The 71,294-nt window shown below is 42.9% G+C and overlaps 3 protein-coding genes across 7 annotated transcripts; 2 read left to right on the top strand and 1 right to left on the bottom strand.

Moving 5' to 3' along the window:
• Positions 1-2,748: 2,748 nt before the first annotated feature.
• Positions 2,749-4,074, bottom strand: LOC124850793. Its single transcript, XM_047335736.1, has 4 exons — positions 3,576-4,074; positions 3,304-3,473; positions 2,954-3,190; positions 2,749-2,838 (listed from the first exon to the last, which is right to left on the bottom strand). The coding sequence occupies exons 1-4, from the start codon at positions 3,841-3,843 to the stop codon at positions 2,749-2,751; spliced, it is 765 nt and encodes a 254-aa protein (XP_047191692.1). The 5' UTR covers positions 3,844-4,074.
• A 14,992-nt stretch (positions 4,075-19,066) lies between these two features.
• tmem97 (transmembrane protein 97) lies at positions 19,067-22,355 on the top strand. Its single transcript, XM_035623599.2, has 3 exons — positions 19,067-19,284; positions 19,403-19,547; positions 21,394-22,355. The coding sequence occupies exons 1-3, from the start codon at positions 19,171-19,173 to the stop codon at positions 21,657-21,659; spliced, it is 525 nt and encodes a 174-aa protein (XP_035479492.1). The 5' UTR covers positions 19,067-19,170; the 3' UTR covers positions 21,660-22,355.
• A 4,424-nt stretch (positions 22,356-26,779) lies between these two features.
• On the top strand, positions 26,780-70,828 carry ulk2 (unc-51 like autophagy activating kinase 2). 5 transcript variants are annotated; one of them, XR_004789770.2, is made up of 28 exons: positions 26,782-27,847; positions 31,015-31,107; positions 31,340-31,381; positions 42,601-42,633; positions 43,921-43,957; positions 50,476-50,649; positions 51,300-51,373; positions 51,536-51,637; positions 51,712-51,770; positions 52,161-52,243; positions 52,358-52,408; positions 52,519-52,607; positions 57,187-57,355; positions 58,968-59,025; positions 61,347-61,496; positions 61,891-62,036; positions 62,149-62,229; positions 62,907-63,172; positions 63,280-63,458; positions 63,893-64,002; positions 64,223-64,360; positions 65,208-65,449; positions 65,563-65,741; positions 65,919-66,037; positions 66,182-66,339; positions 66,495-66,630; positions 67,599-67,717; positions 67,974-70,828. XR_004789770.2 is itself a non-coding variant. In XM_035622559.2 (27 exons), the coding sequence occupies exons 1-27, from the start codon at positions 27,758-27,760 to the stop codon at positions 68,036-68,038; spliced, it is 3,123 nt and encodes a 1,040-aa protein (XP_035478452.1). In that variant the 5' UTR covers positions 26,783-27,757; the 3' UTR covers positions 68,039-70,828. The 5 variants fall into 5 exon arrangements, 3 of the variants coding, with proteins under 3 accessions (XP_035478454.1, XP_035478452.1, XP_035478453.1); XR_004789769.2 differs by lacking the exon at positions 67,599-67,717 and having other exon boundaries at positions 26,783-27,847; positions 67,974-68,572; positions 68,675-70,828; XM_035622559.2 differs by lacking the exon at positions 67,599-67,717 and having other exon boundaries at positions 26,783-27,847.
• Positions 70,829-71,294: the final 466 nt, after the last annotated feature.

Below are 71,294 nucleotides of genomic sequence, written 5' to 3'. Positions count from 1 at the left end.
AACTCGTACACCTGTCCAACTGATGGACCTTTTTGTCCACTTCATTCACTTTATTTTTTTTGTGTCCGTTTCGTGGAACATTTGTCAACATCGCAGAACTTGTCATGGTAGTACAGTACGGTACAGTAAATATGTCCAATTGGAGGAATTTTTGTCCACTTTGGGGAAATGGCCCCTTTTTGCCCAAAACTCGCTTGCCAACTCTGGGGCGGGGTACCAGGGGTGCCGGGGGCCAAAAGTCCAATTAGCCCAAAACTCACTTGCCGACTTCGGGGGGAGGGCCCCAGGGGTACCAGGGGCCCCCCGGGGACCAATAGTACATTGCCCCAAAGCTCGCTTGTCGACTTCGGGGGGCCCAAGCGAACGGGGCGTCAAATGACAATACCGTCGGAGGCGAAAACTATCTGACAGTCGGGCATTGCCATTGGATGGCGGCGTCCAATGGCAGTACCTTCATTACCACTCATGTACAGGCTAATATCTCCGAAACGGCGGGGGCTAGCCCGCCAAAACTTCAACCCCACCACCCTCTCACTACACCGATGTGAATTTGAAGCCGATCTGAATACTTTGAATTTTGGGCCGTTTTTGGCTGCAGAGGCCTCAGAGGCTGAAAAAGCCAAAAAATCGAGTTTCTCCGATTCGCCCCAAACTCGGCACACTGTGAGCACAGCTTATGCCTATGAAGCACGCGGAGTGAAAAATGAAAAAATGTACGGTTTCGGAGATACGGACCCTTTAAACTTCAATGTTAAGTTCCTGCCACTGGACGCTTGTCCATACGCTGACCTCTTGCCAATTAAGGCAAATTATGGCCATATCTCCATTGCCATGAGGAATTCAGTCTCCTCAGGCACACAGGGCGATGCCCGCGAGATACTACATTGGTCGACATCGGTGCTACGCCGCTACGGTACCCCTGAAAGGAACTAGCCGCGGGGAGGTTGCAGCGGGCCGAAGCTGGGGGTTATGGATTATAGCGGAGATGTGGTGCGCCCGTAGAAATTTCTCTCCATTTGTGGCTTTTTTGGCCAAGATACGATGCCGTCCACTTCATGGACTTTAGACCGGGATTTTGCCTATTTTTAAACACCATTCATTTTGAATTGCAAGTGGTCACGTTCCCGCAGAGTGCACCAAAGTCCCAGAAACGTGGAACAACCGTAGGTACGCTCCAAACCGGGCGTACGTCGAGATATTTCAGCCCCGTGAACCCACGAGCGCGAGAAAAAAAGTTTGCTCAGATTATGAGATTTCCCATCAGAGGGTGTTGGGCTCAGTGTGTCTCACCCCCTTCTGAGGAGAAAAAAGGCAAAAGTGGGTTTCCACAGCACCCAGAGCCACCAAAGTTTAGGTGCCTTATCTGTGGTCACAGCAGGGCACCTGGTTGAATTTTGGGGTTTCTGACCCTCTGGGAAGACCCCCAAACAGCTCTGAGTATTTTTGTGGATTCCAATGGGAAGGTATTGCCATCGAACAATGACTTGGAAATCTTCCCTTTCACCCCTCCCTCGACCCGACCGATGGTCGCTGGGGACAAAACTCAGTACTTTATTGATCAGGGGCTCAGTGTGCATCCAGAAAAGCGCCTTTGATGGACGTTTGAGTTCCCCACAGCCTCTGAGGCCAAAAGAGCAACCAGACTCTCGTGGACGATGCCCACTTCCAATACCTTAGAGCTGAGGTCAGGGTATTCCAACTGAACAAAGGCAAGGTATTGCCATTGGACGTGTCCCCATGTTTCCCCCTTGTCCACATGGTGGAAGGTTGCACTTCCACCGAGTGGATATGTCCCCCCCCTTGACGAGGACTGTGCTGGCCGGGTGGAAGAGACCACCTTGTCATTGTCCAGTTGGAATACCCGGATCCCAGCTCTGAGGTATTTGAAGTGGGACGTACACTTCAAATACCTTAGAGCTGAGGTCAGGGTATCCCAATTGGACAAGGTCAAAAGTAATTTCTTTTTCTGCCTTTGTACACAATGATACTATGTATGACACGAGGAGTTAGTATGGGTATTATTTTTTTTGAATAATATTTTTTGTGTTAGAGAGTTGTATGATTAAAAATGTGTGCAATTAGAAATAAAGAGGAGAAGTATTCACAATTTAACCATTTATTTGGCATAAAAAAAACAGTGAATTCAAACAGCACACAATAAGAGCTTTAAAACACCACACAAACAATCTCTAAGAGCTAAACACCACACAATAAAATCTTTAAAACATCACAAACAATCTCTAAGAGCTAAACACAACACAATAAAATCTTTAAAACATCACAATCTCTAAGAGCTAAACACCACACAAAACAATCTCTAAGGGCTAAACACCACACAATAAGAACTTTTAAATGTGGAACATTTCAAACGCGGCCTAGTTGTATTTTTGGGGGGGGAATCGGAGCCTCTTGACCCTCATCCTCTGTTTGCTCTGCTCACTGGCCGTCTTCTTGTCCGGGATCGATTTAAATGGGCTAATTACCACAGAGCAGTCTCTTTTGAGCTTTTTCTTCCTTGGTGTGCCCTCATCCTCGACCTCCTGTGGCGGTGGGTTGGCTAAGGAAGATGAGGGGGCAGCCTTGTCCTCTTTGCTGCTGCTGCTGCTGCTGCTGCTGCTGCTGCTGCTGCTGCTGCTGCTGCCGCCGCCGACTTCCATCTCCTCCTCCTGCTGCTGTTGCTGCTGCTGCTGCGTCTCCTCCGTCTCCCACGAGGAGGCTCTGGCTCACCAGTGCCCTGACTTCCTCGGCCTAACAGTGGTCAGGGTCGGCCACGTAGTACTTGTCGGCCATTCTGGTGTCGTGACACAAAGTCTGCGACCTTTTTCCTTTGTTTTGGATCTTGGGATTTTTTTGCCTGGAAAACATTGAAAAATTGTAGAGAAATTAACGACAGCACTCGCAATGGCGCTTTCGGCCTCCATGCGTACTTGTCTTGAATTTAATGTCAACTTACATAAGTAGCCACGGCCATCCTAATGAGGGTGAAATTAATCACCCCCGCCAACCCCATGTCCTTCCAGGCTGACTGTAGGTTCCCGTTGAGGTTTTTGGAGGGCCCCTTGCCCTTAGTGTAGAGCACAAACTGGTTTGCATCGGGGAGGCTTTTCTTCACGGCCATCCACGCGAACTCTGCCGGGTTGAGAAACATCTGGGCCTCCCCAAATGTTCTGTTTGTCTTGTGTTCTTTTATCTGTCGCGACACGTAGAGGAGAGAGAGAGTACGGGGAGACTGGGTCAAGTACACGCACCGCAGTAGACATCAGGGCTAACTTCAAAGCTAACAGTGTCAGAAATAGCACTCACGTGAAGCAGGTAGCCCCGATCCTGGCCGAGGGTCTTTGCCTCCTCCACCTCGTTGTCCGTCATGTTGGCATAGACCCCCGGCCTGTGCCTGAACAGGCAGCTCCAATATGCGCACTGGTAGCCGTAGTAGAGGAAGCGGGTGGCGTTGTCGAATTTGGCCTCGAGTTCGCCTGATGAAAAGAGGAGGGGAAAAAGCAAAGCGCTCAACATGAGCTGTGCCTTGGTCAACAATCCACGTGTCCTGTTGGCAAGCAGACTTGTGGACAACTTACCCAGTAGCTGTGGGATGGCGACGGCAGCGGCAGAGAGGCAACCCCTCAGGGCCTGGCGGGACGGCAGCTTACTTATTTTTAGCCGCTTGGTGGACATCTGGTGGACCACCACCCTGCGCTGCAGCGACCTCACCCCCGTCTTCAGTTCCCTCTCGATGGAGGCGAACTGCACCCGAGTGAGGCGGCATGTCTTTGGGGGGATCCCGACCATGAACCTCGCAAAATGCAGGGCATTCTGCAGATAAAACTTTGCAGTGGCAATGGTCATCCCGCCTTCCACCACACTGCGGGCCCAACTATTTGAAGAGAGAGCGGAAATCTTTCAATGTACAAACGAAATTGTAATGACATTGTCACTCACCCAAGGATCCTGGACATGTCGTCCAAAAACAGCCAGTCAGACAAGCGGCTCCGGTTGTTGGCCATGTATAGGATGAATGTCTTCACCCTGCTGACCTTGGAGACGGCGTTTTCCGACATTTTGGGGGTCGGGTCTAGGCCCTCGTGGTGGGCCCTGTACGACTGAAGATACTCCTCTGTAACGACACAATTTAAGGTGTTATGATATTCAGGTGAGGACTCTGCTGTCCAATGGCATGAATAAGCCAAATTAATGACCATGTCATCAACATATGCTTACCCATCATCGATGGTGGGAGGTCTGCCTCATGAGGTTCCCCCTGCCGCTGCCTGAACTCCACGGGCTGAAGGAGGACGGGCCCGCCTCCTCCGACGCGGCCGAGGACCGGCCTCCCTCCGTCATACGTTCCTATCAAAGTAGGGGAAAACCAAAAAAATCTGACACACAAAGACAGGGAGAATGGAAAAAAGATAGATTGAGAGACTCACTTCCTCCTGGTTCTCCACTGCAGAGGTGCGGCCCCTCTTGCAGCTGCTTTTGCAGCTTCCTGCGGAGAACCCTGACCTCGCCGCAGAACTCGTCCCTCTCGGCCTTGACGTTTTCAAGCTCCCGCTCATACTCCAGCCGAATGCGCCTGCACTCGGCCGAACCGCATTCAGCCACAGGGGACGATGGAGTGACATCTATGTCCTCCTCCAGAGGACTCGGGTTCACATCCAACATGGACTCCATCGCTGGGGTCGGATCCGTAGCCCTGAGCTCGGCCAAAAGTTGCATGGTGTGGATTCTCCTGGCCTGGTTTAACTTTGCCGCCCTTTCGGCAATGCTGAGCTCGGTGTGTGACTGGTGGAAGTGCCTGTCTAACCTAGACAGCTGGTACTTGCACCCTGGAACAGGGCAGGGTGCAGCGTGGATGTTTACCCTGCCGCATGCCAGGTTCAGCAGTAGCCGCCTCTACCGAATTCTTGATGAAGTGCATATTTTTCATATGCTTGTTCAGGGCGCTGTAGTAGCGTTGGCATAAGGGACAGCAATGCATTTTTCCTGTAAAGACACAACAACAAAAAGAACAACAAGATTAATAATAATTACTGTTGAAAATTATGTGTGTGTGTGTGTGTGTGTGTGTGGAATAGTCAATTGGGCTGGATGGAGTGCGCAGTTGGAAAGTGCGACACTCCTCAGCAAGCTCAGTGCGCACATTCAAAGTGCCGAAAAAAATACTGAAATGCAATAAAGACATTAAACACTACCAACGGCGAGATTAACACACTGGGGTGGAAGGGGACCCAAATGCAGCACACTTAGGCAGGCAGACAGTCGGTAATGACTTATTTACGGACAGTTCAAGGCAAACACCGTGGAACAAACTTGCTTCGTGGGAGAGCACGAAGTGCCCGGGGCGGACACGCCGTGGGAGCCGGCAGGTGACGGTACCATAGGTGGGGGAGCAGGCAGAGTCCATTGTCGGGGACGGAAGGCTGGGTCCATCACGGGGACAGAGCAGACAGGTCGGGGGGCAGGCAGGATCCGTCGTCGGGGGCCGAAGGCTGGGTCCATCACCGGGTCAGAGACAGAGTAGACAGGTCGTGGGGCAGGCAGGATCCGTCGTCGGGGCCGAAGGCTGGGTCCATCACCGGGTCAGAGACAGAGCAGGCAGGTCGGGGACAGGCGTGGTGATACAGGTGAATCCGTTCGGGAAATGCTGGAGAGACTAGTACGGATGACATAGAACAATCTGGCGATGAGTGCATGGTGGAGAGAAGTATATATACCGGACTGATGAGTGCTCTGCTGCAGCTGCGGTGAACAGGTGAGTGGGGTTGAGCTGATGAGGAGGGAATGGCCGGCAGGAGGGGGGAGGTGCAGGAGAGCAGGCAGGAATTGAGAAGGAGGGGGAGGCGCACTGAGAGGGGAGATCATGACATGAGTGATATAACGGTGGGGTAAATAAAAGCTGTAATTTAAATAGTAAAATATTCAAATGTTTACATTTATGGCTGAGGGCATAACATTACAAACCCATAATCATTTTGTCTTTCCTAATTATTCTCATAATGCTGTACTGTATGTATACTGTTTAAAAAATTATGAAAATGGGCATCCATAATTTTTCTCCCTACTGGACAAACTGGGCTCAGGAAAGTAACAGTGACATCAAAGTTTTTAGTTTGTTGGACCATTACAGTGGTATAACAGTGTGTAATAAAAGCTACAACCTGTTTTTATACAGGAACAGAAGCGCCTCCTTCAAACAGGTCTGGTCTTTGGAGAGTGAAACTCTTCCTGTTGGCTAATTCTAATTCAAGTCCTCCTCCCGCCCCACACAGAATGTTGTCATCTTACAAGAGTAGGCTTAGGTAATAAACACCCTGTCTTGGTTTTAAAAATAAGCATCTACTTTCATTGTATTTAGTTATTTAGATAGAAAGAGCACACCCATCAACATCACTTTATCATTTTACTCCAACTATTCCACTTTCGTCAGCAAGAATTAAGCTTGCAGATTCAAAATAATGATATTACATATTATTTTGTGTGTCAAATCCATAAAAGGGCAGGGTAATCCCTTGGACCACAAATACTGCTAAATCACATTAATTAATTGTAATCCCATTTACTGGATGTTTATGATGAGCCCTCATGCATATAGTACCAATTTTGACACCATGTACAAAAATGTATGTTGTTTATGGCATAAAGAGCCACAATAAGGCTTTGACTGTAAACCTAGTAACTCTTTCAGTATATTGATATCATATTGACAACAAATTTTTCTATTTTCCAGGGGTCCCAAGTTATGCTGAACAGAGAGAAGGCCAAAACTCAGATCGCAGCCATGTCCGTTTATCAATGATTCTCTCTGAATTTAATAATTATATCTGCCAAAGCTATCTGACTGTGAGCCTCAACGTCATTGGGTTCAGTCTAGCTAGAGCAAATAAGAGCAGGGAGCTGACTAAACTTGAGGACAACACTCTGACAGAGATAAAGAGATTAGTTGAGTGGAGCAGGGTGTATATCATTCCCAACACTTTCATAACGGTAACATTAAAGGTGATCTTTCAAGTGCTGTCTCAAATAAGGCAACTGTAAAGTGATCACACATTAACAACCCACCAGAAAACACATTTTCACATATTCTGCTCTGTTTTTAGTTTGACATGTTTACCTTCTGTACTACAGGTCTATTGTCTTCTAATGAATCATTTAAAAAAAAATTCTAATAAATTTTCCTTTTTTCATAAATATTATTTCCCTCAACCTTGTTAAGAATGCATTTTGCATGCTTGTTGATTACTGTAAAGAGAAATACAGTATATAACAGGATACAGTTTATAGGCTTTTGTTGCTTATAAATTACAGCAATTTTACTGTTTTTACATGAAAAAGTAGCCAATTCAAAAAAGCAGACACTTCGTTTACCGATCAGCTAACGAAACAGCATCATTTTTGAAGCGGACCGGAAACAGTTGAGCTATAAGTAGAACCCAGAAATTGTTGTGTGTGTTGTTCTTCACAATTGGATTGGAACAGCAAGCCAGAAATGTTGTAAATAGATGCTTGATTTGTGCTAGATGTAATCCAGATCTGAAAGCAGCTAGACATGAACACTTGCCTCCTCCAGGCGGACCATGGCATCAGTTACAGATAGATTTTTGTCATATGCCAGGATTTAGGGGATTCTCTTATATGTTGGCTGTTGTGGACATATTTAGCAAGTGGCCAGAGGCATTTCCAGCACGAAATGAAAATGCACAGACAGTGGTTAAGCGCTTAATGGAACACATCATTCCAAGATTTGGGATTTCTATGGCAATTGATTCAGACAATGGGACACCTTTTACATCTAGGGTTACTAAATTAATAGCAAAAGCAATAGGAATTAACGCGACGTTTCATATCCCATACCATCCACAGAGTTCAGGACAAGTGGAATGTACAAATCGGACCATCAAAGACAAATTGATTAAGGTACATAAATCAAAGCAAATGAATTGGATTGAAGCATTGCCGCTTGTATTGATGTCAATGCGTGCGATCCCGAGCCGTACTACTGGTCTGTCATAGCTTGTTGATTACTGTAAAGAGAAATACAGTATATAACAGGATACAGTTAATAGGCTTTTGTTGCTTATAAATTACAGCAATTTTACTGTTTTTACACAAAAAAGTAGCCAATTCAAAAAAGCAGACACTTCGTTTACCGATCAGCTAACGAAACAGCATCATTTTTGAAGCGGACCGGCAACAGTTGAGCTGTAAGTAGAACCCAGAAATGGTTGTGCAAGTAGCCCGTAGACAAGCTGATGAGCATGTCACATGTATGTTAACTGTATGTGGACTGAAGTACAGCATATATAATCTGCGTTCATAATGGATTGAAAAGAAATGAAAGCCTTTACGATGTGAGATTCATTATTATAATTTTATATATATATATATATATATATATATATATATATATATATATATATATATATATATATATATATTATTTGACTGGAGGAGGGCAGCATTACGCTCTACAGTGTACAGAACAGCCTGCCGGAAACTGATTAGAAGAAGAAGAAGAAGAGCCCATAGGATCCATCATGTGGCCAAGTAATTGAGGTATTATTAAATGAAGGTTATCTAGTGAGTCTAAATGATGAAAAGAAAACCAGGGTAGATGTTAGGACAGGAAAGGAGTCTGTGTTGGACCTTACACTTCCTTCTAATAGGATTGCTCCTAAGTGTGACTGGGAAGTATATGAAAGGGGTCCTATTAGAAGTGATCATCATCATGTACTATGCAAAATAAATGTTACTACAATTATGGCTAAACAAAACAGAAGTGGATGGTGGATTTTTGAAAAGGCTAATTGGGAGAAACTTAAGGAAGAAAGTGATTAGATATGTGTAAAGGTGAATTCTTTCGTGACCAGTGACTCAAGAAAGGAACAACAAGTTTTGACTCTTTATTATTGACTGGATTTATTCATCGTACGACAAACAACCCTAGACTACAAGCAGATCATGCAATGCAGAATGAGATCTGGGATCTGACTCTACTTCGTCGAGCCCACCAATATATAGGACGGTTTTGTGCCCCCATAAAAGTTGTACTGCCCCCATATCCAATCGGCACCAGGACCTTCTGATCAGTACCACATGGCTGTATTTGTCCCACGTTTCCTTAACTACTTTCCCAAATGGGATCACTGTTGTTCTTCGCACACTTGACATAGATCATTGGCCCCCACAGTCCAAGATCTGTTCCGATGGACATTGTGGCGCCACGAAACTAATGGGATAGACATTTCTTGCTTACTCACAGGCAGGGAGACAACAACATAAACATTTCATACTCACAATCCTCCCTTTTTTTCAGATCTCTTCCCAGATGTCTAACACAGCGTAACTCAACATACAGATTTAACGCATTTGATAAACACAGAATAAATTGTTTCTAAATAATATAGTTATGATATCACAACCCCAAATGAGGCCGAAAAATCTTCTTTTAGAAAGAAAATGTCCTCATGATCCCTCGGAATTACTTAACCAGCCAATTTTATGAGGCGATCGCCTCTCTTTGTTGTTTTCCATTCATAGTGACATAAGTTCCAAAATGAAAAAATAATACACATCCATGAATAACCAAACATGAATAACAGTGTGAATAATATCAAAATAACAAACAATCCTCACTTTCCTCACACTCCTTTTCTCTTTTTCTTTCTCTCCCACATCCCTCTGTTTTTTTCTTTTGCAGTAATCATCACGTTGCATCGGTTCGTCTTCTTTAGATGAGGAGAGAGATTCACTTGAGCTACTCTTACGTTGCAGGCTCTTCTTCTTGCTGCCGCTGCTCCACTGCTCCCTTGTCAATTCTTCCTCTCTCTTCTTCCTGCAAATGTGTTCCCCGCGCTGCCCTGATCCGACTGGCGTGGATCCATTGTTGCTGTCCTTTGACCTTTACTGCCGTCCTTGTCACCAACAGAACTTGGGTGGGTGGTCCATACCGTGGCTCCCCAGGACCCAGGCTGCGGACCAACACGTAATCACCCGGCTGAAACGAGTGTGTCGCCTCTTCAGCTGGACTCAACATCTTCTCCGTCACCTGATTTGAATACTCGGACACAAAAGCATAGAGATTTTTAACATAATCTTGTTGTATCTTTTGCAACTTAGTCAGATCAACTGCAGGCTTTTCTTTCACTAAAACATTCAAAGGAAACGGATGTGCCGTTAACAGACCAAATTATAATAATGAATCTCACATCGTAAAGGCTTTCATTTCTTTTCAATCCATTATGAACGCAGATTATATATGCTGTACTTCAGTCCACATACAGTTAACATACATGTGACATGCTCATCAGCTTGTCTACGGGCTACTTGCACAACCATTTCTGGGTTCTACTTACAGCTCAACTGTTGCCGGTCCGCTTCAAAAATGATGCTGTTTCGTTAGCTGATCGGTAAACGAAGTGTCTGCTTTTTTGAATTGGCTACTTTTTTGTGTAAAAACAGTAAAATTGCTGTAATTTATAAGCAACAAAAGCCTATTAACTGTATCCTGTTATATACTGTATTTCTCTTTACAGTAATCAACAAGCTATGACAGACCAGTAGTACGGCTCGGGATCGCACGCATTGACATCAATACAAGCGGCAATGCTTCAATCCAATTCATTTGCTTTGATTTATGTACCTTAATCAATTTGTCTTTGATGGTCCGATTTGTACATTCCACTTGTCCTGAACTCTGTGGATGGTATGGGATATGAAACGTCGCGTTAATTCCTATTGCTTTTGCTATTAATTTAGTAACCCTAGATGTAAAAGGTGTCCCATTGTCTGAATCAATTGCCATAGAAATCCCAAATCTTGGAATGATGTGTTCCATTAAGCGCTTAACCACTGTCTGTGCATTTTCATTTCGTGCTGGAAATGCCTCTGGCCACTTGCTAAATATGTCCACAACAGCCAACATATAAGAGAATCCCCTAAATCCTGGCATATGACAAAAATCTATCTGTAACTGATGCCATGGTCCGCCTGGAGGAGGCAAGTGTTCATGTCTAGCTGCTTTCAGATCTGGATTACATCTAGCACAAATCAAGCATCTATTTACAACATTTCTGGCTTGCTGTTCCAATCCAATTGTGAAGAACAATTTTGCGATATACTCATAAATTCCCTTGTAGTTGACATGAGTCAATCCATGCACATAAGCAAATAATGGTTCATATGCTATCTTTGGCACAGCAATTCTTCCATCAAGGCTTTTCCACAATCCATCAGTGTCCTTATAACAGCTCTTCTTTTTCCACAATTTCAACTCGGAATCAGAAACTGGTGTTTGAAAGGAAAGGAAATCATTTATAGTGAAAGGAGGGTCAGTTGATGCTACCAGAGCCATTTCCACATTCCAAGGTGGAAAGTCACCATTGCAGAGCAGCATACTTAGCACATGCATCAGCAAAATCATTTCCAAGAGCAACAGGTGAATAATATAATAATAATAATATATTTAATTTTCATGAACCCACAGCACTGGTACAAAACAAAACAAAAGGGATATGCAGAGGAAAAGAAGTGGGTTTTTAGGCGTGACTGAAAGGTGGTGAGGGAGTTGGAATCACGGATCTCTTGGGGGAGGGAGTTCCACAGCCTGGGAGCAGCCCTGGAGAAAGCTCTGTCTCCAAAGCTGCAGAGTTTGGTTTTGGGGGTGGAGAGGAGACTGGCAGAGGTGGATCTGAGGGACTGTGTGGGTCGGTAAGGGGAGAGGAGATCAGTGAGGTATTGGGGAGCAAGATGGTGGAGGGCTTTGAAGGTGAGGACCAGGACCTTGAAGGTAATTCGGTGGAAGACAGGGAGCCAGTGGAGTTGTTTTAGGACTGGGGTGATGTGGTGCCAGGATTTGGTGTGGGTGATGAGACAGGCGGCTGCATTCTGGACCAGTTGGAGTCTTTTGATGGAGGCTGGGGCTGATGCCAAGGAGGAGAGAGTTGCAATAATCTAAACGGGAGGAGATGAAGGCGTGAATGAGTCGTTCGGCGGCGGGGAGTGTGAGTGAGGATCTTGGCGATGTTACGGAGGTGAAAGAAGGAGGTTTTGACTATGTGGCGGATATGGGGTTCGAGGGAGAGGGTGGAGTCGAAGATTACGCCAAGGTTGCGGGCCTGGGGAGATGGGGAGACAGTGGTGCCACTGATGGTGAGTGTGGGGTTGTTGAATCTTTCTTATCATGTCCTGCACATTTTACTATGGCAATCTGTGCTGGCAGCATCATTGCAGCCAGTAACTCTTTTATCAACTTGGCATGTTGTATAGGTTTTCCTGCAGTCGTCAAAGCCTCTATTACTCCAAATCATGCTAAAATCATGTGCGGTGGAAAATGCGTACTTTGAATCGGCGAATATCGTAACAGACTTATTTTTTGCCAACAAGCAAGCTTGTGTCAGTGCAATTATTTCTGCAGCCTGTGCTGATCTCACAGGTAGCTTAAAAGACTCCAAACATTTTCTATCGTCAGTCACCACTGCATATCCAGACAGAATAGTCTTATCATTTGGACGCATTGATGAGCCATCACAATACAAAGTCAGATCACCATTCTCCAATGGCGTCTGTTGTAAATCTGCCCTAATGCTTGAAGTAGAATTAATTAATAATTCCATACAATCATGATCCACCTCTCTCTTTCTTCATCAATTGTGCCATGCAGCAGTGCCTTCAAGTGTAATGCTGGATTTACATTTGCCTTCGTGGAAATAGTTAGATTTGGAGTGCCTGTCAAAATATGCTCATAATTATTTTGTCTTTGACTAGTCATATGTTGTGTCGTTATATTAACTAGTATATTGTTCACTGCATGTGAGGTGTGAAGAACCATGGGATGTCCGAGCATGATAGTTTGTGCTTTCTCAACCATAATAGCTGAAGCCGCAACAGAGCGTAAACACGCTACCAGTCCCTTTACAAGTAAAGGCAATGTCCTTGAATATTATGCCACAGGTCTAGGTCTTTCGCCGTGCATCTGTGCAAGCACCGCAACAGCTGTTTCACCATCATCAGACACATGTAGGTGAAATGTCAGTTTGTAGTCAGGCAGCCCCAAAGCTGGAGCAGAACACAATCGGTACTTCAGGTGTCTGAACTCATGTCTCATTTCGTCCGTCCACAGGATAGCTGAAGGATTGTCTTTCAATGTAGCAGCCCTCAATACAGCATCATAACTGGCAAAATCAGATATCCATGCCTGACAAAAGTTCACCAGCCCAAGGAAAGACAGCATTTCTTTCTTTGTTTTTGGCCTCTGGATTTCTTTAATTGTCTTCATCCTCTCAGGAGAAAGAAACCGACATCCATCTTTTAGTACATGTCCCAAATAGTGAACATGCTCTCTGCAGAACTGTAGCTTTGTGAGCGAAGCCAGTGACCCCCATTGGCAAGATGTGTCAACAAAGCAAGAGTGTCTTTAATGCAGTCTTCTTCTGTTCTTGAAGAGAGAAGAATATCATCACAATGAAGATGGCCGAGGCAAGACCAACCTAGACAAATGTTTTTGAACAGCGGCCGCATAAACTGTCGGACTATCAACATATCCCATACTGAGCCTAGTGAATTTATATTGACAATTACAGTATGTGAATGCGAACAAATCCTGTGTGTTATGTACTGGAATTGAATAAAATGCCGAACTAAGTTCGATAACTGTAAAATATTTAGCGGTTGCTGGAATTGTGACTAAAATTTAATTAACATCAGGCACTAGAGGCGCTAGTGGAAGCATTGCCTCATTAATTTTCCGCAAATCCTGTGTAAATCGATTCTTGTTCGTCCCTGGATTCAAGATGGGGTTAATGGGTGTATTGTTCGGTGATTGGCAATTAACAATAACCCCCTGTTTCAATAGGCTCTCAATCACTGGCCTAATTCCTTCTTCCTTTTCTTTTGACAAAGGATATTGTTTAATATTAACTGGAATAGAATAATTAATTTTAGCTTGGTATGGTTCCATGTCCAATAATCCAAATGATTTGCATGTTGTGCCCACAAAGTAGATGTTACAGAGGCCAAAATGGAAGCTGGCTGTACAACCATATCCATATTACATCCTGTCTCAATATGTGGCTTAACATTATTCTGTTTTGCTTTGATAAAAAATTGTTTGGCATCATCATGTGCCCAAACGATATAATTTTCTTTCTTCTTTTTTTTACGATATCTTCTTCATTTGGAGCCTTGTTCGGAAAAAGGTAGTGAGAGAGGGATTTAAAATAATTATCAAATTTAAGACAGAAGATGTTCATATACCGATTAGCCCAATAAATCTGGCAAAGGAGTTAAAAAAGAAGATAGGAGATGTAGAATTGGCAAAGATCCTGAGGGATGGGAGTCTACTAGTCAAAGTTAAAACAGAAGAACAAAAAAATAAAACGATTCGGGTAGAAAACATATGCAAGAAGATTGTGAATGAAAAAATAGTTCTTGGAGAGAAGAAAGTGACAAGAGGGGTGATAACAGGTATTCCGGTGCAGGAGGACTTGGAGAGGCTCAAGAAAAGCATGGTGGGGGGAGAGATTAACCGAATGAAGAGATTGCAGAGAAATAGTGATGGGGAAAGGGTGGACAGTTTATCTATTCTAATAGAATTTAATGAGAGCGAACTCCCGCAAAAAGTGAAGGTTGGACCAATGATATTTCCAGTAAGACCATATGTCCCAGCCCCACTCGCTGTAATAAGTGCCAGAAATATGGACACATAGCAGGGGTTTGCAAAGGGAAACAGAAGTGATCGGCTATCGGCAGCGGGGACCATAGAATCGAGGAGTGTAGAGAGGGAATGCAGGACAAATGCAGTAATTGTGGGGGACAGCATAGAGTCACATATGGAGGATGTGAAGTCAGGAAAAGGGCTGTGGAAATACAGAAGATAAAAAGTGCAAACGACATCAGTTATGCTGAAGCAATCAAGAAAGTACAAGGACAAAAACCCAGACAACAAACGGAAATAGAGAACACAAGTCTGACTGCAGTGGTCGAACAAGCGAAGGACAAAGAAACAGCGGTATTAGTAGATAATATTATTCTGTTCGTCACTTACGTTATTAACAGAGAAAATTAAAATTATAGCAAAAGGAGCAGAAAGATTTTTGGGGATCAAGAATTTGACATGGGAGCACATCAACAAGAGACTTGAAGCGGAAGGGAAACCAGGAAGTCAAACTGAGGGGACATAATGAAAATTCTGCAATGGAACGCACATAGCCTTTTAGCAAATGGACAGGAGTTCAAAGGATTCATTCAAAACCTCTCAAGAAAGCCAGACATTATATGTATACAGGAAACATGGCTAAAACCTACATTAGAGTTCATTATAAAAGGTTACATGGGTGTTCGCAGGGATCGAGGGGAGGGTAATGGAGGAGGATGTGTTATATTTATAAAGCAGGGACTACAGTACAGATTTTTAAAAAGAGGGGATGAACTAGAGTATTTATTGATTGAAGTTTGGACAAAAAGAGAGAATATAAAAATAATGAACTTTTAAAATCCCTGTAAAAAACTTAACAAGTAATATAATGGAAGAAATAGCAAAAGAGTTACAAGGAAAGGTAATATGCTCAGGTGATTTTAATGCACATAGTTCGTTAGGGGACAAAAGCAATGACATTAATGGTATAGTTGTGGAGGAATTTATGGAAATTAAAAATTTAGTATGCTTGAATGATGGAAGTGGAACAAGAATAGATGTGAGAACAGGAGTAGATTGAACTCCATTGATCTGACACTGGTATCTGATATGCTGGCAAGTACTTGTACATGGGAAGTTATTACAAATACAACAATTGGCAGTGATCATTACCCGATAATGGTAGATATTGGAATTGAATATGAGGGGGAGGTAACAAGAGTGGAAACATGGGCATTCAATTGTGCAGATTGGGATAAATTCAAAAAGATAACTGAGCAAGAAATGGGAAAAATTCTGGTTAATGAAAATGTGAATGAAGTAAATGAGTATGTTTGTAAAGCCATCTTAGAGGCAGCAGAGAAATCTATAAAGAAGAAGAATAGTAGGCATAATATTAAGATTGTTCCTTGGTGGACAAAAGAATGTAGCAAAGCAATAAAAGCTCGAAATAAAGCATTTAAAATTATTAAAAGGAATAGCAGTTTTCAGAATTTTATAGAATATAAAAAAGCGCAGGCAAGGGTACGGAAAATAATAAAAGATGCAAAGAAGGAATACTGGAGAAGATTTTGTAATACTGTGGGAAGGGAGACAGAAATTGGGAAAGGGTGGAGAGTGATTAAAAGAATGAAGGGGGGTAAACAAGAGTGTGGTTATCCAGTTTTGAGCTAAGGGGGAATAATAGCAGTGAAGGATGAAGAAAAGGCAGAGATGCTAGCTAAAAATTTTGTCAAAATTCATAGTGAAGACAACATCAGTGGCGAAGGGAAAAGAGGAAGGGAAGACACATTAGTAGGAAATTAAGGAATATTAAAGGAGGAAGAAGACATAGACAACTTAATTAATAAACCATTTAGTGTTACAGAGCTGAATCGATCTCTGAGGAAAACAAAGATTTCAGCACCAGGAAAGGATCAAATTAATTATATCATGTTAAACCATCTTGGGGAATCAGCAAAAGAAAAAATTCTGGAGTTGTACAACAAAGTGTGGGAATTACCCCAAAGCTGGAAAGAAGCAAAAATCGCTCAGATCCCAAAAATTACAGACCAATCTCATTAACGTCAAACGTGTAAAATAATGGAAAAAATGATAAATGAAAGGTTAATATATCATATTGAAAAGGAAGGATATTTGTCTAGGTATCAGAGTGGGTTCAGACCCAGCTACTCTAGACCCAGCTCTGCGCTTAGAAAATGAAATAAGGAAAGCTCAGGTTAATAGAGAGAGTGTAGTTGCGGTCTTCTTTGATATAGAAAAAGCATATGATATGATGTGGAGAGAAGGATTGCTAATAAAACTTAAGCAACTAGGAATCAAAGGACGGATATTTAGATGGGTTAAAGATTTTTTAAACAAAAGAATAATTCAAGGAGGGGTAGGAAGGAGAGAATCAGAAACATTTGAAATAGAAAATGGAACAACGCAAGGGAGTATAGTGAGCCCACTAATATTTTCCATAATGATAAATGATAGTTTTGTGGGGGTAGATAATGGGATGGGGGTGTCATTATTTGCAGACGATGGTGCAATTTGGAAAAGGGGTAGAAATGTAGAGTTTGTGGTAAAGAAAATGCAGGAATCCATTAAGAATGGTCACATAAATGGGGTTTCAAATTTGCTGTTCAAAAGACTAAAGTAATGTGTTTTACAAATAAAAGAATTAATAATGAAATTAAAGTAAAATTGTACAACCAGGAAATAGAGAGAGTGAAACAGTTTAGGTTTTTGGGGATATGGTATGATGAGAAATTAACATGGAAGGTGAATATTCAAAAAGTAATAGATAAATGCAAAAAGGTACTGAATGTGATGAGGTGTTTGGTGGGACAGGAGTGGGGGGCTGACAGAGCAGCGATGAAGGCCATCTACACAGGCCTGATCAGATCAGTTCTGGATTATGGGTGCATTGTATATGGGTCAGCAGCAAAAACGACATTACAAAGGTAAGACACGATTCAATATCAGACACTAAATCAACACCATCAGCAGCGTTACAAGTAGAAATGGGGGAAATGTCACTTGAAATGAGGAGAATACAATTAGAAATAAATTATTGGGGACGGTTACAAGGGCACAGGGAGGATCATTCAGCACAGGATATTCTTAAACCCTGTTGGGAGAAGGAGAAGAGGAGAATGAGAAGTTTTGGATGGGAAGTTCAAAGGAAATGTGAGAAACTACAAGTACATACAGTGAATGTCAGTCCAACAGTACCAATGTCTGTAATTCAACCTTGGATACTCCCAGATGCCACAGTGGATTTAACACTTTTAGAAAAGAATAGACAAAAGATTAACTGGTTCAGTGTACAGGGACGAATTGATAGTTATTATGGTTATGTAAAGATATATACAGACGCATCCAAAAGCTCTGATGGTAAAGTAGCAACAGCAGTATCAGTACCAGAGTTTAATGTCACAAGTGGGAAAAGAATCAGTGATGGGTTATCAATATACACCGGGGAGATGTTGGCAATTCTTTTAGCAGTACAATGGGTGGAAGAAGTAAGACCAATGAAAACAAGAATTTGTTCTGACTCAAGCTCATCATTACTCAGTATTAGTAGCAACCACACAGACAGTAGGAAAGACATTTTAATAGAAATACAACAAACACTGTACAAAATCAATATGATGGGTCTCACAGTACAATTTCTTTGGGTTCCAGCACATTTGGGTGTAGTAGGAAATGAAATTGCAGACAAATTGCAAAGCAGGCGACCAGAAAAACACAAATTGACATCACGGTGAACATTAGCACAACAGAAATTAGGGGAGTGATAAAACAGAAATTGAAAAGCATTTGGCAAAAACAGTGGGAGAAGGAAAGGAAAGGGAGATGGTATTACAGAGTGCAAAAGAAAGTGGGAGAGATGAGAAGTACAAGAAGAAGTAGAAAAGAGGAGACAATCATTACAAGACTCAGATTTGGGCATACTGGACTTAATAGTACACTATTCAAAATAGGAAAACATAACTCAGGAAACTGTGACAATTGCGGACAAGAGGAAACAATAGAACACATCATGGTACACTGTCAAAAATATGGGTCAGAGAGAACACGACTCAGTCAGAACCTGAGAAAGCTTAAGATGAAACTGAATATTTTGGACATTTTACAGCAAGATTCACATAATGAATGTTATAGTCATTTAATACAGTACCTCAGGGAAATAAAGGTGTTAGGGAGAATATAATCATATTGTACGTTTTGTTTTGTTTTGGTTGTTGGTTTTTTTTGTTGGTTTTTTTGTTTTTTGTTGTTTTGTTTGGATTTGTTTTTAGTGATTCCGATCCATCCTCCTTACCAGTTGGTGGCGGTAATGCACCATTTCCTTGATTGCCACCCGCCATAAAACAATAAGAGAAGAGAAGAAGAGTACAGTAGAGTGATCCCAGAAGGTGGCAGCAATGCAACATTGCGGATACTGGCTGCCGTAAAACTCCAAAGAAGAAGAAGTATCCATCCTGGGAACACGTGTTTTTACGACATGCTGCTGCTGATCTGCATTTCCGCACAGTAGACCTATCTTAGGGACGATGGCTCTCCGCGTGTTGGAAATAATATTTTTCCTCTATTTTGCCTCTCACATTCCCATTACATTATTTATTGACCTCCAAGCTCTGCTGCCAGGACAATTGTATCCCCAGCCGGTAAGTAACTAGGCGAAGTACCACCACCAACTCCACCAGTGGCTTCTCTCTAAACATGCTGTGTCGTCTTTCTGTGGCTGTTAAACAATTGTCAAACGCGGACACTTCTTTCCTCCAGCTGAAAGATCTCCTGAAGTGGTATGCAGAGGAATTCAAAGACCCCATGGTGCTGGACCCTCCGGCGTGGTTCAAGTCCTTTATTCTCTGCGAGGCTGTGTTGCAAACGCCTTTCTTTCCCATTGCAGCGTATGCTTTTCTGAAAGGTCAGTTGGCTGCAGGTGTTCAGATTTAACTGGTGATCCTGTTAACTGGTGAGGTTTGTTTACGTTTCAGCACATCGGAACACATTCCATATGTCCGGTGTTGATTCGAGTCGGAGATTCGTCACTAACATGAAAATTCTGATTGTCAAAACTCACAGTACAAAAAAAAGACAGAACTCCAAAAACACGCAGGGCCTGTCCGCTGAAACCACATATTTTCATTTTAGACAATGTGAAAAAAACAATTTTTTAAAAAAGCTAATAAAAAAAAGTTAATATAACGGGACCATTCATCTGAAAGAAAGTGATATTTAAGAAATGTCAACCGAACGAGTTGAGCTAACTGCTGGTGTGGAACAAATTCCTCTACATATGCTGTTGAACTTGAATAAAAGGATAACATTCTGTCATGTTGAAATATGCCACAACGGATTCAGTAAAGCCATTTAGATAAGCCTGAAAGCCTTTACTTTCCTACGTTGAATTATATTTAAACTTGAAGGTTTAAGCACACTGGAAGTCAGTCAGAGCTGGGGGTGCAGAGAGCAAGTCTAAGTAGAGTATTACTAATTCCTATTATTTTTGTGATTTTAATTTGTGTATTTGAGACTAATCTAACTCTAATTACCACCACCAAAAAAATCCGCAGTCGTCTCAGTTTGCACTCAACCGACGCCACATTCTATATTTTTGCAACAAAACATGTTCACAGAAAACGCAGTGAATGTTCTAAAGTAAAAATTAAATATAATAACATGAATGAAAAATAAAAATGGGTCGATGCTAGGCGACCCTCATAATAGATGTTACTCTAAAAAATTAAAAGAAAGTTTCTTTACTTGGTTTTAGCGTGCCTTTTTTTCTTCTTGTTTTGTCTTACAGTTACATTCTCTCACAAGCAGGTGGCCCTCTCAGCAGGCCTCCTTCAGGGGTCCATGGTTGGTTTTGTACGACCAATTGCTGAGTCCTGCCCATATTTTCCAAATCTAATTAAGTAACACATTAGACTTGTAGATTGAAATGATGGGTCGTAGCAAATGCAGTATCCCTGCCGTTTCGTAACTGTCAAAGCAGCCTAGATTAAATTCACAGGTTTTCTCCTGTGTTTATACTGTACTAACACAAGACAGTTGGCTGCTATTAGTTTCACCTTGTGGTTGTGAGTGTGTGTGTTATCATGGCATAATGCGGTCAGTGTTGTAAAGGAAAGGATGGACTGGCTGAACACTGACAAAAAAAATATAAAACATATACACAGTACACAGTGAAGGAGCAACACAAATATATTTTTATGCGAGAAGACTTGATTAACATTTCTGAACAGGTACAGTCTTGATCCCCTAATGTTTCGCCCACTTGTAGACCTAATAAACACACCTTCCATAAGTTCCAAATGTATATGGACATAATTTGATTGAATTGTTGTAATTTTGACTCTGTACACCACCACCACAATGGATTTGAAATGAAGCCATAAAGATGTGATGGACTGCAGTGTAGTTGCAATCACAGTGCATTAGAGCCATGTTTATGCATAGTCCCTTCATATTGCAAGGCACAAAAGTATTTAGAGAAAACAACATAGCCTAAATAGAAGGATTATTTTTAATAACTCGATAGTCAATGAAGTCTAAAATGTGGGGCATTAACAGATGTCGAGTTTCCCTCCCTCAGCAGTCTTTGCTAGACCTTTACTGCAGCTCCCTTCAGTTGCTGCTTGTTGGTGGGTCTTTCTGTCCTCAGTTTTATCTTAACTAAGTGAAAAGCTTTCTACGCTGGCTTGAGGTAAGGTGACTGTTTTGCCGCCTGGAGCATTGTTTTGATCACTCGATGTGTTTCTTGTCAGGTGGCCGTAAGTGGATCAGGACTCCGGCCATCGTGTATTCCACACATGTAGCCACCACTCTGGTGCCGATCCTTGCCCACGTGCTTTTCTATCAGTTCCCTATGAAACCCTACCCCGGGCCCCAGACTCCGCAGGAGCGCTGGCTGCTGGTCTCCATTTACGCTCCGTACCTGCTGGTACCTGTGCTGCTGCTCGTCACCATGCTGCTGTCCTCCACGTACAACTCCATTTCATCGACTAAGACCAATACCAAGAAGAAGAACTGACACTACTGAACTGACTGCTCTTAAACTTTCAGAATTAAGAAGATTCTACATTTCTGAATGTAGTGTTGTGTAAGTTGTTCTACAAAACACTAAAGGAGGAAAATGCCATGGTTAAACCAGCAAGAATGAGGACTTTTTATGTGACTCTATAATTGAACCCTTGTTTAGATGTGTTATGTGCTTTCATCATTGCCAAAGTCCAATTGTTAAGTTTATAGATGAGTCTGTACTGATATTTTAGAAAAGGGTAAGTGTGCCAATGGTGGCTCATTGTTGCCTATAGTGACACTGGAATTAAAAGCACTATGTAGGCTGTAACTACACAGGTCCGAAAAAATGACGGTGCTTCATACAGATGTTTTCGAATGTTTATTTGCGTACTCATTACTCATTCGACACCTTAGACCCTGTGAACTATAAGAAAAGCTTTGTAAGATATACATTGCCGTTACTTTTCTATCTGTCTATCTAGAACCCACTAACAAACAATTGAGCTAACATTAAACAAACCAAACAAACTATCAATCAATCAGTCAGACTTTATTTAAATAGCACTTTTCATACAAATAAAAATGCAACACAAAAATATCCCCCCCCCCCTCTCTCTCACACACTAATTTACTCACGAGCAAACATGATGCAATGAGGAGAAGAGAAAAAAAATAAAACACTAACTCAGAGGCTCTGATATATATACATATGAGGATAAAATAGTTGTATTGGGGTTAATACAATATTTTTTATTAAAAGGAGAATGAATAAATATAATAACATTGAATTAAATTAAGCATGCATATATATATATATATATATATATATATATATATATATATATATATATATCTCAAATAGTAAATAAAAGTACAAGTTAAAAAAAACATTTTAAAAATGGCAACACTGTGCTGCCCTCAGGTCTTCAGGAAGGCTGTTCCAGAGATGTGGGCCATAGCAGAAAAAAGACGCCTCACTATGGGTTTCAGTTCTAACTTCAGGAATAATTAAAAGGCCACTACCAGAAGACTTGGGCTCATAAGTTAAAAGCAAATCTGATAGATGAGAAGGACCAAGACCATTAAGAGTTTTGAAAACCAGTAGAAGGACTCAAGGTATATCTGGTCATGTAACCTGGTAACATTACATTTCAAAATAAATCCCACACAAAGCACAAACGGAACTAAACAATACAAAATTATTATCATGTCCCTTTTCCAACAGCTTATTTTAACACGTTTTAATCACATTTTAATTGCCTTTTACCGATGTATTGACTCAAAAAATTGTGAATTTACGACACAAATATAAAACATTTCAATGAACCTGTCACTGAGACAGTTATACAGTCTGTTCACATGTAACTGGGTATCTCCTGAGAAAAATAATCAGAGCAGGAAAATCAGAAGGAAAAGTCAATGCCACTGTTTTATGCAACTTTTGCTCCTTATAACAATAACTATGCAATAAAGTGAACTAATCTAACCTATAAAAATGTTTACACTTCTCATAACTCAATTAAAATCACTGGAATGGAAACTGGATGTTTTACTCTCTGCTTCTGACATAAATTAATCTGTTTGGACTGTCTTCATACACAATGTATAAAGGATAGTTAGTTAGAGCTAGCTGTACAGTTTCTTTGTTATTACTGACTGTTTTTCCTGGGCTTTTGTCTTTCATGTTAAACTAGGATGTGCAGGACATAGCCCTGTGGTGGATGTGGTCATTCTCCAGTCCAAACAGTTTATAGGAAGTGTTAAACGTCCATGGGAATGAATACATTTGTAAATCCGCTGTATACAGTAGTGTCAGCCTCATACTTCAGCTGGTGAGAAACATGTCAGACACAATGGCTGTAATGCAATGCTTCTGTTTAGTTTGAATGAGTCAAGAAGTGTTTACCGTATATTTAAACAGTAGGTGAGAAGTGCTAATATTATAGGCCTCTATAGAATGCTCCTTTGGACACGTTTAACTAGAATCGCATCAACAGTCCCCTTAAATCCAATCAAGCCGCACCTGTCTTTTTCATCAAGAAAAAAAAAGAAAGAAGATCCAATGTTAAGAAAGTGATAAAAAACAACAACATCCTGGATCCACCTCAAAATTGAATGGCTTCTTTCTTGGCCCATGTCCCATCCTTCCACCAAGTGCTGTAACTACTGGAATCCATTCAGTAGTCTTTGCGTAATCCTGCTGACTAGGCCTGTCATGATAATTACATTATGGACTTAACGAATATTAAATATTTCTCAATAATACTCAAATTTTATTGAGCTCAATAATAGCCATTATGTCTCCATGCGTGTTTGTTGACATAAGAATGAATGTCAACAACAGTCCAGCAAGTCTCGCTGCTTCTATCCTTTGATCTGTTCTTGTTGTTTGATCAATCAATTACTGGTTTGGTCCATAAAATGTTAGAAAATATGGATTTCTTAGTATTTTTTTTAAAGGCACCATGTGTTCAAAATGCTTATTTTGTCTGGGGCCCAAACGGAAGTCTAAACTTTGGATACAATTTCTTTCAGCAGCAACACAAATCGTGGAGGACTTGCTCACATGATTGTGTTCCTTGGGGCACCACCGTTCTAAGAAAGGGAAATGATAGCAAATCGAGCAGAGTAGCACAGTGTCTGTTTGACGACTATGTACTGGTACATGGCATCCTAGAATTGGTTGACAGTGATCAGGGGAGTTTGAAGCTGGAACTGTTCAGGGACTGTGTCAGTTGTTGGGGCTTAAGAAGACATGCACCCCGCCCTTTAATCCCAAATCTGATGGTATGGTGGAACACTTTAATCAGACTCTCATCAGCTGGCCAAATCACTGCATGCCTGCGGGGGTGAGTGGGATGATTACCTGAAACATGTGGCTTTCCGCTATAATACCTCTGTTCATGCCTGCACCTGCTACACTCCATTCTACTTGACCCATGGACGGGAAGCCCGTGTGCCGATTGATGTTTTGGTGCCTGCTCGAATGCTGTGCTCAGACTTGCCTTCTTCTCATGCTGACTTTGTGGACTCTCTGGTGGAGCGACTGGGGACTGCTTTTAGTGGTGCCTGACAGTGTGGTGCTGACGCTCGAGAAAAACAAAAACTGTACTATGATGGAGCAATTCGTCATCAGCCGTTTGCAGTGGGGGACCTGGTATGGTTGCATAATCCCACGGAGGACCGCATGAAACTTGCTCCCCACTGGAAGGGCCCCTACAGGGTCCTGGCTGTGATGGACTCTCAGGTGGGTTCCAGGTTTTACCTAGCATATTGGCTATTCTATGGACTCTGTCGGACAAGAGGAGATTGTCCATTACGATAGACTGAAACCTTGCTGATGCCGGTTGGTTGTTCCAGTGGTCTCCCGGCTTCTCTTCTTCATGCTCCTGTGCTGCAGAGGGAGGGGCCGCCTGATGGGGACTGTGGGGTTATGAAATAGCTGGTTGCTAATGGTGTAGGGACTGTACGTGTTACAAGCACCAATGAGCCCAGCCAGACTGTGACTCGTTTTGAGAGAGCTGTGAGGCAGCCCGTTCATTTCAAGGACTTTGTCTCCGATGGTTGATCAGTGTTTCCCCTAGTATGGAGTTGTAGCAGCGGAGGTGAAGCGTGTGTTCTGGCAAAAAAATTGTGAACCCGTAAATTATCGATAATGCTTATCGATCCGGTACTTTAACAGTACTCTTATAGGTTCTTGTTTCCTTTGTAGTAGAAAAAAAATCCCAAAATGTGAATAGAATGTAATGTGTTCAGTCTGTAGTGAGCTAAGTGTTGCTAATTAAGGGCTGCATAATCGGCGCTCAGCTGCCTAACTGTTTAAGCCACTAGATGTCCCTGCTTACTGAGGCTGATTCAGTATTAGACTGTTGTGATATGTGTGTATATTTGATTAAAGTAAGATTAACAGTATGTAGTTGCTGTTGGTTCTGGGTACATATATATGCATATCTGTTCGTTTCACTTTGGGTACATTATTATCACAAGAAATATTGTGTTTATATCATTTATATTTTTAAGTGAAAAAATTTAGTCACTTTAGTCAACCATTCCTATACACATGGGACTGGAACTAGGGAATATTTTGCCCTTCTCTTTCTGGAAGAATGGTATTAATGACTGTTCAACAGAATATTACCTCATTTATTTTCTCTTGAGCAGCTGATTACTGAAACAACAGTTTCACCACTGGTCGTAAACTTTTGTCCTCCTGTGGATTATTTTAGGGCAGTGGTTCTGGGATACTTCAGAACAACTATGACAGGTTACTAAAAAATTTTAACAGCATCACCTTGATGTCAATGATATCCTCACTGGAACAGTTGCTAGCACCTTGGTCTGTTCCTGTTCAAAACACCAATAACAAATAAAAATAATGCATGTCAGAACTATTAAACAGAACAATAATTGTTATCAACAGGGCTCTCTGCGTCAGATTTTCAAGTGAGTGGTTGAGCTCAGTTTTACCTGTTATGTTTGTACACAAGGTCTTAGTTTCCAATAACAATTTTAATCAGCAAAAATCAGAAACCTACAGTTCACAGGTGGATGACATCACATTTAAAATGTCATTTTTGATAGTAAGTCAGTTAGGGTGAGTGAGCTCGATCGCCTGAGTGCTAGACAGTTTTTTTTTTCTCCTGTCTTTTATCTGCCTCAGGTTAAGGTTATATTTTAAGTAAGTGTATGTACATGTCCAGAGCCAGGAAACGTGCAGGAAACATCACTGCAGACCTATCACACCAACACTTACACACCAGGGTTACAACACAAACCCTAACCCTCTGGTCGTTGCTACAGATCACTGTACGCCAAAACTGCCAGATACAAGAACGGCTTCTTTCCACAGGCCGTCACAATGAACAGTTAAAACTGTGGATAAATAAATAAAATAATAAGAAACGGAGGACATTCGCCAGCCTCCAGCGGGTCGGAGTTCGGACCCTAAAAATGCCTATCACTGTTACATAACCATCCCATCCAGATTAGTACATACAGTCTACGTTAAAAAAAAAACCGGACTTGAGTCAGGCGGGTCCTAAAGCTTGAGCAAGCGGACTAACTCTTGCGGCGGAAGTACAGGTCGACAGCTTGCCTCCGCGGAGGAATAAGTATATAGAGCAGGAACACGGTACTGCGTCTCACTGTTGTTCAATTCAGCGGCAGGAGCGAAGAGGCAATACACTCATCTGTACGGTTAATATTCGCAGCTCAACGTACTATACAATATCTTTACGCGGAAGAAATTGTAAGCGAAGGCGACAGCTGCTCACAGCGCCGACATCGGCTGTCACTTCAGACGTTTCGAAGGAAACAACCCAGTGTTCTGCTATGCCCCACGGCTCACATTAAGCCTAACCGAGGACACGTTTGTGGTGCTTCATCAGGACAAAGATGTGTCCCGTGGACTCGGATGTCTCGTCGAAGAAGACACACAAAACGGATTAACGCCTTCAGTGAAACAGCAGCTATGTGTTGACATTCGTGCTGCATCCTTCTGAGTAATGCTAACGCTGACTGTTTAGTAGCTCGTGTTTAGGTGGCTACAATTCGTATATTTCAGATAGAAGCAGGTTGAATTAGTATCACCACACCAGCTGACGCCATTTACAGATTAATGTTAGCATGTCCACGGAGACTTACTATGGACATCGACTATGACGCTAGGTGTAGCCACAGGGTTATGTCACGGTCAGGTTAGCTCGGTGTGTTGCATGGTCATGCCCAGAAGGCTTGGCATGATGTAGACTGTCCCTGTGAAGAGGGTTAGGCGACTGGGGACGAGCAGTGTGTTAGTTAGCAAAGCTGGATGCAGCTATCCAACGAGGTCAAAGACGTGACAGCTGGCACTGGCATAGTTTAGCTCAGAATCGTTGCTAGCCATGCTCAAAGCCGTCTGGTCCGTGTGACAACACAAACATCCCAACGTACTTCGAGGGCACATGAATGCACCATGTCCTGATTGCATATATTATTTATGCAGCTTGTCATATGAAATAACTTGCAATACAAGAAGCAGCATCGTGGATAATCTGCTCCAGGATTGTTTTCTGAAGACGGAGGCTTTCCAGCAGTTCCCAGCATCAGCTGGTCTAGCAGCCCGTCACAATGGAGACGGTGGGAGATTTTGAGTACAGCAGAAAGGACCTGGTTGGTCATGGAGCGTTTGCTGTGGTGTTCAAAGGAAGACACAGGAAGGTAAGTAAATTTCTTGCATGCAATGTTTTATCTCCATATTCTCTTTCTGGGAAGGAGGGGGGCAGATTGGCAGCTTCATTTGAAAATCTGGTTCAGTCAGTGGCAGTGCAGAATGTGGGCTGTCACCATGTTTGGGTTGGTTATATTTACAGCCATTTTAAGACCAAACATCTAAATGCAGTCTGATTTCAGCGTCTTTTCATCCACCTGATGTGAGTTGTATAAGCGTGTGTGGTTTGGTTCATTCATGAAACTGATGAGTCAGGCAGCACTGAATAAGTCGCTGACATAACTGAGGCGAGAAGGAGGATGAGGTGCAGTGTTTTTCCTTTACTTCTCTTTTTATGCAAGAGGAGCAAGGTTAATTCACACTGAAGCCAAGAAGCCAATACTCTATTGATGCAATGCTCGGAAATCGAATTAATTACATTTGAATTGTGTGTGGTTTTCTGTCACCGGACACAGGGATGGTGGGTTTGTCTGTGCATGAGTGTTACAGATTCAGGAGATGACATCATGTTGATACTGGTGTGAAACAGATGGTCTTGAATTCGTCAGTGAAAGCCAACATGAGAGCATTCCCGAGCTCCCTGCAGATTCTGTCTGTATCTTTCTGAATCAGCAACTTACTCAGATCTTGTCATTGGGCGGATTCGGAGTGTCCTTTGTATTGTCTTTTTTTCTATTCCTTGACCTCAAAGGAATACGTCATGAGGTCAAAGAAAGGTGTAAAGGAGGATTCATAGGACAGCAGTGGTAAGAGAATCCGACTTCACTTACACTATACTGCGTTATTATGCGACGGCGGATGTTATTGACATGCGTCTGCCGTGGAGAAACTACACATTCCTTAAGATGGACAACAAATTGCGCATCTTATAGGCGACTTGGCCCCATGCGTTCTTAGCGAGTTGATTCATGCTAAACATTGACAACATTGAAAAATATTTATTCATTACCAAGGTTGGAATTTAAATAAAAACAATAATATAGGCTATGAAACTGAAAGGAAAACGTCGCTTTGAGAACGTTGCTCTAGCTCTTGCCCCTGTTCATGATCTCATTAACTCATTATAAAAAAAAGAATGCTCTTTCAAAAGGCATATCAAGTGTAGTAAGTAAACTTGATGGAAGTATTTGTTATCATGGGTCTTTCAAAAACCTCAACTCCCTTCACAGAGTGAAAATTAATCTATCTTATTACACCAACATTAATCTTCAGTTGTGTCTATATTTGAGAACCATATGTGTTAAAAATTTCTAATTGTCCAAATACGATATATAAAGTATGTACATGCTTCTTTGGTGTCTCAGTCTTGCGCTGTCAATGAAAACAGATACACTTGGTGTCTGGCTGCAGTGTTACTGATGATAATCTCTTTGTTGTTCACACCTCTATAATTGGCTGTGATTCATCAATGGGATCATGCGTTGTTCTGGAAAATGAAAGCGTGACTGTCTTTGCACCATGACTCTGAGCAGACAAAAGCGTATATGTAACATAAGTAAACTGAGATCTGTCATTTCCACCACAGACTTGCATCTATTACTATAATGCATTATTGACTTCACTCAGAATGTCTACTCTTGACCAACTCCAGGGCGCGCACGGCCAGCCCCTACATATACATGTGAATTGCTTCACCCCTACGCTCAAACTTGCTCTCTTAGATCAAACTCTCTAAACCTACTTGACTTGTGGTGACCGAGTCACATTTCAGACATTGGCGTGACACAAGAATCAAATCCCCATTCCAAATATTCGTGCTTGGTGACATTTTGAAAAGCTGTACAACTATCAAGGATCATTTGGTAAATTAGCCACAATGTCATCTATTGTCTCACGAATGGGAGCGCTGACAGTGGCACTATAGACTGTTCACATTACAGCGCTTCTTTTTTAAGGTATTTTATATGGTCTATTGGTGAAGTAGCATTGATCACTTTGAGTGGGGGATAAATTGTGTCCCCACCAGGAATAATAATAATAAAAAAAAGGTGAGGATACATATACCAGAAAGGGCGAAATCCCACACATCCCCCTGGCAAATCGCACCCTGTATGTATGCATGTATGTATAATGTGTGCATAGCTTTTTTTACTGCTTTTATAATGTACTTCATGTATCCATTTTCTTATAATGTTGGGCTTGGTGGTTCACAGGGTCTCAATCTTCAAACTTTTTCTGTATGTTGCACTTTGTGACGTGTCTGTGAAACCACTATACAAATAAACTTATTATTAATATTAGTTTGGGGTGCATCACCAAGCCATTGCACCCACACTTCTCCCTCTCTAGCAGTACATGATGGGCCAGCAGGGTCCCTTTTTATAATTAATAGTGTTGGCAGCTCAGAACACACTTGGCTGAACAGGTTGTCAGTGAGCTGGGGATGGATGCTGCTCTGCTGGCTGTGTATTATGTTGGCCTCCAGGCGGTGTGCACCCGCAGAACAAGAACATCTCCTATTAACCTAGATTCCTGTGGAAAGCATGTCTCTTTGTACAAATAATGCCTTCCTTGGTTAGTTGTCCACTTCACTTGATTCGTGCTTGTCCTCAAGGCATATTTACTGTACAGTCCAGCACGCTGCATGGTAAGATTCTGTGTCCTTAGGTGTTTGCATGTGCAGCACATGTCCTGAGAGCCTTTCAGCTCACATGAGCTCCACATGTCTTTTTATACTCTCTCCAGGAGCTCATCTGGAAATAGCTGCCCTTGGAAAATAATAGGTCCCTAACTTTTTATGAGTATGCTGGCTTCTGTTCTGGCTGTCATCTTAGTGCCTCATCATTCAACATGTTGTTCAGTGCAAAAGTGACCTGGTGTTACTGTGACAGCTTAAATGCTTCCATCCTTACACAGCGATGGTGACAATCCAATCTATAGGAACAGAGCTTGGCTTTTAGCACGCACATACATTCACATGTATTTTTCTTTGTTCCATTTAAATGTCAAATATGCAAAATCACATGCAGAATATACAGTGACTCATTCTGTTAGTTTTTGTTACTATCACAGTGTAGAATTGTGTTGATTAAAATCATAAAATAATACTAAATAATGCCACATTTTGAAGGAGCACTGCAAGTGTGTTATTGTCGGATGAAACCATGTACTGCCATTGAAATTTTTTTTGCTTTCCGTCTTTCGCTCTGTCCTACAGAAGACTGATTGGGAGGTGGCCATTAAGTGCATTAATAAGAAGAACCTGTCTAAGTCCCAGATCCTTCTTGGCAAGGAAATCAAAATCTTGAAGGTGAGTTTGACGCTTAATAGCCTCTCACTTATCTCCTGTGTTCTTTAAAGAATGATTTTGACATTGACCTTGTATGCATTGACCAAATCTGCAAAGACAGATTGCACCTTTGACAGAAAGGAGCCCTGACTTTCCTGACAGAATCATCAATGGTGGTGATCCCATTAGCTGCTGCACCCCACTTAATGCTCGCTCTAATGCATCTTGTTTTTCGGTTCTGGTTTTTACTCAGGAGCTGCAGCACGAAAACATTGTGGCACTTTACGATGTCCAGGTAGGTTTTTCTCTTCAATTTTTCTGTATCAAGTAAAATTTATTCAATGAGACCATCCACTTGTAATACACTCAAAAAGCACTTTATTAAGAACCGAAAAAAACCATCCAGTGAGCAGCAGTTCTTTGGATGGTCACATTATGGTCCTCTCAACGACAAAGAGGAAAACACAAAGAAATTAATGAAATTCATTATTATTATTAATAACGTCAAATCACAAATACACAACGTCAAATCACAAAAACACAACCGTAAACACAAACCACTGCGGCAAAACAGAAACTGCAAAAATATGCCATTGTGGTTTCCGTTTCCCGTTGTGTTTTTTGATTTGTTCTTGTGTTTTCCTATTAGTCGTTGTGATTTGCAAAGTAAACTTGAAAGTTGAATACTACAACCTTTCTTGTGTCAACAGTCTAGGCTGCTGGTAGAGGTCTAACGGTGTGGGAAATGCTTTTTTGGAGACAATTTGGTCCATCAACCATGGTTTAAATGTTAGTCTTATCTGAGTATTTTTTCTGACCTATTCAACCCTTTATGGCCCCAGTTCACCGACTTCTAATGGCTATGTCCAGCAGGACAATGCTCACAAAGTAAAAGTCTCAATGAACATGACAGTGAGTTCAGTGAAAAACTGCACGTGGATTCATTGCAACAGATATTCATTTTTTATTATTTTATCATATTCGGTGCTGCTAACAGTATTGAAGATATTAACCCATTCGTCTATGATGAATCTTCCCCAATTCTGAGCGCTCTGTGTCTCGGAGCTTGCCTGCTGCAGGGGGCATGTCCAGCTCTCACTGCCCGACCTGACACTCAGCATGGAGAGACACAGAGACAGACCGGCTGCTCCATGTGGCGATAGCATAGTGAACCAGTCGAAAGAGAAACAAATGTCTTGCAAAGAGAAACAAATGTCTTGCAAGTAAAGTCGGTAACACGAGCAATCTGTCAAAGCACTTTTGAAATTGAATTGAAAGTACCCTCTACATCTGCTGGTCCAAGTCAAAGACGGAATCTGTTATTTTTAAAATAAATGTTATAGTTTTTCTGACATAAGAAACTCACTTATTTTTTTTATTTTGTTTTTTTTTTTTGCTCACTTTTTACACGTTTTTTTAGGGGTATGTCTAGATGGTGAGAAAAATGGTGTTTCAGATCGTGTTTTGTGAATACAGACTATGGTCTAAACTTCCTCAAAATAGAGTCGCCAATGACCAGAGTTGTTTCCTCAGTGGGTGTGTCTAGAGGGGAGAAATTATTAGAAATGCCTAGTGGTTGTTGGTGAACCGTGGGCTTCAGTTTAGGACTATTCTTCTTACTGTGGGCAGCCACCCAGCCGCCCTGTCCTCCCGGCTCCTCGGGAGCTGCTGGGGCGGCTCGCACCGGCTAGCGGGGACTGGCATGGTCCAGAGCCGCGCTTCTAAAAGACTGATCCTCGCCTCCATCCTGGCAAATAAACAACACTTTATTTGATACAGGTATCATTATCACTAAAGGAGACAGAGGAGTAACTAAACATGGAGCACACAGAGCAAGAGACAGCAGGAAAAGGAGAAGCCCTTGTTAGGAGCCAAAGCTAACTAGCTAAGCTACGATGCGGAGTGCAGATTAGAGCGTGTAAACCGCTGTGAGTGAGCGTGCGAGTCGCTAAAAGAGGGAGAGATCTGTGAGTGATTAGACTAAACAAGGGTGAGTGGAGCGGATAGTTAACCCAGTAGTTAGAGGAAACAGCAGTGTTAAAGAGAGAAAAGGATAAGCAATGGATAAACACAGTTCAAAGAAGCACCAACAACCGGAAGTGACACAATACGTTACCACAGTACGTCAGCAGTACGTTTTGTTTTTGTGACAAAACATATATACTGTAGGTCAGAGAGTTAATGAAGATGGAACAATAATAGATTTCATTTTTGCCTAAAAAAGAATGTCAACATGAAGCAGAATCACAGCAAAGTTTATAACAATTTTTTGAATCTATGACACAAAGAACAGAAAATACAGTATAAGTGTGGTGTTCCCAATAAAGTGCTCAGAGGATTTAGAATCTTTTGTACAGTACATAAGCTACTGCTTGTGTCTGGTCATGTGACTAATGACCCACCCTGCTTTGTAACAACTGTTCAGTCTGTTATCATGGGGCATGACTTCCCAAAACAGGCGCCCATCGACTTCCAAACTGTATTTCCATGATTCTGTAGAGAGCTAATGTGAAACTGCATTTCTAAGAAAATACTTTAACGAGACTTCATCCGCCAATAAAAACCAACCCGACTTGAAATGCTTCTGACCAAACTGTGGCATGTTCAATGTATGATGTATGAGAGTGCATTAGATTTAAAGCTCAAATCCACATCACACATTTCTGGCTTGTACTCCCACTCCCACATTCAGACCCCAGTGGATTAAACAGAATATTAACACACAATGCCAGAGGCAGAATGTTAGTGAGACTGTGGGGTTTTACTATGCTAAACGTCCCCAGCATGTATCACTGGTAGGGATGTAACAGTTCACAAAAATTCAAGGTTTGTTTCGGTGCGATACAGTGGTGGCAGGGTTTGGTGCCTTTTTCGATACAGCAAAAAAGAAATTTCTAGAAATGACAGACATGTATTGTCATAGTTATAAACAAATACAAACAAAAGAAAAGTACAAAAAAAACGTGTTTATATATGGAACTCAGTGTTTTTACTCAAGTTTCAAGTTTGTTTCAGAAGAAAGATGACAATGGCTTACATTTTCTGTAGCTACACAGATCTGCGAAGTGAACGGTGAGGTAATGTGCCGTTAGCTTTGTGTAGCCCTTGACATGCAGGTTCACGGTGCTTCGGACCGTTGTCCCTCTGTTTGGGCTTTTTGTTTTATTATACAAAGCAGGAATCTGCAGCTGTAAATGTACCAATCGCCACCGTTATTTATTTTTCCCTGTATGAATCAGTTGAAAGGCTTCTAAACGCTGCAGGGACAGTTTGTGTGTGCGTTGCTCCGTGTTTCTGTCTAGTTCCGCCTAATGACATGCTGGGGTGATGTTTGCGTAAATTAGTTGACGTGTCTGAAGTAGTCCCACTGAGACAGATGCGACGGATGCGACATTCATCTTGTTTTAATGGCATTACTAGCCATATTGCAATGAGCTAGCTTAGTTAGCGTCTCCCGGAGTTTGGAGAACTGGAGAGAAATGTTTGCTTTGGGGGGGGGGGCAGACAGCACGCTGCAGCTGACACTTACTTAAGCCCCTTTCTCATTGGCCCAAAAACCCATTTAAACCCCTCTTACACCCGGCGTTTCTGCAGTGTGAAAACGTTTAATCGGCATTCAGCCCCGGGTCAAATGACTGCAATAGACCTGGGTAATAATCGGCTTCACCTCCGATCGGCATTGATGTGAACGTCAGGAGGAAATGAAGGCTCGACTCTTCCGTCGGTAACTGCTGTTACCTCACCAGCTGTAGTAAAGAGATCTCTCGCATGTAGCTAGCTCGCTTAGCCTAGCTTTGGCTCGTTGGTGGTAACAACTAACACAATCCAGATCATCGATGAGGTTTAGAACGGGACACTTTATTTCAACCCTTCGGCGGACATACACAGTCTCATCAGGCGGTCTCTCATTACACAGTGGCCATAAACTGATGGTAACATGGATGATGCATAACATGGATGATGTGTGGAGCCCATCCTCCTTGTGGCTGCAGCTATGTACACAACAACAGCACGCAGAGCCAACCTCCTTCTTCTCTCAACACACACACTTCAAAACCCATACAGCCACCTGCTTAAAGGGCCAGGCTTGGCTCATGACACTGCGCTGAGTTTGTAAACTTTGAAAGAGTGACAAGTACAAGATAGAAGGTACCGCTGACCACCGGCTGTGCCGGAAAAGAAAAAGATCAGTTTTCAGCGCAGTCCTGGCTCTCTAAATTGAACTAGAACAGAGAACCGACAGCTAGCGGACCATGATTATTACAAAGTGTATAGGGTTAAAATCGCTTACTGCCCCTTTAATCCCCAAATATAAAGAGTATTGGCTGATTGGAAAACAACAAAAAGTCTTGCATATTATATTATTATATGAATGTATAACATTTGAGCTGAAACTTTGTTTTGCCTGCTTTCTCGTCACCTTTACCTCTTTTGTCTGAGCTACTCTAGCCCAGCTTTGGCCACAGAGTCTTCTTGTCTCTTTTAGTTTCCGGCCAGCTTTTTTTTTTTTTTTTGCTTCCTCCCCTGCATTGTTGATCTGTCTGTCTGCCAGTGTGACGGTGTGCATTTCCTCCTTGTCTCTCAATTGACTATGGTGTCTTGCATCCCTTTGTTAACCAATAACAACTGGCATCTGACACTTTTCTTTCCCTCTTTATCATTGTTTCCATTACTTATTTATTTTATTTTTTTCTTATTTCGCCATTGTTTCCCTCTATCCGCTCTTCCTTCTAGCCTCATCAGCTGTTGTTGGAATCATGTGCTCCAAGTGTGGGTTTACCTAACAAAACACAAAATGTAACCTGAGCAGGTTGGTGCAACTGTCCAGTCTCCCCAAGCTTCTATTTTTTATTTTTTTATTTAGACTTTTCTAATTTCAGCTGAAATTGTTACCCTGATTTATCACAAGTTCTGGCATTGGCTAAGCCTGTGCTAACATAGTTACCTATTTTAAAGTCTTGATAATAATTTCCTTTCTGACCTGTCTGTTTTAAACACTATGGGTGGATACTGATAGACCTGCTAACAGTTGCTGGCTGCTGGGAAAGGGCATGTCTTTGTGTCAGTATGAGATGACAATGATGAGAGTTTTGACCTTTTGATAGGGATGATATTGCTGATGCATTGGTTCACCTGTGGTTCAGGTCTGTGTGTTCTGACACTGGGCTGTGGCTGAGACCAAAGAACTTTCTAATTAGTTCCAAGACCATGGAATTAGTTTTCTGGTCTTTACTCCTGTCAGAATTAAGACTGGTTCTAAACAGATTGAGATTGACTCAATGCTGAGCTCAGACTAATTGCTTTGTGGACATTAAGCACTGTGCATGTCTCTTTGGTTGTAAAAGTAATGTTACAGTATAATTATATTTGTGTATATGCCTATTTTCCATCTTCTATTTGATAATGAATACCCAAAGTCCCATTTCTAACTAAGCTATGTCTGGGTCATAAGAGACATGCATCAAACACATACAGGACATTTTCAGGCATACAGAAGAACAACACATGGATTGCTTTGAAATTCTGTGCAAATATTAATATTTCCCACAGGATGTGTCCCAGTGACTTCTGTGTTGCCCTGACTCTTCCTATAGCTTTTCCTATAGGGGTTTACTTCTGTAGTTTTGAGTGAACTATCTCAACAACTGATGGACTGCATGTATATAGCGCTTTTCTACTTTTTCGACTTCCCGAAGCACTTGCACCCATTAAAAAACTCATTCACATGGCACTTCCATACACAGCACTTGTTGTATCATACACCATTCACACACAAGTCTAGGGCAATTTTGGTTGTTATCATTATGGAGATTTTGGAGCAGCTACGCTTGTCAATGTTGGTTATATCTACAGCTGTTCCAGGGCTCCACTTTTTGGGTCAGGGACCAGTTTTGGAGCTGTTTAAAATAATTCAACGTCATAATTTCTACGGTGAGCTCACTCAATCTCTCACCACAGCTGACCATGTTTCTTTTCACATTGTCCCTTGGTCTTTTGGCTCAGGAGGTAGAGTTGTTCATCCTTGGGCAAGACACTTAACTTAACTTCTGGAAGCTTTTCTGGCAGTGTATGAATGTGATAGAAAAAAGTGTGGTGAATAGCAGCACTGTATGAATTTGTGTGAATGGGTGAATGTGACTTTCCTGTAAAGCGCTTTGAGTGGTCTATATGACTAGGAAAGTGTTATTTAGATACAGCTAATTTACCATTTACAGTCATAGCTGAGAAAGATCACAAATAAATAAATCTAGGAAAAAATTATAATTTCTTTTAAAAGCTGTTAATGTGCAGCCACAGTTGAGAAAAACAAAAGACCTTTACTCTGTATCTTTCACAATTAACAGTATAAAACAACAATATGATACATGTCGCCATTTTACTTGTGGGATTTATTGCCAAATTGCTCACATTTTCGCGAGCTCTGGCTGATGCTACACTACTGAAGTGCTTCACTGCTCTAAAAACAGCATTGGCCCTGTACTGTCACCGGCAACTACTCCTTATAGAGTGGTGAAGAAGAAAGATTTCTGGTATTTCATTAGCCAGAGCTAGTGAAAATGTCAGTAATTTGGCGATAATTCACACTGAAAATTGCATTTTTATCTGGGTGAAACTACTTTAAAGATGTGGTATTGGAACGGTATATACATTTGATGCCCTATCCCGCATTTCCGCTACTGATATTGGAATAGGAATATATCTAGAATATAGTTAATAGTATAGAATATTATATATTAATTTTAAAAAATTCACAGAGAAATTATCAGTTGAATATAGAATACAAATATTAAGCACATTTCCTTTCAGTGATATTTAGCTGGGTTTCATTATGTCAGACAAATTAAGAAATACACATGTTTAAATACATAATGATGATCATGATAATTATAATGATCCCAGCGGGAAAGCAGATAGGTAGCAGCTACCTATCTGCCTGCCTCTCAGAATAGATGTGCATTGACAGAAGACTGCAGGGCTGATATAGTGGTAGAGTGTGCGCCCGACAGATAGCAGGTCCGGCACCGTGGTTTGCTGGAGCTCTGCTCATTTGCTGCTTTTAATGACAGTCTTAAGGACACAGCTGAGCGGCTCCCAGTCCTACTTCATGGAGCTGTTAATGTTAAGCAGGCAGCAGGTGGATGGGCCTAATTATCAGCTGTCCTGTGTCAGAGATCTTTGACTCACTCTCTGGCAGCAGAGGTAAAAGGTCATTTTTGTTTTGCATCAAAACTTGAAATTTCTATTGTGAAATTGTGTGTAATATTCTCTATTTATATTTGGTTAGTTCTTTTAACCTAAATCTGCTTTTGTTGCAGATTTGCAGGGGATTTATTATTGCTGTGTTACTCATACTGATACAAACAGGAACATAAAGAAATTGGTGCAGATTAGAGTTTGTGTAAAAGGTAAACAGTATAGAGGGAGGTGGAGTTTTGTTTATGAAGTGTCTGAGTGAAATTACATCTGAGGAACATTGTATCTTTGCCCAGAGAGGGGCCCCCAGCCTGGTGTGTGTTTGTGTGAGTCCTAATTACACAAGGTTTTGAGGCAGAGCTGAAATGAAGAAGGCAGGGCTAAAAAGAAAAGTGGCACTACATGTTCTTGGATGCTTTCAAGAGGGATTTTTGGAGCTTATTGGGGTTTCCCAGAAAACCTGCAGTATAAACCTCCCTAGCCATCCACATTCCTTTTCAGGGATTTGCTATCCAGGTATTTAACTGGCTGGGACACAACATCAGTGGAAAACAGTCACTGCTCACTGAGGCACGGCCAGACACTTCATTCTTTTACACCAACATTAGGGTGTAGGTTTTTAAAACATACGTAAACCTGCTAAAAAAGAATTACTTATTTTCCATTGCCTATTGACCAGTTTGCCTTTCTTTTCGGACTGACAGTGAGCTGCAAGCTGCTGTGCAGACTGGTTAAATGGATCTGCTGCAACTCATCTGCAGGTTGGTCCTCCTGTCAATGTCTGAGCCTCTGTTCTTTTCCAGGCATATCCGAATAGCACAGTATTTGTGTTATGAGTGTGGCCATACCAGCATATCTGTCTAATAACAAACAATAAACCTATACAATAATGTACACCCTACCTACACTCTACTCAAGATTCAGTCACACTGCAAATCAACAAACCATCCTGACCTTTTGTCCTCGGCACATAATGAGTGTTTTCTTGTTGTCGTCACTGTCCCAGTCATCATGTCGTCTGCTGCTATGACAAAGTGCAGAATTCTCAGGATTATACTGGTGGCTTGCGTGACAAAAATATGTCAGCTCTCAATGGCTTAACCATCCTCTTCTCAAGTACACACTCACACACACAGTCTACTCAGCTCCTCCACCCACTCTAGTTGAACCATATCCCATCCCCCATATTGTTACATAACTTTTCACTACTGGAGTTGAAGCTTGACACGGTAACTGAACGACTTACCAGAGTGCATGTTGTTCTTTTGGGCTCAATGACTCTTGGAAATCATGTGTATTTTTATGTTTTTGTGCCACCCATGTTTCAGTGCCTGTGTATTGTTTTCATATCTCATCATATAAAAAATGTATTATTTTACCCTTTAGTCCAGCCAATAGATACGGATGCTTGCGAAACACCTCTACACCACCTGCGTCTTGAAATTCACCCCCCTCCATAGCAATTAGGCAACAGACCAGAGAAAGCTGTAGCAGGCAGAAACATCTGAAAGTGCCAAAACACTCACTGAAGAAGGAAAATGTTCCCCCCGACAGCAGATCTTCTAAGAATTATCCTCAGCCTCCGCTGAAGGTTTTCTCTGATACTTTGTTATTGTGCTAAAAAGATTTACAAGCATTGCATTCCGTGTGTCCCTGGCCTCATGTTGACGCTGCCCTCAGCACTCTTTTCCCTTCCCCCCTCTTCTCCATATTGTAGACTACATCCTCATTATGTAACCCCCCCCCCCCAAACACATTCTCACACATACAGTCAATAGGGATTGTGGTGGCCCATCCCCCACTACCACCTGCCCCTAGTTGGGAAGACCACAGAGTAGAGTGTGCTCTGTTAGCCTGGCATAGCCAGACCTATATTCAAATGCGTATTAGTCTGGGACCTCTCGGTTCATTTTCGATTTTCGCGGCGTTGAAATCGAAAGGCGTTAGGCAAGGCAAGATTTTCAACAACAAGGCAATTCAATGTGCTTTACATAAAACATTAAAAGCATTGGGAGGAAACGCATAAAATCACATTAAAATACAATACAATTGTATTAAAATACAATAATTAAGAAGAGAAATAAAACATAGAAAAAAACAGGTGATAAAAGTTACAGCACAGTAAAAGAAATGCATAGATAGTTTATTTACTGAAAGGCAGCAGCAGACAGAGAAGTCTTCAGTCTTGATTTGAAAGAACTGAGAGTTGCAGCTGTCCTGCAGTTTTCTGGGAGTTTGTTCCAGATCTGCGGAGCATAGAAACGCTATGCTCCAAACGCCGCTTCTCCACGTTTAATTCTTACTCTGGGGACAGAGAGCAGACCTGTCCCAGACGACCTCAGAGGTCTGGATGGTTTGTAGCAAATCAGAAGATCAGAAATGTATTTTTGCCCGAAACCATTCAGTGCTTTATAAACCAACAGTAATATTTTGAAGTCAATTCTTTGACAAACAGCAAGCCAGTGTTAAGATCTGAGGACTGGGGTAATATGATGTACTTTTTTGGTCTTAGTGAGGACTCGAGCAGCAGCGTTCTGAATTAACTGCAGCTGTCTGATTGAGTTTTTAGGGAGACCTGTGAGGACACTGTTAAAGTAGTTGAGTCTGCTGAAGATGAATGCATGGACGAGTTTTTCCAAATCCTGCTGAGACATAAGTCCTTTAATCCTTGATATATTCTTTAGGTGATAGTAGGCTGACTTCGTAATTGTTTTAATGTGGCTGTTGAAGTTTAGGTCTGAGTCCATGACTACACCCAGATTTGTGGCTTGATTTGTGGTTTTTAACATCACCGTTTGAAGCTTGGTGCTAACTTTAAATCGTTCTTCCTTGGCTCCGAAAAAAATTATTTCAGTTTTTTCTTTATTTATTTGAAGGAGGTTTTGGTGCATCCAGTTGTTGATTTCCTCGGACGCAGACCACAATGCCTCCGGACGCAATTAGATAGACCTACAACCAGTGAGTGAGAGACAAATCATGTGACATCTGTTGAGTGACGCGAAAATGTCAACAGACTAGACCGTACAGAGATGATATGCCTGTGATGCTGATTCCACAATGTCTTTCAACAACGAGAACGTTTTTGTGGGAGAAATGTGGAAATATCGGGTAATTTTAGTCAAATGCTTGTTCATCAGCGGCAGCCATCTTGGTTGTTTACAAAAGTCAGTTCTCTCCGTGTCATGGTATAAATCCTGCCCATTATCAAATTATTGGTTGTGATTGAAATCACTTTACAATGGAAGGGATCCAGACCGTAGTCTGGTAGAGCAAATGAAATGAACTCCCAGACTATTGCTATATAAGACGCATCTTTACCAACTGGAAATACTTTGGCAAAGTTGACACGAACACCTTTTTATTTTTTAAGACATTTAACAAAACATTTTGAAGAATTTTAAAATGGTGCTCTAAACATCCTAAAGTGTTTTAATATGAAAATGAGTAGACGTGGCTTCTGGTTTAGGCAAAGGGTGGTGGCTGGGTAGAGTGTGCAGGAGGCAGGAACCATGACATTAAATGTATGTTGCAGAAATGTAATTGTTTTGTTTATATTCCAAGGGTTTTTGCACCAGTCACATGGAACTGTCATAAACACAGTCACTTAATGGTTGCGAATTCTGTGGACATTTACCTGCTCTGTCCAGACCTGGGCCCAGTAAGTTGAAGCTGGCAGGGTAAAGTCTTGATAAGTTCAGTGTTACAGTACATTAGAGGATTGGAAAAGACCTGAGCTAATTACCACACAAACAAACAATTAGCATGGGGTCACACGTCAGTTGACTTGCTTAGCGGCACAGTGCTGGAACGAGTGGTATTGCATTTGATATTGGCTGATTACTGATACAGGGCTAAAAGGCTTGTGTGACAGATCTTTTTCTTTTGAGTAAGGATGGAGTATGGATGTAGCCTTAGTTCCTTGGAACCTTGAAAACGTACCTGGGTACATTTAATTATTCTAAAACAATTCCTGGTCCTTGTTTCTTGTGATGTTGACAGACATTAAGATAAATTTAAGTTACGATCCACTTAGCCATTAACCACCATTTTAGTGCAATTCTTATGGAGTGTAATTGCATACATTTCCTAAAATGCAACAATCATGTTTACATCTTGATTGGGGTTGTACAAATGATTGTATTAACTTCAACTAAGCCTTAATAATACATGTTCAGAAAAAGAAGCACTCATCATAAATAGCGAGTGCCGGTGTTGTGTACGTTGGATTTCATCCAGTAGCTGTTATCTCTGTGTGGTTGAGCTACAGCTGCTCCAGGATAAATGGCTTGTGTAACTGGTTTTGTGTCTCTTCTCTTCCAGGAAACACCCAACTCTGTTTTTCTGGTCATGGAGGTAGGTCTAGAAATGTGACAGTGTGGATATTTCATGAATCAGGAGGAGTCATGTCCTCTTCTCATGTGTGTAACTGGTTACTGTGTTACTCACTAAAAAACAATCAATTATTTATGAACACCACAAGAAAGTCCTCAAATCCTTCATTGCAGAGTATTTGACAGCCCCTCACAGTCGTCTGTCTCCTCCCCTTTCGAGTTTTATCTCCCATTGTATCCAAATCTCCTCTGTTACTGTGCTGACAAACTGGCCCTCGGCAGCTTCCCCAGCGCCCTCCGCTCGTTTTGCCGCACTCACAGTTGGCTGAAGGGTAGAAAACAAACCTCAAGTTACTCGCTAAAAATATACGCCTCAGTTTTCAAGGAATCATGTTCCCAGAAAGCCTTTCATTGAAATCCTGTTTAGATCCAAGTTTCAACAGCTCTCCAGGACACACCATTAATAGTCCTGCAGAAACTTGTCGGTTTGGATTAACTGCCATAGGACTGGTTATGTTAATTTGAGGACATTCCACATTTTTTTCATCATGCTTTTTTCAGAGCGGACAAAAGTCAAACACAAGGGAGTTTGGGTGACAGGGAGATGGATGTTTTAGATAGTTAGCTTTTTGTTGGTGTATTTTCAATGTTTTGCTGTCAATTGTTTCAAAAAGTCATATCATAAATAACTATAAATAAAAAGAAAACACAAAAACCACGAAATATAAATAACTTAAATTAAGAAAATAAACATAATTTATTTGACTTATAAATGCACATTTTTTTCTGCATTGTTTATTCTGTACAGGCAAAAATATTTCATTTTGGTAAACATAAGTGGCGATACGAAAGGCTAATATCGGCCAACCAATATATTACTCGGGCTGTAATCTAAAATGGAGAAGCCCAGAGGCAGGAATACCAGGATAGACCAAGGAGGCCTATGCTGAGGATCGCCATGCAGCAGAAGATTAAAACTTCATTCACTCTTACTTGTCTGTGCTTATCCACAAACTAGATCGGTGTTTCTTAATTCACCACACCAACCCTATCCTTCTGTTCTTGTTGTCTCTCTAGAAGGAACTGCACTCAAACAGAGGTTGTCAATCAGTACGGATTAAGCAACAGTCGCTTAGCAGATTAATTAATGAGGCTGCTATTATGTCAGCTACGGTTTCAACAAACACTCATGCACATGAACAGAGACACATGCAAACTGATACGCACCCATAATAACTAACTGTGCCTCTCATATCGCCTCTTGATATCGTTTAACCTGAATTTACTGTGCTTGTCTCCCCACACACAGTACTGTAACGGAGGAGATCTTGCTGACTATCTGCAAGGTAAGCATCAACCCCCCCCGTCATTTTGATCTGGGGACGTTAAAGAGCATATTGTGTGTGTGAGCGGGGAGATATTTTTTTCTATGTGGGAGATGAGTATGTGTGGGAACCACTGCAGCTTTGCACAAAGAGTTACTTCTCTAGCTCAGAGCCCGTCAGCACACTGTTTATCACTGTGATAGTTTATAACAAAGGTCAACAGTTCTTCTTGAAGAGTAACGAGTCAGCTTCAGATGAAATGGACATGTAATGTTGGGAACTTAAGTTTAACATAAAAATGTAGAACATAAAACAAAACGGATGCATACATACAGTACAAAAGAGTCTGTCACTAAGGATGCAGTCCTCCCCTCAGCCTTGTCAGTAAAATCTACAGTACATAGATTTATACATTTTCACCAAAGTCTGGCTCACTAACACTAGTGAATACAAAATCCCTCCTAGTCATATCGCATTACCGCTTGGGTGTAGCCATCTCTGTGATGTCATGGGTGAAGGATGTCTCACTCTGACAGCTGGGGTCTAAAGTTGCAAGTGAGAAAACCAGAATGTCTCGTAGTTCTCAGTGAAAGATATTCCTGATCGAGTCAACAACCTACATTAATTTAGATACAAGTTTCTTCGTCAAACACTTGGTCCTGGCTGAAACTAAAACACTGTGATTAGATACTGTTTCAAAGACTTGTCGCTAAGGAAAGTTTAGTTTAGTGATAAGATGCCATCGCGGATAGGTATCATATCACTGATTGTTATTGATGCATTCCTTCATTGGCAAATTTAATTATCTTCATAAGTTTCTTTAAAGGTTTATCCTTTATATTGGAATCTTTAAATCTTAACTCAAGATCACACAACATTTCCTCCAGAGCGTCTAGCTGCAACCTTTTTTCAACCACATCACGTGGTGAATTGGTTGAAAGCTCCAGACCAGAAACTAGTAAGTGTACCTTGTTGTATGGCATTATGTAGTTTAGACTAGAGCACAGCCGATAAGAGCCTTTCACAGACATGTTGGTATCAACATTGATGTTTGCTGATATGCGACAATAGGATTTTTTTTTTTTGCAGAATAAACAATTCAAAATGAAAAATAAATCATGTTTATATTACTTATTCAAGTTTTATTCATTTGTTTTTTTTTTCTTTTTCTTTATAGTTATCTTTAATAAAGTTTTTGGCTAAACTGTAAAATATCAAGCCTCAATTACATTTCTTTCTCATAAGGGTTTCATAACGATATCTTGGGAATATTTAAAAAGAAAAAGGAACACACACACACACACACACATATATTGATATTAGGCTTTAGTATGGATGTAGCCCCTCACTGATTGTGTTGCTGGAACTGTTCTCTTATCACTGTACTTTTACATAATGTGCCTGTCCCACATGTCCACAGAATGGGTCACGGTCAGCAGTCTAGCAGTCTGTACCTGAGTGACACTTGTAGTTGTAAAACCCAACCACAGCGGATTTTGTGTTCAGAGTGTTACAGTGCTCTGTGCCCAACTGGCTACTCATCTTGAACTCATTAATCTATGGGACTGTGTCCTTATCAATGCAGGGCTCCTGTGTTCACAAGACTTTGAACACTGTGTAGGCAATGACCGTATTTCATTATATAAAAGGATCATGCTGGTGAATGATTCTAATACTAGTTGCTTAACTTTTTGCGGTGGTGGCCAGAGTGTAACTAACCCCTGAAATCCTAGATTACTGGTTTGAACACAATGGCTTGAGAGAGAGAGGGAGAGAGAGAGGGAGAGAGAGAGGGAGAGAGAGAGAGAGAGAGAGAGAGAGAGAGAGAGAGAGAGAGAGAGAGAGAGAAAGAGACTGTGTGGGAGAGAGGGAGAGAGGGGGCGATCCTTTTAGTTTAACATCGGATTAGACTTCTTTCACTACCATCAGGGAATAGGACCTTCACTGCCTCAATTTACACTCAGGATTATTTATCCTGAGGTAAATAAGGATAACTACATTAGAAAGTAGGATAAGAAAAGTGCTTGTTAGCCTCACTTGACTGACTTAAATCAAGTGAGGCTAACAAGCTAATTTCTTTCTAGTGTAGAAATAATGAAGGAGCCACTCCAGTGCAAGAATTATGACACTTTTAGTTCATGCATGTTTTTATCGTATTAAACTTCTCTTACCACGTGTGAAGAAGGCTGAAGTCATGTGCTTCATTAGGTGGCTGGAAGCACCTGAATGAGATCATTGGGCAAGCCTTAAAGGGGCAGTAAGCGATTTTAATCCAATACACTTTTTGTAAAATACAGCAAATATTGCCTCACAGTCCACGGTTTAGCTGTCAGTTCTGTCTTGTTAGTAAACATCAGTCCCCAACACCTTAAGGGACGTGCTAGCGATGCTACGACTCAGGGGTTTTGGCCTCATGGTTAGCTTTTCCGTCTCCCATGCGGGTTCGAGGCCTGACCAGAGCAGACAGAAAATCAATAACAAATAGAGAAGAAACACTCTTGCTCCATAATCGCTTACTGCCCCTTTAAGACAGTTATTCTGGGACACGTCTGGGTAATATATACAGGAAGTTAGTTTTTGGAGTTCTCACTCTTGTTCTATGTAATCCTTACTGACTGCCAGAGGCAGTGCTTAACAACAGATATCTTCCTTCTCGCGCATGGGCAGGTGGAATATTAATATCAACAAAGTCACATGTGACCTCGGATGACCCCTGACTCAGGTATAAGTTCCGGTGTCATCACAAGATCGTTTCCTTTTCATCTTCTCGCTTATGCAGGTTAGAGCACGCTACTGCGATTACATTAGCTTTGGCTAAATTATAGATTGTTCAGCTCGTCGCTGGTAGCCTTACGACTTCATTGGTCGGAGTTGCGGGTTGCTCGCCCAAAAAATGTATCATTTTTCCACTGATTAGCAGAGTGTTTTCGCTCGAGCTGACTTGTTATTTTTTGTTACGCTAACGAGAGCGGGTTCACTCGGTGAAGCTTTACACATTGTCTCAGGTCCTGTTCTTACGGAGTGCTCTGGCTCAGTCTAACTCGGTGGGACGCTAGCACGAGCAGACGGTGCCGGCTATATATTGCTTACATCTGCCCTAGGTCCGACGTACCGTGTCAGTGGAGAGATTAATTCCACTCTCCTCTTACTGAAGCAGTATATATTGTTTCAGGTCCTGTTCTTACAGTTAGCTGAGTGCACTCGCTCAGTCTAACTTGGTGGATCGTTTGCTATTTATTGACAGCTACTGTGCTAGTGAAGAGTGTTTGCGCTCCCCTCTCCCTGCATAGACTGTAACATACTATAGAAGCCATTACTACGATGGAGCATGCTTTTAGGACCTGTATGGCTCCTCTCCAGCCCGAGGATGTACCTCTGCCTCTCTTGTCTTGGCCTCGGACATTTGAGGGAGGGTCTCTCAGAAGACCCATGTATGAATTGCAGTTACATGCCTCGCCCAGTAAGAGCTACTAGAGTGGCCGAGGTGGAATGCCTGATGGATGATGCTGGCTCCACATCGGTACAATTGACTCCAGCCCAGCCTACTCGTTCCAAGCGGCGGGCTGCAGAGGCTGCAGGTGCTCCCTCCAGGAAGACAGCTAAATCTGACAAATTGTCCTCTAAGGTGGATCAGCTAACTGCAGAGCTGGCCCAGATGAGGTCTCTGCTCCTGTTCCTTCATTCTGATGCTGATGCCTCACCCGAACCAACCATGCCTGAGTTGGTTCCAGGGGAGGATATTATTTCAGTGGCAGCCTCTGCCACTCACTTTCATGACTTGGGTGTTGAGGCGCCCTCCCGGGCCTCTGAACCTGGCTCTCGTTCATCCCCTCAGAGCTGTTTGGAAGGGACGGAAGTGGGCACCATGAGGTCCATCATTTGCGCAGCACTAGCGCGCATGCAGCTGGATCTACAGCAGTCTGAGCCGCCACCTGCTAGTGCTTTCTCTAGGCGCACTCCAGCCCCTGTTTCTCCCTCTGATGAGTACCCGAAGGAGTTGCATTCATGCTGGAGGGACACTAAGGTTCTCACCCACCTTCCATTGGATGGCCGGACTCTGGCAGCCATGCAGGATGTGGCAAAAAATTCGGTCTTGAATAGTGTTCGACCAATTTATCGGCCGGCCGATAATATCGGCCGATGTTTGCGTTTTTTACATGAATCGGCATCGGCCGATGCGCGGCTGCTACGTTCGCCGATAGTTTTTTTTGGGAGGGCAGATCAGGTTGCCAATCAGGCCCGGCCCCGCTCTCTCCGGAACCATTTACCCAGCGCCGTTGCGGAGCCTCTGCCCTAGGCTGCCGCGCTGCACGCCCGCCGGGTACCAACTCTCCCTTCTCCTCCGGAGAGCGGGAGGGGGATTCAATGTCTCCCACCCCGCTCTGCCGCTGGCTCTGGCCGGCTTAGTCGTGGGTCGCGGTGGATGGAGCGCCCAGTGGGTTTGTGTCTTTCTCCTTTTTCTCCAAACGCTTTGCCTCGCGGAAATTGACTTTTTAATCTCGGGGGGGGCGCCGACGGCCGGGCGCGAGGCTCGGGGTGCTGTTTTACGCATCCTCCACGTCCTCGCGCTCTCTCTGCTCATCGGCTGGCTCTTCTCCCCCCCTACCCTCCTTCTCTTCCCCGCCTTTCCCCTCTGCTTCGGCAGGCAGGGACTGGCCGTGGTGCCTAAGCGTCGCCCCCCCATGGCCCTTAGAGGCTGGGGGGCCAGATACTGAAGTCAAAGGGCCGGCGGTCGGACATTTCTCCCAGCAGCAACTAGACTGCTGGGCAGCTTGCACTTTGGATCCCTGGGTGGTTTCAACCCTAGCCCAGGGCTACAAGCTTCCATTCCCACACCAGCCCCCAGCCTTCAGCCGGGTCAACATGACTATTATCCGCGATAAAATTCTAGCTCCAAGTCAAGACCCCCTGTTACAGCCGGGGGGGGGTTCTACTCAACTTATTTTCTGGTCAAAAAAAGGTGCAACGGGCTTTGGCCAGTCCACGATCTAAGGGGACAAGTCAACAAGTTTTTAAAAGTCTTGCTGTTCCACATGTTGAGCACAGCAGAGGTCCTCCATGCTGTTGCCAGGGGTGACTGGTTCACCTCAGTCAACCTGAAGGATGCTTTTTTCATGTCCCCATTGTTCCTCACCACCACGTGGCCCAGTTGTGTCTCAAGGTTAACTTGGAGAAGAGCTTTCTGAACCCCTCTCCAGACCATAACCTTCATCGGTGTGGCTCTGGACACAGTCACTATGAGGGCCTGTCCCTCGCTTCTGCGCACAGATATCCTCCACCACATATCCTCCAGATATCCTCCACCATCTTCTCCTTTTCCGAAAGGGAAAAGTTACTTTGCCTCTTGGGCAAATTGACGGCTACCTCGACTGTCATTCCATTGGGCTTGCTGTCACTGCGCCCCCGTGCAGAGGTCGATGAATAGCTTCCACTTGAACACCTCATGGCACAGACACAAAAGGCTTGAGGTATCACAACATTGTTTTCTTGCTCTATTACAATGGAGGAAGAGGTCGTACCTGACAAGAGGTGTGCCCATGGGCTCTGTTCCATTCCATCGTGAAACCGCCATTACGGATGCCTCCCTATCGGGATGGGGTTCAGTGTGGCAAAACAAGACAGTTCGGGGGCAGTGATCTGCTCAGGACTGCACAGAGCATGCCAGTGTGCTGGAGCTACATGCTTTGTCTGTCAGTGCTTCTTGTCTGAGGTGGAACTCAGATAGTTCGGGTATTACTCTGTGGCCGAATACGGCTTTTCTCCCTAAGGTGCTTGCATCTCAATCAGCCTATCCAATTGGCACGGTTGACCCCCCCATTAGGTGAGGGGGACAACAACTCGGGGCTGCTATGCCCAGTGCGGGCCTTTAAAGCCTTTGTAGACACTAGTGCAGACATGAGGCAGTCTGACCAGCTTTTTGTCTTTCATAGTGGTCCTAGGAAAGGTTGTGCTCTCTCAAAGCAGCGCCTGTCCCACTAGATCATGGACGTCATAGCCTATGCATACAGGGCAAAGGGCCGTCCTCTACCACCGGGAGTGAAATGCCACTCTACCACGAGTGTCTCCACGTCATGGGCCATCCTGAAAGGGGTGCCCTTGGAGATCATATGTGCTGTGGCCTCATGGGCATCACCGAGTACATTCTCCAAATACTACAGTGTAAACGTTGCCACCCCCCATCTATTGGGCGTGGTTCTTCAGCCAAGTTCATCTGCTTCATCTTTATGAGGTGGGTACTCAGGATTCCTCGTGACTCTGTTGATATGAGCCATCCAGTGTTAAGCACTGCCTCTAGTGATCCGTAAGGATGAAATAGAACGAAAGTTACGGATATGAATGTTGATATTAATATTCGACCTGTGCACGCGCGAGACGGCAGTATCCAGTGTTAAGCACTGCCACTGGTGGTCATCCAGGATTCATAGAACCTTAGTTATATCCGTAACTTTCGTTGCATCTGCATCAGCAAGCATCGGTGTACTGACAAAGAAATTACATTTTTGATTTAAATCCTGGGTTTTATCTCCCCTTGTCTTTAGCTAAGGGGACCCTGAGAGAAGAAACACTAAGGATTTTCCTTCAGCAGATTGCTGCTGCTATGCGCATCCTCAACAACAAAGGAATCATCCACCGTGACCTGAAACCACAGAACATCCTGCTGTCATATACGGGCCGCAAGAAGTCCACCATCAATGGCATTCGCATCAAAATAGGTAAGAGTCCTTCATTGGCTTGGGTAGTGTCTTTCTTTCGGTGTGTCATGTTTTTTTAAACTTTCTGCTCATTATTTAGTTTTTCAGATTAATAATCAAACACCTTAGAGTACAGTCTAGATTTTGATATGCTCATGTATCTAGTGTCTTGTAACAACCAATAAAAGGTGTTCTCCTCCTTTCATCTGTTGAGCCAGCTGTAAATGTGTCAGCAGACTGAAATAAAACAATGTAGTGCATTTGTTCAATCCAGATTTATAGTTATCACAGATTTGAAAATTCTTTAGCAGATTCTGAAAAGCCATACTGTCTGCAGGTGGTCCTGCTTTTCATGTCAGAGACCTGATAGTATGACTTTTTGTTCATAGAAGTACTTTTGGCGAGAAGCAGAATGAGAGGCAAGTGCACTGGCCATGGAAGAGACCATAACATTACTCTTATTTTGGCATCTGGGTTGTATTGTATTGTAATTAAACTAGTTGTGACAGGACTGCTGGCTGTTTCATCTCTATCATAGATTTGTTTTGAGTGCAAGACTGTGTTATGCATGCGTTTGTCGCTCAGGCTTTCTCCACTCCAACAATAGTGATTTGTGTTTATGGTAATAATAACATGTACTGACTGGTGTATCTAATATTTTTGTCCTGCAGCTGACTTTGGCTTTGCACGGTACCTCCAGAGCAACATGATGGCTGCCACACTATGTGGGTCACCCATGTACATGGTCAGTGTGTGTGTGTGTGTGTGTGTGTGTGTGTGTGTGTGTGTGTGTTTCTGTCTGTATGTCTGGAATTGCTCTTGGGGTCGCTTTTTTAATTTCTTGTCAGCTGTAAGTTGCATAACTCTAATCACTGTGGAGCTTAATTTGTGACCTCTTCACCTTCAGGCCCCAGAGGTCATCATGTCCCAGAACTATGACGCCAAGGCCGACCTATGGAGCATAGGGACAGTCATCTACCAGTGTCTGGTTGGCAAGCCACCATTCCAGGTTAATACTGCGCACAATAAATGTGAGAAATGTGTTTGTAGATGTGTGTCTAATTTCTGTATTAATCTTTACAGGCCAATAGTCCCCAAGACCTGAGGATGTTCTATGAGAAGAACAAGAGTCTACAACCTATGTAAGTCACAGACACTTTTGATGACACATCTCTGCTTGCATCTGTGGTAGCCAACTTGGTGGCATGCGTCTAGGGTTGGCAGTGGCTGTCAGGGGGTCATTTGATCTTATAAATCGCTCCAGACTGAATTATCTTCACATATATTAGATGAATGAAATTCAATTTTGTACTTGTGATTCGCAAACGACGAAGCGTGCTGATTTTGGTGATCCTTAAATTTTCTACTAGCAGATTGACAGTTTCACCAGGTGTCTTTAGATTTATATAGTACACTCGGACTGACTGCCACCAAGATTTATTAGATCCATCTGGCACAGTGTGACATGCAGTTTTACTATTTAAAAGATAAGAGAAACAAGACATTAATATTTGTATGCTCTTCTTACCCAGCATCCCAAGAGAGACTTCTCCACAACTTGGTAACCTTCTACTGGGCCTACTGCAGAGGAATCAGAAAGAAAGGATGGACTTTGGTGAGTGCTGACATAAGAATGACTTTTTGGGTTTTATATATTTTGAGATGTGTCTTGATGTTTGTTAAAAAATACTCTCCTGGTCTGTTGTGCCCCTCTCACCTCCCACTAAAGACAAATTTTTCAGCCATCCGTTCTTGGAGCCATCATCCACCATCAAAAAATGTAAGCACAAAGGTGTCGCTCCTTAGCAGCAACACATACTGTTCTACACTTTCACATCATCCCGCTTGAAAACACAACCAAACAACTAACCATGTATTACTTCACCTCAGCGTGTCCAGTGCCGGTCCCCAGCGCCTCCAACACAGTAACGGATTGTTCCTGTGGCAGCTCACCATGCATCCGTTACAACTCTCCTCCCGTGAGTTTGATGTTACTCTGTACTGTAAATCCTCATTCAGCAGGGATTACAACTATTGTGCCTGTTTGCTGCATGGTTAAACATGGTGTTCAAAAAGGGAACTTAAACAGAGCCTTCACAAAAAGTTGAATTATCATGATAAAAAATAGAAAAAAAGCTCTTAATGTGTTTCCTTCAGGCTCAGCTACCACTACGTTCTCCGTGATCACTGCCATCATAAGAGCTGCTGCTAGTTAAAACAATCCCTTCGCACAGTGGCACATCTCATCTCACAGCAGTAGTGGGAATGCAGGGCGAGTCACTTTCTCATGATGTTAGTGTTCTCTGTAATAATGTGATTACAATACTTTGACAGTCAGCACTGCTTTGCCTGGAGGCTTACGTAAATAATTGCATCATTCAGGAACCGGACTACAACATTGTCCTCTCTCTCTCTCTCTCTCTCTCTCTCTCTCTCTCTCTGTCTGTCTGTCTGTCTGTCTGTCTGTCTGTCTGTCTGTCTGTCTGTCTGTCTGTCTGTCTGTCTGTCTGTCTGTCTGTGTGTGTGTGTCTCTCTCTCTCTCTCTCTTTCTCTCTGTGGTGGAGGGGAAGGCGGGGGAAGAAGGGGGGGGAGGATGGAGAGGGGAACGACGGGATGGAGATAGAGGACGAAGAGGTGGGGGCCTGTTCTGCAGTCAGTCAGCCTCTTACTGACTCACAGGTCGCTGATGGTTCGGTACAGGAAGAGATGTATCCCGTGCGGCAGATAAAGAGTTTCCTTCAGAAAACGAAACACTGCAAAAAGGTGAAGTTTGAAGACCATTTTGGGGACAAGCTGGGGTTGCTGACCTCCATGCGAGCTCAGATGAACCTTAGAGGTGAAGGGGGCTTCACTGAGCAGGAGTTCTACAGACTAAAGAATCTGGTTCGGAAGCTCAAAATTGAGCTTTCGAATGCGGAGGGAAATGGAGATTTGTAAACTTTGTATCTCTCCTCATGGCTGGTCTTATGAGTAATTTTACCATCTCCACTCTTAATGTAAATGGTGGCAGAGATGTGAACAAAAGGGCTTGCCTCTTTGAGTATTTACGGCTTAAGAGAATCGGCGTAGCGATGCTACAAGACACGCACAGCGACACTCTAACCGGGACGGACTGGAGGCCGGAGTGGGATGGGGATGTGGTTCTCAGTCATCTTAGCAGCACCAGCGGAGGGGTAGCTCTCCTTTTTGCAAAGAATTTTCTGCCAGAGTCCTACACTATAGAGGATAGAGTGGCAGGTAGGCTTTTGGTAGTCAGAGCCAAGTATGAGCTTTTTCATCTGGCTTTTGTAAATGTCTACGCTCCAACCTCGGGACCTGATAGAGTTCTTTTTTTGAATGAGCTCGGTCGGGTTTTGAGTGAGTGTGACCCAGAGGAGTATTTGTTTTTAGGGGGAGATTTTAACTGCACTAGTGATGATGTACTAGACAGGAATCATAGTGAGCCACATGCTGCTTCTAAAAGAACCATGAAGCGGCTGATGGACACTCACAGTTTGGCAGATGTGTGGAGAGAACGGCATGCGGCGCAGAAGCGGTACACATGGGTTCATAGCAGGGGACATTTTTTCTCTATGGCTAGATTAGTCAGGTTTTATTGTTTCACGCACCATCTTAATGTTGTTAGGGGGTGCACTATATCACCTGTTGGGTTTTCTGATCATTCATGTGTGTCTTGCGATGTATATATTGCTAACATAAAAAGCAGATCTGCATATTGGCATTTTAACACTGCTTTGCTTTTGGATGCGCATTTTAGGGATGTTTTCATTTTCTTTTGGAAGAGTTTTAGGGACAGACGGGGAGAGTTTAGTTCGCTGAGGATGTGGTGGGACCGGGGGAAAACTGACATCAAGCAGCTTTGTCAACAGTACACTCTCAATATTTCTCGGGACATTGCCAAGTCTATGCAAAATCTAGAAAAGACCATAGTGGACCTGCAGAGTTCTGCTGAGTCCGCTGGGAATCAGGGGTGTGTTGACGACCTCAGGAGGGGTAAAGCCGCCTTGGCGAACCTCCTAGGTTTGAAAGCACACGGGGCTCTGATTCGGTCCCGTTTCCAGAGCGCTGCACTGATGGACTCACCGACAAAGTTTTTCTTCAGCCTGGAGAAGAAGAATGGACAGAGCAGAATGATCCCCGCGCTGCGTTCGGCGGGGGGCCAGCAGCTCACCACGGCGACGCAGATCAGGGAGAGAGCCGTGGAGTTCTTCTCCGACCTGTTCAGTACAGAGTACACAGCAGATGACGAGGCCTTCAATGTGTTCTGCAGGGGCCTGCCCACAGTTTCTGGGGACGACAACCGGGAGCTGGAGGGGCCCCTGACTGAAGAGGAGGTATTCAGAGCACTACAGAGCATGCAGGGGGGTAAAGCCCCTGGCATCGATGGTCTCCCCTTGGAATTCTATAAGACTTTCTGGGAGGAACTGAAAACAGACATTATGGATGTGTTCACCAAAAGTTTTGGGGACTGCTCGCTTCCGCAGAGCAGCAGGAGGGCGATGTTAACCCTCCTCCCTAAGAAAGGCGACCTGATGGACATAAAGAACTGGAGGCCGGTCTCTCTGCTGTGTTCGGATTACAAACTGCTGTCCAAGGTCCTGTCCTCCCGGCTGAAAAAGGTGATGGACCGGGTCATCCACAGGACCCAGACCTACTGTGTGCCCGGCAGGTCCATTGTTGACAATGTGTCTTTAGTCCGGGATCTTTTGAACGTCTCTGGTTCATTGGGTTTAGATGCTGGGCTAGTTTCATTGGATCAGGAAAAGGCTTTTGACCGGGTTGAGCACCGGTACCTGTGGAAAGTGCTTGAAATGTTTGGCCTCAGCCCTGGGTTCATCGCCAAGATAAAGGTGATGTATGAGAACATTGAGAGTGTGCTGAAAATTAATGGTGGTTTGTGTGGACCTTTCAAAGTGTCCAGGGGGATTAGGCAGGGCTGCTCGATGTCGGGTATGTTATATGCTTTGTCTATCGATCCAATGTTGCACAATGTCCGCTCATCCATCAATGGCCTGGTTTTACCTGGGTTTAATGCACCTTTTACTGTGTCAGCCTATGCAGACGACATCATAGTTTTTACGAAGGGTCAAAACGATGTGGATAGCTTAGGACACATTGTTGAGGCTTTTCAGAAGATCTCAGAGGCCAAGGTGAACTGGGCCAAGAGTGACGCCTTGGCTGTGGGGAAATGGGCGGGAGGTCTCCCTCAACTTCCGGGTGGGTTGGCCTGGCAGAGAGGGGGTTTAAAGTACCTGGGGGTTTATCTGGGGGATCAGGGAACCACAGCAATGAACTGGGAAGGGGTGGTGGGCAAAGTGGAGGGAAAGTTGAATAAATGGAGGTGGCTGCTTCCCCACATGTCATACAGAGGCAGGGTGCTTATCATAAACAACTTGGTAGCATCCAGCCTCTGGCACAAACTGAAATGTATGGAGCCCCCTGCTGGTCTTTTAAAGAGTATCCAGGCGATCATCCTAAAGTTTTTTTGGGACGATCTACACTGGACTCCTCAATGTGTTTTGTACCTGCCAAAGTAGGAGGGTGGGCAGGGATTGTGGACTTAGTGAGCCGGACTGCTGCTTTTAGACTCCAGTTCGTACAGAGGTTTTTATTTGGGACTGATGATGTTGTATGGAAGCCGGTGGCCAGCACCATTTTGAGGGGGGTGGCAGTTCTGGGTCTCGATGCTTCATTGTTTTTAGTGGACTGTGGTTTTGTCCCTTTGTGTAAACTGCCTCACTTTTATCAAGGACTTTTTACAGCGTGGAGACTTTTTAAGTGGTCCAGACTAGGACCTGCAGCGTCTCTGTTCTGGCTCCTGGAGGAGCCTCTGGTGTGGGGGGCCCGGCTGGATCTCCACGACGGAAGCAGACCCGGACTCACCGACAGGCTAACGGGAGCTGGGGTGACGAAACTTGGGGGTATTGTGGAGGCTGCTGGTCCTGGTCTCCAGAACACGGAGGCAGTGGCCTCCCTGCTGGGACCTCAGGCCCAGCAGGGAGGCCACTGCCTCTGCCTGCTCCCATCTTCTACTCAAACAAGATGCTGGGAATGCGAATGGATTTAATGAGCCATTCGCAGTTTCACTGTACCGGCCGTGTGTACTTAGACTTGCATGGCTTAATCTTAATCAGGCCAAGTTGTCGATCTATAAAAGCAGGAAGGACAAGATAGGAAATGTGTCCGGACACGAGCTGACACACATGTACGTGTCTCTGGTGAGAGCCAGAGTGAGAGTGGACTTCAGGTTCCACTCTCTGATGAACGACATGCAAGAGTTCTTTAATCAGTGGTGTTTCACCACGGCTGTGTGTTCAGTGGAGGAGGATGAGCTCATCTTTCACTCTGTGTTTATGACCTGATTCATTCTGCTTTTCTGTTATTTTGTTGTTGTATTTTTTTTACTCATTTCATTTGTAGAGGACCGTGATGTTCTCTTGTAAATCTTAAAAAACATTGTTTTTTTAAAAATCAAAAAAAATCTCTCTCTCTCTCTCTCTCTCTCTCTCTCTCTCTCTCTCTCTCTCTCTCTGTCTCTGTCTCTGTCTGTGGAAACAGTCTCTCCCAGACATGCAGACTCTGGCAGAAGATGGTCTTTCATCCCCACCACTCGGTCCTCCCAACTTCTTGCAGCTGTCCAAAGAGTCTGCAGGAAGCACCAGCAGTAAGAACTCATCCTGTGACACTGATGACTTTGTCCTGGTGCCTCACATCTCTACTGACAGCTGTAAGTGCTATCACACATACTGTTTATACACACACTCCACACACAGCTGTATTTCAGCTTCACGCAGGTGTAACTCACTGCATTATTTGAAAGGGAGATTGACACCTGGTAGTTACCTGCTTCAACTACAGGTATCATACACTTTTAAACTGTTTTTAGTAGATTCAGAATCTGAAAAAAATGAACCAGAATTGTCTGAGCTGCAGAATATCTGTTTAAAATTATTTGTAAGTCAATTACTCTTCCCTCTGTTATTTGTGAATAAATACTGGCCAATTCATGCATCTTGTTTGTCCATCTACATACTACACATTTGAGCCATGAACACAACAAATAAACACATTCATGTACATATGGACATGCATCTGTTCTGTACAAGCATGCACACACCATTTTTCTACAATTGCGGACACACCGAAGTGGCATTCACTACCTGCCAGTAATAGGTACAGCACACATGCTCACACACAAACACACACTCACACACACTCACACACACTCACTCATATAGCACTTTTTACTAAATCCACAACCAGTTAATTAGACAGCTGCTAAGCATTTCACGTTGTAATCGTAGACTTTCATAAAGAGAAGGCACACACACTTAAGCCCCTTAATCACTGTGCGATTTTTGAAATGCTGTTGTTAAACTCCAAACTGTCTGAGTAAATCGTCTGCGATGTGAAGCCAAAGCTCAGAATTGATGCGCTCACACTATACGTGTGAAACGCCTGTCGGCTCCTGCGAAAAAAGTTTGTGCTTAAGAACACTGACAAGACAGAAATGTGGGATATCTTTGTGCCGAAACCTCAAAAAATAGGCAAAAAAAAGAGAGGAGTCCGTGTATTAGGATTCAAGCACGCACTATATGTCTAATTAACATAATTGGTTATATTACAAACAATGACCGTTCAGCAGCGAAGGGACCCTCCCCCGTAGTGATACGCTCCAACACACTGACTATTTATTATATTTAATATACTATTTATTTCTTATCCTCGAAGCCAAATTTACAGTGTTTGCCATTTCATGCAGGCGCAGTCAGGAAAAAGGCACGGAGTTTAAGCAATCGACTCTTGGCTCTGCTTCAACTGTGCGAGAGGCTGAAGTCGGCCGACCAAAATTTCGGCCGACATGTCAGAAATTTATGGGAACGTCCGACGGCTGGTCAGGAGCAATAAATTGCTGCTCGCGCCCCCCTGTACACGGCAAACGACGCACAGCAAACGACGCACGACAAACATGAAAATCGTCCGACTCTAAAAAGAGTCGTACGACTCAGAAATCAGGGCAAAAACGGCCTTAAATCGCACAGTGTATGCCCGGCTTTACACTGGTAAAATGAATCCTCATGCTCTGCACCTGCTGCAGCACACACACACACACACACACACACACACACACACACACACACACACACACACACACACACACACACACACACACACACACACACACACCTGCTCCCATCTTCTACTCAAACAATGAACAAAGTGCAAAGCTTTGGGAGTGTCAGCTGGCACTTTGAGTGGCATTTAATCAGCTAATAACTGATGATTTATGCGTCAGAAATGCTTGTTGCAACTACTTCATTCTTTCTTTGCTTCCTCAGATGACCAACCAATGGGTGCTTGTCGTCGGCCATCCAGTGAGTTCCTTATGTGTGGAGGGTGAGTACAATGCTGTCACTGGATGTTTGGAACTAAGTCTATATTTCTCAGAGAAGGTTCATAGTTTATGAACCCGAGTGCAAAGCTATAAATAAAGAAATTAAGGAACCTTGATAGTGGAATTAAGCTGTTGCACACAAAATTAAAATAAGAATACTTAAACATTTTGTAAAATACCCTTATTGGCTTAATGAGACTTGCTTGATTGTAGGTTGTTTTTTGTTTTTTAATGAAGTAGCTCATATCAATCTCCTTTGTTTGCCACATCTGGGGATAATAGAGGATGCACGTCTCTGGCAATGTTTCACACACATTGGCCTACACTGGCAGAAAAAAAAAAAGTCTCAACATTTGCAGGTGGCATGCGTCCGAGTAGTTCGCGCATTTGGTCGCAGTCTGGAGACCTGTTGCCTACATTAGCATATTAAACAATGATTGGTTTTCTGTATTTGTGACGTAACAAATCTAGCTTGCCAGGATTCATTTGAATTTCAAATTTCAGAGGAGTGCACAGAAATCTCCTACTCCAGGAGAGAAATGTGAAAACACCTCTATAGTGCCAAAATTTGCTCAGATTCAAGTAAAGTAAACTAAAGTCAATCTCAGACATTTTAGAGGACATAAAAAGAAAAACACTTTAAATATTATCGGCCATGTCCCCTAAATCATGTTGTATTTATAACACAACAATGGTCATCATCATACACAACCTCATGTCCATCACTTTTTTTTCCTGCTCTTTCCATGTAATGATAACATGAACCTCCTTCTATCCTGCTGCTTTTCTTTTTGCATGTTTAAAAGCCCTCAAGCAAAACGGTTCCCGCTCATTGCACCTGTATGTTTCTTTGTTGCTGTCCTGTTTGTCTCCTCCTACTCCAACTGTTTATGCCGGCAGCGGTACTGTACTTCCTCCATATGCCGTCCTCATAATGTCTTTCTCCATACCAGTAACTCTTAGCTGCTTACATGAATTAGTTTAAACATTGACACAGTAGGAACTTTTTTTTCTCTCCATTACAGGAGTTGTCCTTTGCAATTTAATAGTGAGCAACACCATCAAAGAGTTCAGAAATTACAGACCTGTTTTCTCCTCTGTGCCCTGTGAGTCCTACATTGATTGTTGTCGACAACGAAGATAGAGGGAGGAAGAGAAAGTGGGTTTGGGCAGATAGAAAGAAGAGCAGGGTGTCTAGAGAGATTTTATCATTGTAAAGGGAGGATGAGATTAAAAAAAGGGACGAGAGAGTCAAGTCAGGAAATGAGGGAGAAGGATGAAGAGAGAGAGAAGTGAAAAAGTATTAAATGCTAAAATGGTTTAATCCCATCCCCCTCTCCTGGGCTGCTTGGTAAAAACCATGTCAGTGGAGAGACAACTGACTTCAATCACTTCTGATTCAGTCTCTCTTGTCTTTCCACTCCTGTATCTTTTAAAACAGTAGCTGTTCACTGACCAAGAGATTCTCTCTTTTTAACGAGGGAACAATGTTCCACTCCATGTTAAGCATTGGCTGGGATCAATAAATCGTTTTACAAGCTGGAGAAAAAAAGCCTTCATCACGGGTTACAGTATCAAATGTCTTTTCGATCAGTATTAAGTGTGTGGAGAAGAGGGGCACGTGGTTGGGTCCATATCTCACAACTGCAGAAGTCCCACAAAATAACTGCTTTCTGGTTCTTTGTCCGGACTTGTCTTTGACTCACGTGTCCACCTCCTCTTCCCCTGGTGGACCCTCCCAGGCTTTCACATCATTACATAACACTGTTTTCCAACTGGTTCTGTACTCTAACACCAGTTCCTCCACTCCTCCTCCTTTTTTTGCATTTTATATATAAGCAGAGGCCCGGTGCGTTGACTTGGTCATGGCTTTGTGTTCCAGAACATTTTGTCTCCTCTGGAATAACAAAGGAATGCAAATTAAGCTGTGTCTCTCTTCACTTCCCCTTCAAGCAGCCTCACATGTGCCGTTGTCTGGCCCTGCCTTTAGCGCTGCCCTCAGCAGGATCAGCTTTAAGCTGATTGGGCCTGCCTTTGTGTTTATATGGAAGCTCAGCCCCCCCTTTTTTCACCCATTGACTCCCCTCATGATCTGCCAGGCTAAACTTAGTTCCTTAACCTGCCTCCACACTTAAGTAAACAAGGACCTCAGGGCTACAGTGTCCCTACATTAGCAGTTGTTCTGTTCTACTTCAGACAGGAGCAGCAGCCCTTTGGAGATTTGAACTATTATGCAACCTGAAGATGTCCTGCTGATATGGAGGCATCGGCAACTTTGAGTTCACTGGCTAACCATACTCTTCTCCTTGGCCGTCCCTTCCAGGCAACCCCAGCCCACCCCAGGACAGACCCCCATGGTGTCCCCACGGATCGAGACCACCCCCATCCCTGTTCCCACCCAGGTCCGCAACTACCAGCGCATCAAGCAAAACCTCTCTAGCAGCCCGACTACCACGCTCTACAGCTCCCCCAGGTAAGAGCTACCTGTGATGTAAGTCCAGACTTAACTCTGCATGATTAATTTAAACCTGACAGTTATAAGTAATCAAACACCTGGAATGGGCACCTGTTAGTCAAAACCAACTTGTGGCTAATGTTTAAATCACCAATTAGGAGTGAACTTTTACAAATGTCTTAGGTAATGAAAACCCAGTATATTATTTCATCAGCCATAAAATCACATCTGCTTGAGTTTTTGGCTTGCAAGGCTGTTGCTCGAAGGGTTTGTCTGCAGTTTTATTTGAAGACAACAACTCTTTAATTCGTTTATTGTTGATTAAGAGAGCATTCTTCTCATAGCTCTGAAAACAAACCTCTTCAGAACTGAATTGTATTTTCTTTAAATTATATTTATTTGTGTTTTCTAGGTCTGGCACAGTGAGACGCTCCAACACGAGTCCTATGGGTTTCCCCAAAGTGAGCTCAGGCTCCCCTAGCTCTGCAGATGTCCCTCAAACAGTGGGACGACGTCTCTCTACCGGCAGCTCCCGGCCTTATTCCCCGTCACCTCTCGGTAATGTCATGACCAGACATGTTTCCAAGCACGTCGGTCTTTCAGTAACACATTCAAGACAAGAGTTGTACATGTCTAGAATTTCACAGTTTTATAATCGCTTTGCTTGTAGTGGGCACCATCCCTGAGCAGTTGGGTCAATGCTGCTGTCATCTGCAGAACCATGAGCCTCGCAGCCGGAGCTCCTCAGGAGGTCAGTTCATGGGATGAAACTTCATGCCCACAAAGCCTACATGTGTACATTTGCATTGACATTTAAGTTAAATTAAGTAGTTATTTGCAAGGAGTGGTTGTTTTGGTCCTCTCCTCTGTGTCATAACCCCCTTATTGATAAAGTGCATGAGTCGGCATGAGTCACGGTCCTTTTTAAAGACTCTGACGGTGCTGTTATATTCACAGTACTCACAGCAATCACACTGTTGTCGAGAGGTTTGCTGTCATGGTGACCTTTTTCTAAAAGGGGGGGGGGGGGGTAAAGTGTACAGTCTGAAATGAAGCCTCAGTCAGACAGACAACAGTATTTGTCTCTTGTAATGGAAAGTAGCAGAAACAGACAGATTTCATGCCCAACACAGTCTCTGTGGAAAATGTCAGGACTGCTTTTCTTTTAATTGGCAGAAACTGTGTGATGAAGCGAAACTTGTGAATGTGTAACCAGTGGCATCACATCCTGCTGGTATTATTGTCTCAAGTGCAGAGCAAAACTTGGAGCTTAAGACTTCAGCTACAGCTGAGAAACACAATATAGTTACTTCACATGGTGTTTCTTGAATAACATTACAATTTTGTTGCAAACTGTAGAAACAGCACTATATGGGTTGTTTATGGGAGCCTCTATTGCTAAAGTGAATTTTCTCACCCCTTCTCCAGGTTCCCCCGTACCATCCACTCAGCTCCTGGGGGCTCGGCTCCAGAGTGCCCCCACCTTGACTGAGGTCTACCAGACCAGACAGAAGCTCCACAAGCAGCTGTCAGACCCCATTCAGCCTTCCTCCTCCTCCTGCAGTCACTCCCCTCAGCTCGGCCGCCCAGCCAACCTTGGCTCCTCCCCCACCAAGTTGTTGGGCTCCTCCCCCCGTACGTCCGACTGGCTGCAGAAATCCCCCCTGCCCACTATTATTGGTTCTCCTACCAAGGTGAGTGCAACTATTGGTGAGTCTACAGATGGCCAATACTAATAATAAAAAAGTGAACATGTCAGTTATTAAAGTTTGTCTTTTTTATTCATTTAATTTCCATTCAGATAATTTCAGCACCATTTAAGATCCCCAAAACGCAGGCATCCTGTAACTTGATGGCACTGGCAGACACCCCTGTGCCCACCAAGACCTCAGCAGATGTCCGGGATATCTGTGCCCACCACTGCAGCCCGTACCTCGCTGAACGGGCCGCTGCCCCCGAGGCTAGTCGGACATTCGGCAGGTAGGACTCACTGAAATAAACACATCTCAACCTCTAACTTTACTGAGTTAGACTTATAAATAAAGCCCTGGTCCAGTCATAATTGTCCATGATTCTGTTCCTTTGTTTACATATTTATTGTAAAATTGATCAGTAGTACACTTGTCCTGTGGGACCTTAAATCTTCATTCCTTTCCTTCCTAGTTTTGACCACTATTAGACCCTTGATATCTAACTCATGTCATGTATATTTACACAGTTTTTGGAGGAAAGGGCACCAGCTTGGAACACAGGCCTTTTTGAATGTAATAAGAGACTTGAACATTGTGAGAATTTTGTCATTCAAAAAGTGAAATGCTGAGTCCGGCTGTGTTAACCCCCACCCCCTTCTCTGGGGTTCTCTCTGTTACGTGGCATCTGCTGTTGTGCTAAAGTTGCCTTTGATCTCCCTGCAGGTCCATTAGCACAGGTCGTCTGTCTGAGCAGCCAATCAGAATCACTCTGGGCGGACAAGCTTATCAGGGCAGCACTGATAGCTTGAACACAGAACGACCCATGGATACGGGTATGAGTATATTACTGCACTTTCTCTGACAGTCTTTTCCACAGTTCGCCTTAATTCAGTCTTTTTAGTTAATATTTGAAATGATTTATGTCTGTTTTTTTATTTCCATATGAAAATATAGAATTATACTGTATCATTTTGGAGTGCACTTAAATATCTATGAAGCTTGATTTAAATGTCAACAATAGTGTATTAAAGAGAATATTTCATATCCTCAAAGCCCCTGCAGGTCCCATTGGGCACGCTCAGGGTGGGTCAGCGAGTTCCCGTACTGTTCTTTTCACCGTGGGTTCACCACCCAACAGCAGCACTCCTCCTACATGCAGCCACCTGTGCAGCCGACCACGGACCACCTCTGGTGAGGACCCCTTACCTGAGCAAAGTGTGCAATCAAATGAGCTAGAAGCAAGAAAAAGTAGAGTTTGCCTCAGACTACAGCCACACTACTGTGTTTTAGTTTTAAAACCAATCAGTGTTGCTACGTTTAGCCCTGCTGTCCAACCTACTCAAGATTTTATGAGATCAAATTATACAAACCTGAGAAGTTGGTAAATTTTGCTCATCCTGTGTACGTTTGCAAACTCTGGGTCTGCATCACAAGCCGCATGCGGCTCTTTGGGTGCTCGTGTATGTTTTGTTTTTTTACATTAATCTATTATTTTGTGTGTTTACTTCAGCAGAGCAGCTCTCAGATTGCCGTTTTGTACCTCTCCCATCACGTTGTACATGCACTCACGTTCACATATACGGACAACAAACTGTTTTGATGAATCTTGACTCAGTAGACAGAACCCTGAAATGGAGAATCAGTTGTTGGTTGACAACGTCTTTACTGATTTCAGATACTCGTATTAACCAGAAATTTGTTTAAAGACAGAAAACATTTTGACTTGAACTAGACTAAATCATGATAGGTAAATAAAATGTCAGTAAAACTAATAAACATTTTGTCTAAACACTAAGACAAAATCTAAAATAACTGCCAAAATGAACATTGGTAAATTCCCAGTTTTCTGGTGTGTGAGTATAAACTGAGATATTTTTGTTATTTGTCTGGATGCATTCTCAGTGAGGGTCAAAAGTGTTTATAGCATGATTTGTTTCATGCTCTTACTACCTCAAGTGCGACCCTGTTGATAAACAATTATGTGGTACTGCAGCACAGGTTTGATAACATCGCCTTCTCTCTCTGTCCATTTCCTCAGTGGGCTCCAACAGTTCAGCTGGCTCCCTGTGCTCCACCAGTGGTCGGATCTATGTCGGATCTCCCCCAGGCATGACCATAGGCTCCTCTCCTCCAGGAGGTGTTGGGGGTGGGCAGGCTGTCACCGGGGCAGAGGGGGGACCCAGTAGTCTGCGCTACGTCCCCTATGGTACCTCCCCTCCAAGCTTGGAAGGATTCATCACGTTCGAAGCACCTGATCTTCCTGAGGAGACTCTTATGGAGGTGAGAGAGGTGGTCTGCCACACCTGCTTGATTTTTGTCTTTATCATCACTTAACAGTGAAGTTGAGAAGTCGGCAGCTCAGTGAAAGCCCATTTTGATTTCTTCTGGTGAAGCGTGAGCATACAGACACACTGATGCACCTGCGGATGATGCTTTCCTTCACTGACTGTGTCCTGGAGATGGCAGCAGTTCGAGCCGGAGGCACAGAGCTTGGCATTTCAGCAGCCTCCCTCTACCCTCCCCAGGACAGTGTGGTTGTGGACCAGATTAGCCAACTCAGCAAAGAGTGGGGGTAAGGAATGACCAAGTCTTGTCTGATTTTGATAATCTAATACAATTAATAATATGATTATTAAAACTACTGAACTCTTGGTCAGTACTGTTAATAAATTGTTCCTGCATTGTTGTTCCTGCAGTGCTCGAGATTTCCCATGCTTCTAATATACTGTGGTTGTGCTGCCCTCTACAGGCAGGTGGAGCAGCTGGTTCTCTACATGAAGGCAGCTCAGCTCCTGGCTTCCTCCCTCCACCTGGCCAAGGCTCAGATTAAATCAGACAAACTCAATCCTTCCACTGCTGTTAAACAGGGTGAGTCTTCATCTCCCTATATTTAAGTGTATTAAAGAGTGACACTATAGTTATGTCTATGTAACCTAGCTCTGTCCTCAACCTACCTCAAATACAAGTACACTTAGGTAAAAAATATTTAACTTTCTCCCGTTCTTCTCTCAGTGGTGAAGAATCTGAATGAGCGTTACAAAAGCTGCATCTCCCTCTGCCGGCGGCTGACTGACAAACTCAACCACTTCTTCTCTGATAAGCAGCGTTTTGTGGACGAGATCAATAGCGTCACTGCAGAGAAGCTCATCTACAATCACGCTGTGGAGATGGTGAGTGACAGACACCGTGCAGAAACACAAAAAACTGTCTGAGCCAAAGGAGACAAAAGGAATTCATCATTTCCACTCCCTTTTTTCAAATGTTCCATTTCAGCTGTGCCAGTTAGCCTAATGTGCTGCTCTGTGTCTGTGATTGTGTGAGCCAGGTTCAGTCGGCAGCTTTGGACGAGATGTTCAAGCAGACAGAGGATATAGCTTACCGCTACAGCAAGGCTGCCATGCTGCTCGAAGGCCTGTCCAAGATCCTACAGGACCCCACTGACATTGAGAATGTGGCCAAATGTGAGGAAAACTACACTGTGACTTACACAGACATCTTACACTGGGCCTCGTGCAAGAGTCACTTGTATAGAAAGATTAGTTGTGAAGTGGCATGTACGAGGGATTTAGGAGAACTAGTCTTCTCTCGGGTACAAAGTGATCTAGACATATCATGCGAGTCATGTTCAGCTAGTCTGTCACTTCTCTATACGTCATCTGAATGAATGTGAAGTTTAAATATGTTATTGATGTAATAATGACTTTTCCTTTTAAACAATTTCATTTCAATGCCATATTTTTTTGCATGGCAATTTACACAATTCAGTATTTTCTAGGAAAATGTTCCCACTACAGCATCTTAGGGAAAGGCAAGTGGTTTTAATCCAATACACTTTTTGTAAAATTCAGCTAATATTTCTTCACGGTCCGCTAGAAATAAGTTTTTTGGCTCAGCCCAGGCTCCTGGTGTGTGCAGTTTGTAAACATCAATCCCTGACACCTTAAGAGACGTGATAGCGACAGACACTATGACTAAGGGGTTTTGGCCTCTTGGTTAGTCCGTCTCAAGGGGCAGTAGGCGATTCTAAAGCAAAACACATTTTGTAAAAATCAACGAATATTTCCTAGCGGTCCGCTAGCTGTCGGTTCTGTGTGCGTGCCAAAAAAAAATCCTGTTTTTCGGCTCAGCCCTGGCTCTGTAAATTGAAAACAAAACAAATGGGGCAGGCTGCACCAAAAACACTGCGAGCAAGGGCGGGGGAAGGTGGGTACTGAGGATGCTGAGGGTGCTGCAGCACCCCCTAGTGACAAGGGGCGGAACACAGTAATATTTCATCACGTCATCAGCCTTAAATAGAAATTGTTAAACTGAGTAAAGCAATGTAATGTGAACAGTCTATAGCCTTGAACAATGCTCAGCTTTTCAAATTGTCTCCAAGCCCATTTTTGGAAGGGGATTTAATTCTTGCATGTTTTGTTTTGTTGTGCAGAGCATGTGTAACGATGGTCAGCCAGTGCTGTGTAGTGTCTACTCTTCACTTCCCATTGTGCTTTTAGTGCCCATGGCTAAGTTTCCTTGAGGGCGCGTCAGTCTCACTCGCTGAAGATCGTGAGTCCGAATCTACCCTCTGACAGTTTATTGTAACATCCTTCCCTCTGCATTTTTCACAAATTGCACTGTGCACATGCACATATATTGTGCGCACTTTTACTGTGCACCCCCCCTCAGCGAAAATGTGTTCCCGCCCGCATGACTGCAAGTGCTGTGTCTAGGAGGCCTGCGGTCAGTCTAATAACTGTTATTTACCTAATTTCTCTTTAAAGAGTTCTACTAATAAGATCTTGTTGTTTTTTTTTCCCTGCAGACAAGGCCAGTGTGGACCGCAGGATCTCAGCCCTCTGCTATTGCACTGTCACACTGTATGAGTAACAGAGCTCACATTAATGAACACACACAAACACCGGGACCCGACCTAAGACTATTAACTACCATCCTCACAGAGCCACTGTTCCTTCCTGTAGCAGTTCAAGCACTTTTTCATTTGATACAGTACGTTTCATCAATATAAATCATCGGTTCTTTTTATCGGCTGCATCACGGACTGAACTCTGACAAGTGACTGATGCACAGATTTACAACCAAAGACGACCAGGGAGCCAGAAAACGAAAGGCTGAAGCCAGATGTGGATATAATTCATGTACTTTGATGTGCATGTCTTTTTTAAGGATATTATTTGTTTGGGGGGGTTTCCAGGACAGGATGGACAGAACCCTGTGTGTTATGAACTGGAACAGACTCAAGCTTCACATGAAGCAGTTCATCTTTTAAAATCCTACTTACTGTGTGGTTATTAACTCTGTTTAAGTTGTTGTTGTTCTTATTTATTGGTTCAGAAGAACATTGGTGTTTGAATCTCCTGTCTGTCTTGAAAACCTGGAGTATTGAAAAGGAAGGAATTGGAAGTGAGCAAAAGGCTTACAAGCATGGACATTAACATACAGCCATTAGAGCAAAGAACCAGTAGATTTATAATTGCTTTGTTTTTACTTTTCTTGTGTTGTTAGGTCAAGCACTTTATAGTGGACTGAGAGGAGGAGTTGGTCTGTAAAACACCTAAAGGTAGATATGTGAAGGTATGGGATGGGTTTTCTAATCACTCCTGCTTTCACACTCAAAACTGAACTGCTCTTTGTTCATGAGTTACTAAGTCAGCTGCATACATTTCCTATAGGGCAGAGAAACCAGGGAAAACAGGGAAAGCAAACAGTAAAGACACATCAGTGACGATCAGAGATTGACCAGAGGCTTGACAGAACCAAGTATCTCGACTTTGAATACATATAATTAAAGGGGCGTTCTACTGATTTCACAAAGTAGGCTGAGTTTATTCATCATATGGAGTATTGCACATTCTATGATTCTGTGATAACTCAGATGATGTCATCAGGGTCGTTATCTCAGTGATGATGTCATTATTTATCTCAGTTATGGGTTGAAAAATCCCATATATATAAATTGGAGTGTGGAATTTATGAGATAGGAAGTCACCAGACAGGCCTGGTCTATTGGCGTAATGATGAGTGGTAAATGTAGGATCTTGGAGTGTTTTTTTAACCTCATTAGGGATTAAAACTATAATTTTAACCCCTTTTGCTTTGAATTTGACCATGCTTTATTTACATTGTTTCTGGTAGTTCTCCAACTTTATGGAAGTGTAATACCAAATTGGTGGAATATCCCTTTAATTCCAGATACATTAGTTGTGTCTGGCATATGAAGAATTTGCTAAAGTTTGAATGCAGCCGTCTAAGTGAATTGTGAAACTGGACAGTCATTACTTGACAAGTTACCTGAATAATATGTTTAAATCTACTAAAAATACTACAGCTTTTTATGTTATCCCAGTATCTGTAGCTACTTTTTAACAAAACTTGTTTGCAAACTTGTATAAATTTGTATGTGGTTCATGCAATGATTCTTCTCTCCTTTTTTGGGAGGGGAGTGAGTGATTGAGTTTGTGTGTGTGTGTGAGATCACAGTTTGAGTTTTTTGGCTTGTCAATGACGATGCCATCAGACACCCTTGCCTGTCAGTCAACAAGCACAAATCTTTATATGTACAAAGATGAATTTGATACATTTTATTCCTGTCTGCCAAGGGTTTGATAAAGGACACCTATTTTGGTAGAACAGGGGTGTGCGAATGAATAAAATAAAACTTGTGGCAGCTCTGAATCTTTCCAGAGAACTCTTTACCAGGGCTGTTCATTGTTGAAATCAACACATTTGTTCAGTGGATCTCATGACATTTTCTGATATAAGTGTGATGTCTTCAGACCAAACTTTTGTGAGACTTGATTTGTCACAATCTTCACTGCCTAGTATCCACTTAGTCCCTCTGCCTCCCCTCAAGTCCTCTGCTGTCCTCCCAACAGTGTATGTACTGTATATATATATGCATGAGCGTCTCTCTCTCTCTCTCTCTCTCTCTCTCTCTCTCTCTCTCTCTCTCTCTCTCTCTCTCTCTCTCTCTCTCTCTCTCTCTCTCTCTCTCTCTCTCTCTCTCTCTCTCTCTCTCTCTCTCTCTCTCTCTCTCTAGGATACACAAACATGCACTTGCCAGGTGTGCATTAAGGCCAGTAGTATAGAGTTAATGGTGGAAAAGGAGGTGCCTTCTTCTCATGAAAGCAAGACAGACCTACTCCTGTACAGGTGTGAATACATTCTTTTTCTGTGTAAAAAGGTGTGTAAATACATTCACAGGCTCTGGGCCTGTTTCTATGATGTACTGTTCTTTTTTTCTAGACATATTTGTGTGTCAGTTTCGCTCATCCACATAAAGCCTTTCACTCCACGGAGTGAGGAGGGAAAAATATAGCTGAAAAAAACCCGCCTGAATCTTTGGTCTGTACCATTTTGTCCATGGACTGTAACTAAAGATGGACTATTTTAGATAAAGCATGGCATCTATGTTACCCTGTAGAACCCCTAGAACCTTGAATGTATGTTCCCTGTTGTTTTGCGCCTCTCCAGCTTGATCTGAATGCATTTTGAAGAACCCCACTGTCAGTCACAACCCTGAAAATGCAACACTGTCCAAGCGCAGATTTTTCAAAGAGAAACGGTAATGTTATACTTGTCTCACACCGTTAGGTGGCTCTCTTTGTTCTTTATGGAACTCAAATACAGTCTTTGTTAATAAAAAATGGAAAAAATAAAGAGGTCTTGCCGTGTTTTATTTTTCTGTGTCCCATATGTGAAGATTTCCCAAGTGACCAGTTTGCATGAAAATATCTCCTGAAAAAGTTCATGAATTCTTAACTTTGAATGTGATGATGGTAATAAATGTTAATTACTAATTGTTCAATATTTTATAAAAGTAATCTGCAGTTTTATTGTGCTACAATAAACATACTAATTTAAAACGTAAAATGCAATATTCATTAGACAGAAAAACAGCTTGACTGAGATTTAAAAAAATGATGAACAGCCTCAATCTTTGGAAGAGCTTCCAAAACTTCTATTCATAAAGGATCCATAAACAATCTCTCAAGAACTTCTCCAAGGCTTTCAGGTGCTCTCTCAGTCCCCAGCACATAGCTTCCCAAGTTTCTTTCCCAAAAATATACATAAAACATTGCTGTAATAAAATGTACACACCAAAATAATGTGTGCCCTTACAGTA

Source organism: Scophthalmus maximus, chromosome 11 (assembly GCF_022379125.1).
Source record: "Scophthalmus maximus strain ysfricsl-2021 chromosome 11, ASM2237912v1, whole genome shotgun sequence".
Taxonomy (NCBI): Eukaryota; Metazoa; Chordata; class Actinopteri; order Pleuronectiformes; family Scophthalmidae; genus Scophthalmus; species Scophthalmus maximus.
This window is presented reverse-complemented; position numbering and strand designations above follow the sequence as displayed.

What these genes read in the sequence shown, in the direction of transcription:
- LOC124850793 (XM_047335736.1), bottom strand. Translation starts at nt 3,843, where the DNA reads ATGACCATTGCCACTGCAAAGTTTTATCTGCAGAATGCCCTGCATTTT. An exon ending in CGCCATCCCACAGCTACTGG is followed by an intron (nt 3,474 to 3,575) that starts GTAAGTTGTCCA and finishes TCTTTTCATCAG; the next exon opens with GCGAACTCGAGGCCAAATTC. An exon ending in ATCGGGGCTACCTGCTTCAC is followed by an intron (nt 3,191 to 3,303) that starts GTGAGTGCTATT and finishes GTGTCGCGACAG; the next exon opens with ATAAAAGAACACAAGACAAA.
- tmem97 (XM_035623599.2), top strand. Translation starts at nt 19,171, where the DNA reads ATGGCTCTCCGCGTGTTGGAAATAATATTTTTCCTCTATTTTGCCTCT. An exon ending in GACAATTGTATCCCCAGCCG is followed by an intron (nt 19,285 to 19,402) that starts GTAAGTAACTAG and finishes TCTTTCCTCCAG; the next exon opens with CTGAAAGATCTCCTGAAGTG. An exon ending in AGCGTATGCTTTTCTGAAAG is followed by an intron (nt 19,548 to 21,393) that starts GTCAGTTGGCTG and finishes GTTTCTTGTCAG; the next exon opens with GTGGCCGTAAGTGGATCAGG.
- ulk2 (XM_035622559.2), top strand. Translation starts at nt 27,758, where the DNA reads ATGGAGACGGTGGGAGATTTTGAGTACAGCAGAAAGGACCTGGTTGGT. An exon ending in TCCGTTACAACTCTCCTCCC is followed by an intron (nt 52,608 to 57,186) that starts GTGAGTTTGATG and finishes CTGTGGAAACAG; the next exon opens with TCTCTCCCAGACATGCAGAC. An exon ending in CTGAGGAGACTCTTATGGAG is followed by an intron (nt 65,450 to 65,562) that starts GTGAGAGAGGTG and finishes CTTCTGGTGAAG; the next exon opens with CGTGAGCATACAGACACACT.